The sequence below is a fragment of the Arachis hypogaea genome, chromosome 3, assembly GCF_003086295.3.
Source record: "Arachis hypogaea cultivar Tifrunner chromosome 3, arahy.Tifrunner.gnm2.J5K5, whole genome shotgun sequence".
Lineage (NCBI taxonomy): Eukaryota > Viridiplantae > Streptophyta > Magnoliopsida > Fabales > Fabaceae > Arachis > Arachis hypogaea.
In genome coordinates, this window is record NC_092038.1 from 39,262,619 (window position 1) to 39,334,707 (window position 72,089).

At 38.4% G+C, this 72,089-nt stretch overlaps 1 non-coding gene across 1 annotated transcript; it reads right to left on the reverse strand.

Annotated features, from left to right (window-relative positions):
- Positions 1–22,441: 22,441 nt before the first annotated feature.
- On the reverse strand, positions 22,442–22,549 carry LOC112793197 (small nucleolar RNA R71). The gene has a single exon (XR_003197903.1). It is a non-coding gene; the product is annotated as a small nucleolar RNA R71 (small nucleolar RNA).
- Positions 22,550–72,089: the final 49,540 nt, after the last annotated feature.

Sequence of the window (72,089 nt, forward strand, 5' to 3'; positions counted from 1 at the left end):
TTTAGGAGCATGCACCACTTCTCACTTAAATTTATACCATTCCTTTTATCTTCCCATTCCTCCAAATGCTAGTTGAAATTTTTTTATTAATTATTTTTAGAAATTGAGATTTGATTGTTGTAGAGTGTTAGTAAAGACATTTATTTTATATTAATATAGCTTTAATATTTGTTGATTGATTATTTTATATTTTTATTTATATGAGACTGGATTAATGGATCTAATCAATAATTTAACCGTTAAACCAATAATCCAATAATTCAGTAATCTATTTGATTCTCACAACTATGTTTAGGGGCACATGATGTGCCATTTTGTTTTTGGGCAGTACTAGGTAGCCAAAAATTAATTACAATATAAAAATGTCATATAAAAATTTTCATTCTCTTGATAAGCAAATGATATACACCTTCTTATCACTTACTCTCCTTATCATCTACTATTAATGTTCTTTCTAAAATTAATTTCAAGTTCTTTCAAATTAAATGCCTAAAATTCCTCACTCACATTATTACCCATTAAAATGCAATTTTTCTACAGAAATTATAGAGGTTGAATTTAAAAATTTTAACAACTTCTACTACACAACTCATATTTTATATATAAACTATTAGAAAATAAAAAATAAAAGATAAGATATAAAAAAATTAAAAAATAATTATTAACTCGTCATATTAAAATCAATAAATAATCATATATATGAATATTAAATAAAAAATATTAAAATAATTAAAATTATGACCTATTAGTGCACATATGAGATAATTTGAAAAATACAATAAGACACATAGTTTAAATTTTGATAATATTAATTATGAAAACTTATTAATTATAGACATCATATGTATGAAATTATGAATATTACGAGTACAAAATTATGGATGTTATTAATATGAAATTCTCGATGTTATGCGTATGAATTTATGGATGTTACGAGTAAATTTATCAATTGAATAAATTAATTTAAGAATTTCACATTTTTTCAAATTCAATTATGAAAAAATTTAAAAACATCTGTGTTAATTTGATAGTTACTTATGCAATAACTAAAAAATAATATGTGTATGGATGTAATATCTAATAAACATGAATTTAATTTTTAGATGTTAGTTGTATGTAATTATGGATGTTATGTATATGAACTTATGAATGCTATGTGTATGAACTTAGTTAGTATAGTATAATTATAGATGCACATAAAAAAAATTAAATCAGTTTAGTACCATACATCATCAAAGCTAGTGTAGTCTTTTATATTCTCGAAAATTGATTGCCAGACAATAATCTCATCGGGTGAGTTTGTTTGTTGTTCAAATTATTCTTCGACTCCTTCTTGTAAATTTTTTTGTTCTATCCCAATTGTGCTTGTAATTGAAATAGGGTTGTGATTTTTAGCAGGAGGGAATAACAACCTTCATGATCCAAATTAACAATGAAAAACCTATTAAATCAAACTCTCACATTTGTCAACATTTGCAATAATAATAAATGAATTAAAGAAAATAAAAATCAATTACAATTAAAATCATTTAATTAATATTATTACCGTTTTTAATTGTTATTAGTGATTATTGTATTTTTATGTCTAAGATTTGAATCTCTCTCCAAAAATATCATTCCGTTAGTATCTATTTATTAAGCATGAGAGAGAGAATCATATGACATTATAATATTTAAATTATAAAAGAAAATATTAAATAGTAATTACAAGAATGTCTAATAGTTAGGGATATGATATTATAATTAATATCATTAATAAGTGAGGCTGATAAGAATATGATAAGTAGATTGATAAGAGAGTGAAATAAAAAATTAAAATATTATTAAATTATATAAATGAAGTAAATTATAAAAAATTTTGTCTATTTATGACTGAAATTTTTTTGTTACCAAACTTTTTCTTTTGTTTTTGGTCGGTACACGAGGCCTCCAACCATTCTATCTTCGGACTTCAGGGAGTTTGTCTTATTACTACTCTACGTAACATATTTTTGGATCAAGCTTCATAACTCATTTTATTATTATAGCACTAATTTATTATATAGCCCCAAAAAAGTTTCCCAAAGGGGGGTTAGTTGGGTTTCTAAGTTTTATAAGCTCTGGCATTTGTAAGACAGTCTCTAAACACCATAATAGGACTTCTTTGATGACATAGGGCCAATTATAGTGGTCCGTTTTCAAATGGACACCGATAAGAAAATCTAAGGAAAAACAACAATATAGGGATTGACCATCAAGACCCAAAAGATAAAAAAAAAAATAGTGTATTACTGAACATAAAGCTTCAATACCTTAAGGTTTTGAGTTGGATGTGGTGTCTTCTCATCTTATGTTATCTCACTTGATTCCTCTCCTTATGCTAATGAGTAATAGCTCAAATGGCATAATCTCCCCATACTCAATTAAGAAGTTGCAAGTTCGAGACTCCTATCTTTGATAAAAAAAAAAAAATTGAGCGGGATTGGATTTATTCATTTATCATTTATCTCCCTTAATTATATGGGGCTAATTTTTTTCATATAGAAGTGAAACAAGTAATATACTAAAACTTTATAATTTTTTATATTTTTAAAATTATAAAAATAATTAAAATCAGATGATTCGATTCTTAAGATTTTTTTTTATTTTTTTTAAAATAGAAATCAGAAGATTCGATTTCTGTAACCTAAATCAAATCATCAAATGGTATTCCATTTGAGATTAACACTAGAGCCGTTTATAATCCTAAAAGGCAGTGTTATCAACCCAACATTAAAGATAAAAAGTGCTTGTTTTTGAGATTTCGTCCAAAATTTTTACTCGTGTTCTATTTATATGTTAATTGTTTTACAAAGTTTAAATACTGTCCTTTAATGTTGACCAAAATAAATGGCCATTGATAAATGCCATTCAAAAGCTAAATAATAAAAGGATTAATATTTAGATCAAATTATAATGTTAGTAACACCCAAACGCTGAAGTATATATTGATTGTTTATCTTTTATTCTTTAAGAAAAAGCTAAGAGTTTTAAACATGGATTTTATTAGTAGAGTAATAATTAATAAGAAATGTTATAGGACTATTAAAATTTATTATTTTTGGTTATTATTTTTAGTCATTAATCTAATTTTTTTAGTCTAATATATAATTTAATAATATATTTTAGCTCATACTTTTAAATATTGATAATTAATTGATAGACAAAAATAATAAAATTTAATGATCTTATAACATTTTTCATTAATTATATTGTTCATTAATAAAGTTTAAGAACGAATGAGAAAACATTACTCTCATATGCTATAAGAATAATGTGAGAGTGAGACTATGAGAGGAACCCTAATAATATCGTTCTATTTAGATTAGTAATTAATAAATTGAACATATCAAAATTTAAAAGTTATTTATTTATTTATTTTGTCATATTAGCATAACTTATCATTTCAACACTTAATAGAATTAATTATCGACCCCGATTAAAATAGACAACTTTTAAATTTCATAAGGCTAAAGCTATTTTTTTTTTATAGAAACTAAAAAATTTTAGATATTTTATAAAAATTAAAGATTTATTTAAGCCATTATTTGAATATTAAAAGAGTAAAATCAAATGTCATCTTCCACGATAGATAAACATAACTAACACATGAACATGAAGGTGCAACCATGTGAACAAATATTGTATGAGGAAGAAGGTGGCTCATGGTCCATGACCCGCCAAAATTGATATTAATACTATTATTAAATTAGATCAGAGCTTTTTTTAAAGACCAATTAAGTAGAGATGCATGCGATACGTTAGAAAGAATGCAATTACAAACCAAACTATAACTATAAAATAGGTAAGTAAACGAAAGCATTATTCATGAAGACAAACATCATTGGATACCTTATAGGTTAGAGTTCTTCCTCTTTTAAATATTATTGTTACTGTTATTATTTTAAAACTCACCAACATAATCCCCCATCAGTACATTAAAGAGCTATATTTTAGGGGTGAGCAAGCCTACCTATACATATATCCTATATAGAGGAGATATGAAATATAGCAGGAGACCATATCATTTGAATTATAAGCTGTTGGTATTATTCACCTTATTTGTTTAAAAAAAAAAGAGTGTATTAATATGTTAGTGTTGTTGTTCACATGCACAAAGTTAAGTTAACAATAATAAAGATCGATATATAATAAAAATGAAATAGATGAGGGACTGTCTAACATAGAAAAATGTTGGGATTGCTCTGTATATTAAATGCCCACTTTTAAAAATTTTGGATTTGATATGGGTAATTATTCTTTCAAAAAATGAACTAGGAGTAATTTGTTTGTCAAAATAAAACTCTGAGAATTGATCTATGTATTAATTTTTTCAAAAATACTATTCTTAATCAGCTACTAAAATCAACCACTAATATATTTGTGTATAAATACATATGTAATTTAATTTATTTTCAACATATGACTGATTTTGATAGATACATAACGTAATCTTAATTTTTTTTAAAGACTAAAATATCCATTTTTAAAATCCTTACCTACTGTTTTGGATACTTACTCAGAAAAAACTAGTTATGGCATCCTCTTCATAAAAATTGTCATGGCAATTGATCCTAACGAGACCATCCTCGGACAAGACCAAAAAGTGGAGGGGAAGAAGTTTGTTGGTTGAAAACTTGGCTGGTTTGTGGTTCTGAAATCCTCTGCTATCAACAACTCAACCTGAGCTTCATCACTTGTCACCTTCATTATCTGATTTTGCCATCTTGGATGTCGCCAAGCTTGCATCCTCCATTGTTTCGGTACCACATAGCTTTCAATCTTCCTTCTCTTCTCCTTTTAGGGTTCTCCATTAGTTCCAACGAATGACCATAATAGGAGCCCGTGTCCTAGAGCCGGCTCCCGAGCGCTAGCACCCGTACTTGACCCGGTTCACCTTAGACAGTAGTCTTGTAAAAATAACTTCTTTATTTTGAAGAACTGGAGAAAGTTTGGGCTTGAATATGAACAAATAGGGATTTGTTTTATCAGATAAATAATTAAATTTTTATTTTATTTTGATGTTTTTTATGATTGGATTATGATGTTTGATTTTAGTTTTTCTTTTATGATAAAAAATATTTAATTTTGATCTCAACAATAAAAAAAGTTATTTACTATTTTAACAAAAATAATAATTTTTTTATAATTTTCACAATATTTTAGTATATATAATAATATAAATTTTTTAAAAATAAATAAAAAATAAATAACAATGATCGGATAAATATATGCTAATGAATTATAGTTTAAATGGCATAATTTTTTCATATTCACTTAAGAGGCTGCGGATTTGAGTCTCCTCATCTTTAATAAAAAATATTATGTTTTTATTCGCTCATATATTTTATCATATTAGTACATATAAATTAATCAACATACATGTTCATTATCTTGCGATCTCGGAAGTTCGAGTGGAGAGGTAGGTGAGCGAGATCCCGGGTGGACTTGGAGCGGCCGTGGAAGTATGAGCGGTAAGTTGGTTAAGCCGGAGGAGGAGGGAACGAGAGGGGTGACCACCTGCAAGGACATTCTAACGATCAAGTCAGAGTCTGTACGAGATGGTAGGCGAATTAGGTAAAAATATAATGTACCTCGGGGGAAAGCTGACCTCTCCCTTTATATACTGTGCTCGGCGGGCCCATGAATGACCTAGCCCACTGGTCAAGGAGCTTGTGAGATGTCCTAGTCCATGTGGGGGAATCAGGTTGTTCCAGACTACGGGTCGGGGCTTCGGGTGCTGCCCTGAGGACATCAACCCGACTGGTGACCTAGGCCGTACGGATGGGAAGTCGGGTGTGGCCCGGGTCAGGTGTTGGGAAGCCAGGCGTGGCCCGGGTCGGGTGTTGGGAATCGACCCATCGGACTCTCCCTGTTGTGAGGATGGTTTGGGCCCAGGTTGGGGGTGGTGCCCCGACCCGACGGCTAGTTGGGCTAGACTGAGTGGTCTGTAATAGTGCCCCCAACGCGCCAGCCTTGAGGTTCGGAACTCGTGATTAGGCGCGTTTGTCCTACTTGCCGAGACGGGATACGTTCTTCTTCTCGGGATCTCGTTGGTGGCGTTTCATGTTTCCTACGCATGGTCACCTCCTCTCTGATGCTGCCTTCTTAGCTTCTGCGCTGGGCATTAAATGCCCCATCATTTCATGAGTTAAAATTCGCGTGAAATGGCAAATATGCCCCTGCCTTTTGGCACTCTCCCTCGGTGGTTACGCTTTTTCCCTATTTTTGCTTTGTAACCCCCTCATAACTCCACTTTTCTCTTCTTCTTCTTCTTGTTCTCTCGTGCTGCTGCTACTTCTACTCCCTGCTCTTACTGCATCGATTTCTGTTCGTACTTCTAGTGCTCCTACTTTCCTTTGGATCCTTTCAACCTTGCTAATTCGACATTCTCCTAGTACGTTGTTTTTATGGTTTTTCTTTGCTTGCTTTATCCTTTTGGTTTTTGTGTGTTCTTCTTTGTGCGTTCTTTTTTCTTTATGCATGCCTGAGTTTCTGCTTGTTTTTTGTTGTTTTTCTTCTTTTAAAGGGGGCGCCACTGGGTTTCTCTTAGGTTTTGCTTAGGTTCTGGGTTATCATTGGCTTTGGGGGTGGTTTAGGGAGTTGTAGCTTCGTTTCTGCTTGTTTTCTTGGGTTCCCAAATTTCCGTTCTGACTAAGTGGTGCCCCCGCTATAAGTATCGCTGAACGCCCGGTGCTTCCGAACCTGGCTCAACGGCCCTTGGCCGATTTTGTCAATCACTACGCTTGGGTTACTTCCGATGTGAGGGACACCCCTTCTAAGGTCACTCGTGAGAGCCTCCAGGATCTTCGCCAGGACGGGCTCTTATGCGGAGGGGAACCCGAGGAGGCATTGTATCAAGCTTACGTTCTTGTTGATCGGGAGTGTGTTTGCCAAAAGAATTTGGCCTCTTCTCGAGTTGTTAACTGGCTGTGGGTTTACACACCCATGTTCACAACCTTGGGGGTCCGTCTTCCCTTCTCTCCCTTCGTCATGGGTTTGTTGAACCGGTACGATGTTGCTCCGTCACAATTGCATCCGAATAGTTGGGCCACTATTCGATGTTTCGAAATGGTCTGCGAGTATTTGGAGATCCCGATCTCCATGAGCGTTTTCCTCTTCTTTTTCCTCCTCACCAACCTTTCTCGGGAGGGGAAGACCAAGAAAGGGTACATGTCTTTTAGGGCCAAAGAAGGTTGGAGGATCTTCGGTCTCTTCGAGGATTCCTTTCATGGGTTTAAGCACACTTTTTTCAAAGTCAGGCCAGTCGAGGGCCATCAACCCTTCTGGCTTACCGCCGAGGGAGAGAGGCAGATTCCGACTTACTGGAGCTTCGGGGCTGGGTCTGATTACTTAATAAAAATATCCTATGATTGGTTGAGCCCAGAAGAGCGTAACATCGCCGAAATCTTGTCGGCTATTTTTGGCGAGAAAAATCTTAATCCTCATATGGTTATGGGGGATCGGGAGACCGGTCGATCGTATGTTGGTGAGTTCTTCGTTTTTCTTGTGTTTTTGTCATGTTTTATTTTTCTATTGCTCACACTTTTACTTTTTACTTGTAGTTTCCATGGCTGGTGGGAAAACTACCTTGGCTGAGCTGATAAACCTCATTCATGATGGTGATGAGGGTGATGAGGACTCCTCGGCGACTCCTTCAGTTAGTCTGACCAGGGAGAAGTCGGGGAAGGTAGTGGTCGAGTTGGCGGGGCTGACCAGGGTCACGTGGAGATAGCTGTGGTTCCACCTGAGGATGCCTTGAGGAACCAAGTGTGGAGGAGGAGGTTCCTTTTGGGGAGGAGGATGACGACCCGCAAGTTTTCAGCAACTCGAAGAAGAGGAAGCGGGACTCGGGGAAAGCCCTTAGTGTCATGGAAAAAAACTTCGACGCTGGGGTTTCATTGAGTTCCAATTTCTTCCAAGTACCGAGGGGTACTTCCAAGATGTCGATCTTGCGGGTCAGGCATTGTGGATCTACCGTAGTCTCCTCCGTGCTGCTGCTATTGCCAAGAAGGTAGAACCTGTCTTGGGAAACATTTATGTTATGGAGGGGAAGCTTCGGAACTCTCAGAAGGATCTGACTGACTCGAGATCCCAGGAGGAGTATTTGAAGAAAAAGTTATTGGAGCAGGAGGAGAAGGCTAAGGAGGATGCCAAGGAAATCAATAGGTTGGTGGAGCGGAACATCGCTTTGATGAAAGATTTGAATGATTCACGTGGTGAGACTACCGCTGTTGAGAAGAAGGTCAAAGACTTGGAGGAAAAGCTGATGTTGGCGGAGAGCTCGGCAACGTCTGCCCGTCAGGAAGTAGCGGCCCTGAAGAAGAAAAATAAGAAGATTGCTAAGGGGGCCTGGGAAGCCGTGAAGCTGACTGAGGAAGAGATTAAGCTTCAAGTTGCTGTGTTGGCTTCTGATCTCGACCTTTCTCAACTGGGGGCTCTCAAGATAGTTGAGGATGGGAAGATTGTTGACACCCTCAAGCCTTGAGATGGACTCTTCTTTTCAGCTTTTTATTTTCCTTGCTTTTGCTCTTGTAATTTTGCTTTTGCTCTTGGGCCTTTCTTAAGGCGCCTTTAGTTGTAATGAATATTTTGCTACATTTTCATTAAGTTATTTTTATGGTAATTGTTTGCTTGCTCGGGCCGTCGTGACTTTACCTACTTTATTCGTTTTGCTTACCCGGGCCGTCGTGGCCTTTTGATTACTTTATTATTTTTGCTTATCAGGGCCGTCGTGGCCTTTTGGTTTACTGTTTTTATGGTATTTACCGTTTTTATTGTTTGTTGCCTTTTTCTTTTTTAGCTTTTGGGTTCCTTTGGTTCCTGGGGTGATCAGTCCCGAGTATCCGTTAGGTCGACCGCTTGCTGTTTTTGTCGTTTCGTCGTATTTGGCAAACACCTTGAAAAAAGATAAAGTTATATATGCATACTTAAAACAAAGAGGTGATGCGATACATAATTGAAGAAAGCGAAAACAAAGGAAAATGGAAAAATTAAAGCGAGTGTGGGGGAATCGTTAGGCTGTCAGGTCGCTTTTTCTTATGAGTAAAATCTTTTCAGCTTTGTCATGTTCCATCTCTTTGGCACCTCGCCTTCATCTAGCTTTTCTAGCTTGTACGCACCCTTTTCGAGGAATTCCCTTACCTCCTTCCCAATTTGCGGCCAACTTGCCTTCTCCCGGGGTTGGCGGTCCTATATCGTTACGTCGTAAGACCAGCTCGCCTTCCCCGAGGCTTCTCCTTAGCACTTTGCCGTTGTACCTTAAGGCTATTCTTTGCATGATTGTTGCCTTTGTCAAGTGTGCCATCTGTCTTGTTTCGTCAACTAGGTCTTTCTCAACTGCCTCGTTCCCTCCCCCAAGGAGTAGTCTTGGACTTGGCTCCCCTATTTCGACTGGGATGACTGCGTTGACCCCGTATGTGAGTCGGAAGGGGGTTTCGCCGGTAGATGATTGGGAAGAGGTTCTGTAAAACCATAAGACTGAGGCTAGCACGTCTGCCCATGAGCCCTTCTTCCCTTTGAGACGCTTCTTTAGCCCCTTTAAGATGACTTTGTTGCCTGTCTCTACTTGTCCGTTACTTTGAGGGTGCTCGACTGAGGTGAACTTTTGCTTGATTCCTAGTCCCGAGAGAAATTCTTTGAACTTTTTGTCTATGAATTGTGTCCCATTATCTGATATGACGGATTCTGGGATTCCGAACCTGGTGACCACTTGCCTCCACATGAATTTTTTACAGTTTGCCGAAGATATGCTGGCTACTGACTATGCTTCCACCCATTTGGTGTAGTAGTCTATGGCTACAATCAAGTATTTTACTTGTCCTGGCCTAGGAGGGAATTGCCCCAAGAGGTCGACTCCCCATTAGGCAAAAGGTCGAGGCGCCATCATCAGACTCAGTCCCTCAGGTAGGGCTTTGTGGAAGTTGGCGTATTCTTGGCATTTTTTGCACTTTCTGACGAATTCCTGGGAGTCCGACATCATTGTGGGCCAGTAGTATCCTGCTCGGATGATCTTATTTACCAACAACCTCCTTCCAATATGGTGACCACAACACCTTTCATGGACTTCACTCAAGACGTAGTCCGTCTGGTCGAGGTGTAGGCACTTAAGCAGGGGTTGGTGGAGTCCTCGCTTGTATGACTGCCCCTGTTTGATCACATACTTGGAGGCTTCCCTCCTAGTGGCTCGTGCTTCTTTCTGGTCTGGGTTGCACATAAGATGATTGCTGGTTTAGTTGCCAGCCCTTGGATTAGAGACCTGTTTCCTGTCCCAGGTTTGGTGCTCGCTAGCTTAGAGAGGAGGTCTGCTCGGGCGTTCCTTTCCCTGAGGATGTGCTGGATTATGACTTCCTCGAAGCTCTTGCATAATTCTCTTACCCTTTCTAGATACTTTTGTAGTAGTGCGTCTCTGGCCTGGTAGCTGCCGTTTATCTGGGATGTGACAATCTGGGAGTCACTACTAACTTGTATCTTTGATGCTCCGACATCTTTAGCTAGGATTAGCCCTCCTATTAGCGCTTCGTACTCTGACTGGTTGTTGGAGATTGGGAAATCGAACCTAATCGATTGCTCTTAAGCTACCCCCGCCGAGTTCTCGAGGATGATCCCTGCCCCTCCGAATGTTTGGTTGGATGCTCCGTCGACGTGGAGTTTCCACCGTGTGTTCGGTATTTCGGGTGCTTCTCTTGCGACTTCTACCAAGAAATCTGCCATTGCCTGGGCTTTAATTGCCTGCCTGGGCTCGTACTGTAAGTTATATTGGGACAGCTCTACTGCCCATGCCATCATTCTCCCAGCAAGGTTGGGTTTCTGAAGGACTTGCCGAATCGCCTAGTCGGTTCTTAGGATGATCACAAGTCCTTGGAAGTATTATTTGAGTCTCCTCGATGAGGTTAGCCGGGGATAAGCCAATTTTTCCAGCTTGGTGTATTTCAACTCCGTTCCTTGGAGTACTTTACCGATGAAGTATATTGGGCGTTGGGTCTTGTCTTCTTCTCAGACAAGGACTGCCACCACGGTCTGTGTGGTCACTGCTAGGTATAGGGACAGACTTTCTCCTTCTCTGGGTTTGCTGAGCACGGGTGGTTTTGAGAGTACCTTTTTAAAATGGCTGAACGCTTCTTCGCATGCCGGGGTCCACTCGAAGGCGATTCCTTTCTTCATTAGGTTAAAAAATGGGAGGGCCTTTTCAACCGAGGCTCCGAGAAACTAGGATAGAGCTGTGAGCTTCCCGGTTAGTTGCTGCACATCTTTGACGTACCCTGGACTTATCATTTTGAGGATGGCTTCGCACTTGTCTGGATTAGCCTCTACCCCCTGTTGTGTTATCATGAAGCCTAAGAATTTCCCGGCCTACATGGCAAACGCACACTTGAGTGGGTTGAGCCTCATCTTGAATTTTCTTAGCGCTTTGAAGACAGCATGGAGGTCGTCTATAAGGCTGCTTGGTTCTGCTGTTTTTACTAGGATGTCATCGACATAGACCTCTACTGTCTTGCCGATGAGGTCATGAAAAACCTTCCTCATCAATCTTTGGTAAGTGGCCCCCGCGTTCTTTAATCCAAACGACATTACTTTGTAGCAATAAGTGCCTCATGGTGTTATGAACGCTGTCTTTTCTTGATCAGGTTGGTGCATCGGGATCTGATTATAGCCGGAGTATGCGTCCATGAAGCTGAGGAAACGATATCTTGCTGCCGAGTCTACCAAGGTGTCGATGTTGGGGAGGGGAAAGGAGTCTTTGGGACATGCCTTGTTCGAGTCAGAATAGCCGACAAACATTCTCCATTTTCTACTAGCATTTTTGACTAGGACGACATTGGATAGTGTTTCGAGGGTTACCTAAAACTGTAGGTCGATCTCAGACGAGATCTTTCGCACTGGTCAGAGCTGTTGTGTCCGACTTGTTGGACTTGGTGGTGGTGCTGATCCTTCGTCACCGGAAGGTGGTGGTACCTGTAAGGGACTCCGATGCTTAAGTTAGCAAGGGTATTAAGTAGGTTTTTAGTAGAATTAGAGTATGAGTTATACATGGGTGCTTCAGCGTATTTATAATGGTGTGGAGTGACCTTTTTAGATAAGATAAGTTAGTTATCTTATCTTATCTTATCTTTGACTGGGGTCCTCGTATCTTCAAGGGAACCGCCCTTATCTCTATAGGCTTGGACTGCCTTTGGATTTGGTCGTGTTCCTCTATTAGGGCCCTTTACTGGGCTTTCCTGGCAATTTGGCCAAGCTCTTTGAGAAGACGTCGGGTAATCGGACCTGAAGAGGTCAGTTGCTCTGTCGCTAAACATCCCGGGTCAGGTGGCTCGATCTTGGGTATGAACAGTGCCCCTGCTCGAGCTCGGTCTTTCTTTTGAGGTCGAGTCTTAGTCTTAGGACTTCGAACCTTCTTGGATGAAGCTGAACTCGAGCATTTTGTCGAATTCTTCTTTGTAGGGTGTTCTTCTTTCTTTTGAATGCGAAATGCTTTGTTTCTCTTAAAAGCTCGCGCTTTAGCGCTCTGGCTTTGGGAATGTGCGAGGGTTTTAATACCCTCATTAATTGATTTTAACGCTCCATTTCTCTTGGTTCTTTTATTTTGAATTTTGTATCCAAGAAACGGTTTTCTCTTTTCTATAATTTCCCCTCTTTTTCTCTGTTTTGTCCTGCATTTTCGTTTTTTCTATGACGCTTTGTCTTGGTACTTTGTTGGTGCTTTGCTTCGAGGAACGTCTTTTATCGCTCCGTCTTTCAGCTTTTCTTCAGAGCTTCTTTCTTTTCTCCAGGTTGGTTCGACTTTCTGCTTCTTTACTTTCTTTCGTCGCTTCGCCTTCGATTTTTGATAAAGCTTTCGTTTTTCGTTTGGAACGCATGCTGGAAAGTATGAACCGTTTTGCACCGTTATGCTCAATTGTTGTTGTGATGCATATTTTCTGTTCCCTTTGCTGACCTTATGCATGCTCTTGGGTGGATTTCCTTGTTGTTTTGACGCTATTAGGGCTTCGCATTTTGCTATATTTTATTTGCTTTTGTAGCTTTCTGGGATAATGACTTTGTCTTCGTTTGATTCTTTCTGGAGAAAAAGGGTTGCATCTTTGATGTCTTCTGTTTGGGATTTTTTGTTGTTTTGCTTGAACTGGTGCTTTTGTTGCTCTTTTGATGACTTTGTTTGAAGAGGGTTGCTTTCTTTGTTGAAAGATGATGTGTGTCTTCACTCTGTTATTGCCTCGAAAGGATGCTCCTGGACCTTGGGTTGTGTCCTGGGGTTTTCCCTTTTTACTGTTGAGTCTGCTATTTGCTGTTTATTTTGCTATGTTTGTCTGATTTTTCGAGTAGTTTTGGTAGTGACCCCGTTTTCCCTTTTTCTTATTGTAGGACTAGTGGACCTCATGTCTTCTCGTAAAAATATTGTCGAGAGGTCTTCCCAAGTCCCTGATGGCATGGCCGATTGGGTGAATTCTATGGTTCTCATGTGTGTCTCGCTGGCTGACTCTGAGTTTTGTGAACATCTTAGGAAGTTTCATAGGGTTTGTAACAATGGTAGTGATGAAAAGAATTACGAGCTTGTGTCCCCTAATTCAGAAGAGAGAGTTTGTTTTTCAACTCGGGTTGTTGGAGATCATCCTTTTTTCTATGCGTACGACTTCTTTTTTTAGTCAGATGAATATTACTCTTCCTTTTACTATTTTCGAGACGCTCCTTTTGTGGTCTTGTAATGTGGCTCCGTCCAAACTCCACCCCAACTCCTGGGGTTTTATAAAGATCTTTCAATTAGTGTGTCGTGTATTTGGCATCCCTGCTTCGTAATCTCTTTTCTTTTATCTATTTGTTTTGACAAAGCCCGGAGTGGTTAAGAAGAAGGCTACCTGGGTTTCTTTCTGAGCTTCCCAAAGCCACAAAGTTTTTTCCATGTATGATGAGTCTTTCCGTGATTTTAAGAATTATTTCTTCAAGGTCTGAGCTGTTGAGGGAGTTCGGCCCTTTTTTCTGGATGAGAATGACAAGCCTACCTTCCCTTTAGAGTGGCAAAAGAATGTCATTGTGTCGAGGTATTCGTGGGATACGGCGTGAAGTTGGCAAAGGTAGAGAAGAAGTTGGAGGGTGAAAAGGCTAGTTCTGTTGCCTTGGCGGCTTCTGTAAGGTTGGCTGAAGATACGGCGTTGAGGCACAAGGAGAGTTATGTTTCGGCCTACAGGGAAGTGATGCGTCTCAGGGGTGATTTGGAATTTGCTCGAGCTGATTATACCGAGCTCCAGGGTCACCTTGTTGGCCGCGTGAATGCTGCTTATGAGAACTTGAAGGAGCAGGTTCGGGTTCTTGCACCCGAGCTCGACCTTACTCTTTTTAGTCTCGATAATGTTGTGAAGGATGGCAAGATTGTCCCTGACGACCCTGACAACGATGATGTTGAACCTCCTCCAGCGCTTGCCACCAAAGCTTCTGTTGTGCTGACTTCTTCAGCTCCTTCAGCCGGAGTTGAGTCAGAACCTGATTGTCAAATCTTGAACCGGGAGGATGGGACAGTGGATGCTGTGCCTCTTCAGACTCGTCCTCCTTCACCCCGTGTTGATGCAGCCGAGAAGTCTTCAGATCCTCAATGATTGTTCTAGATATTTGTGTGGATAGCCCGATTTGTGGGCTTTTGAGCTTTTTATTTTGTAAATGGTGCTTCAGACTTTTGCTACTTCTTTAGTTGCTTGTTTAGCAACTTTATTTTGAAAAACAAAGTAGTACTTGATTTTGGTAGCCTCTTGAGTTTGTTTATATCTTGTGCTTTTTCATAATATGTTTGTCTGCACCTGCCTGGTACCTTTTCAGGTTTTGCGGGAGTGTTGGAGTCCTGTCGACCTCTTTGGATTGCCTTTGTATTTCATACTTGTGGCTCGATTCTTTGAGGTTGAGTATGCTTGGATCCAACTTGTGTGTCGGCTTCCTTACTTTGGCCCAAAGTTATTTCTAGTAATTCGTTTTATTTGGACCTTTGTGAGGTCTCTGATAGGATTTACCTTTTATAACGTTTAGGTTTCCGGGAGGCCGACTTCGTCGTGTTAGTCCTTTCTAAGTTACTTTTGGTAATCCTCTTTTTGGACTGCAGGTCTCTTTTAGGGATTACTTTTGTAACTTGTTCGTGGGAGACTGACTTCATCCTGTCGGTCTTTTCTAAGTTATTTCTAGTAATCCTCTTTTTTGGACCTTTGTCAGGCCTCTTTCAGGGATTACTTTTATAACTTGTTTGTGGGAGGCCAACTTCATCATGTCGGTCTCTTCTAAGTTATTTCTAGTAATCCTCTTTCTTAGACCTTTGTCAGGTCTCTTTCAGGGATTATTTTTATAACTTGTTCGTGGGAGGCCGACTTCACCGTGTCAGTCTCTTCTAAGTTATTTCTAGTAATCCTCTTTCTTGGACCTTTGTCAGGTCTCTTTCAGGGATTGTTTTTATAACTTGTTCGTGGGAGGCCGACTTCATCATGTCGGTCTCTTCTAAGTTATTTCTAGTAATCCTCTTTTTTAGGGCTAGCCAGGCCTCTTTCCAGGGATTGACTTTTTATAACTTTGGTTAGTGTGGTCGATTGGTCTGACTTCTTTACGTCGGCCTGTCTTTTAAGTTATTTTTAGCAACCTATTTTGTTAAGCACTCGTCAGGTCCTTTCTATGGATCACTTTCGATAACTTCTTGCATTATTCTGTTTTGTCGCTTTTTCATCTTTGCCGATTTTGTCAAAGTTTAGGTTTGATCCCGGTTTGGTCGACCTTTTGATGAATTTGGTTTTCACCTCCTTTGGCCTTTTATCGTGGTTGGACAGTGAATTTGATCTTCACTTTTTGCCAATCTCGTAGCTTTGTAATCGGGTGATGAATTTTTAGCGTTTCAGACTTAATGCGTCTTGGGAGTTTGTAGAAAATCTAAACAACTTTATTCAAAAGAAAATGCAGATATATACATGTAGGAGTTTTTATATCTGAGTCGAGTGATTTATGGATCTTGGCTTGGTGCCTCGTTAAAAAACCTTTTCAGGAAAAAGAGTGCACCTTATCCTAAGATCTCAATTACCTTTTAACTATAGTACCTCCTTAGGTTGCAGGCGTGCCAAGATCTTGGTAGCTCTCGCCCGTCGAGTTCGGATACTTTGTAGTAGCCTTTTCCCAGTACTTCTATGACTTGGTAGGGTCCCTTCCAGTTAGCTGCTAGCTTTCCCTCTCCCGGTTGATTTGTTTCGATATCATTTCGGATTAGGATAAGATCATTGTTGGCGAAGCTTCTTTGCACTACCCTTTGATTGTATCTTAAGGCCACGCAACGTTTTAGCGCTTCTTCCCTGATCCGAGCTCTTTCTCAGATTTCTGGAAGTAAGTCGAGTTCTTCCCTTTGAAGCTGGGAGTTGACTTTGTCGCTGTAGAAAATTGCTCTGGGAGATCTTTCTTCGACCTCTACTGGTATCATTGCTTCCATTCCATAAGCTAGTCGGAAGGGTGATTCCTTTGTGGTGGAATGTGGAGTTGTCCTATATGCCCATAGGACTTGTGGAAGCTCTTCATCCCAGGCTCCCTTTGCGTCCTGTAGCCTTCGTTTTAACCCAACTAGTATGACTTTATTGGCAGCTTCTGCTTGTCCATTAGCCTACGGGTGTTCTACGGAGGTGAATTGGTGTTTTATTCTTAAGTCGGCACCAATTTCCTAAAGCCTGCATCGGTGAATTGGGTGCCATTGTCTGTGGTTATGGAGTAGGGGACCCCAAACCTTGTGACGATGTTCCTATATAGGAATTGTCGACTTCTTTGAGCTGTGGCATTGGCCAGAGGTTCTGCCTCGATCCACTTTGTAAAATAATCCACCCTTACAATGAGGAATTTTACCTGTCCTGATCCTTGGGGGAAAGGGCCGAGGAGGTCCAGTCCCCACTTTGCAAATGGCCAAGATGAGGTTACGCTAATGAGCTCCTCTGGTGGGTCGTTGTGGAAGTTAGCATGTTTTTGACACTGTGGGCATGCTTTCACGAATTCGGCCGCTTCTTTCTGCAAGGTCGGCCAAAAGAATCCGGCTCGGAGTACCTTTTTAAAGAGGGCTCATGCTTCGAGATGATTACCGTACTCGCCGCTGTGTATTTCTTCCAAGACCTCTTTTGTGTTAGGGGTTGGTACGCATTTTAACAGAGGTGTCGAGATTCCTCTTTTGTACAGGATGTCATTTATGATGGTTTAATACTGTGCCTTCCACTTTAACCTTTTTGCCTCCTTTTCATCTGTAGGGAGTGTTTCTGATCTAAGGTAGAAGATTATGGGAGTCATCCATCCTTGGTCCTGATCTGTTATGGCTAAGATTTTTTCTTCTTCCATGATTGACGGGTTTTGGAGCGTTTCTTGGATGAGGCTTCTATTGTTACCCCCTGGTTTGGTGCTGGCTAGTTTTGAGAGTGCATCAGCTCGGGCGTTCTGTTCTCGAGGTATGTGGTGGACCTTATATTCCCCGAGTTGTCTGAGCTGTTCCCTGGTTTTGTCCAGGTACCTTTTCATGGTGAGATCTTTGGCATGGTGAGCTTTTGAGCTCCGACCTCCTTGGCCAGCTTCAAACCGGCCAGTAGTGCCTCATATTCGGCTTGGTTGTTTGAGGCAGGGAACCTAAATTTGAGAGAAAGTTCGATTTGGGTTCCTTGGTCACTTTCTATGATGATGCCTGCGCCGCTTCTAGTTTTGTTTGAGAAACCGTCCACATAAAGATTCCATTCTGTAGGAATTTCTGGAGTGTCTGTAAATTCTGCAATGAAGTCGGCTTGATATTGCGATTTGATGGCAGTCCGAGCTTCATATTGAAGGTCAAATTCGAACAACTCAACTGCCCATTGCAAGATTCTGCCTGCTAAGTCTATTTTCTGCAAAATTCCTTTTATGGGTTGGTTGGTCCGAACTATGAGAGCATATGCAAATTTTTCTATTTTTTTGGTAGTTTAGCTCAGATCTTTGTAACGCTTTGCTGATGAAGTACATAGGTTGTTACCCACTGTCGTCTTCTCGGACTAGTGCTGAGGCTACTGCCTGACTTCCTACTGCGCGATATAATATAAGTGGTTTTCCTTCCCGAGCCGAGCTAGGATAGGTGGCTGTCCCAGGAATCTTTTGAAATCTTGGAAGGCCTGCTCGCACTCTGTTGTCCATTCAAACCTCTTTCCCTTCCTTAGAGTGACATAGAAGGGGAGAGATCTTATTGCTGATTCAGCTAGAAATCGGGCTCTTCATGTCGAGTATGCCCCGGAATTTATCCGGGTTTGCCTCGATTTCTCTTTGTGTGAATATAAAACCCGAGAACTTGCCAGCTTCTACTGCGAAGGTGCATTTTGCAGGATTAAGTCGCATGCCATACCTTCTTATAGTGTCAAATACTTGGGTGAGGTCGGACAGCAGCGTCTTTTCACTCTATGTCTTTATTAACATGTCGTCCACATATACTTCCATGATTTTTCCGATGTGATCCGTAAAGATCTTATTCATTAATATTTGATAGGTAGCTCCTGCATTTTTTAGTCCAAAAGGCATGACGATGTAGCAGTAGTTTGCTTTTGGGGTTATGAACGATATTTTTTCTTGGTCGGGTGGATACATCGGGATTTGATTGTATCCCGAATATGCGTCCATAAATGAGAGGTATTTATATCCGGAGGAGGCATCTACCAGAGCGTCAATACTTGGGAGTGGGTAAGGATCTTTTGGGCAGGCTTTGTTGAGATCAATGAAGTCGGTTGATGAGCGGATAATTTATACGCTTTTTGGCATTGTTTTTAGGTAGTTTTTAGTAGGATCTAGCTACTTTTTTGGATGTTATAATTAGTTTTTATGCAAAATTCATATTTCTAGAATTTACTATGAGTTTATGTGTTTTTCTGTGATTTCAGGTATTTTCTGGCTGAAATTGAGGGACCTGAGCAAAAGTCTGATTCAGAGGCTGACAAAGGACTGCAGATGCTGTTGGATTCTGACCTTCCTACACTCAAAGTGGATTTTATGGAGCTACAGAACTCCAAATGGCGTGCTCTCAATTGCGTTGGAAAGTAGACATCCAGAGCTTTTCAGCAATATTTAATAGTTCATACTTTGCGCGAGTTTTGATGATTTAAAATGGTGTCACAACGCCAGCTCTCTGCCTTTTTCTAGCGTCAAAACGCCAGAGCTGGCATAAAATTTGGACTTAAACGCCCAAACTGGCACCAAAGCTGGTGTTTAACTCCAAGGAAGACCTCTACACGCGTAAAGCTCAATGTTCAGCCCAAGTACACACCAAGTGGGCCCGGAAGTGGATTTCTGCATCATTTACCTATTTCTGTAAAACCTAGTAGCTAGTTTCATTATAAATAGGACCTTTTACTATTGTATTTTCATCCGGGAATCTTCGGATCATAAAGACATTCTGGACAATATATTTTCATATTTGGGGAGGCTGGCCATTCAGCCATGCCTAGATCTCCAGATCACTTATGTATTTTCAACGGTGGAGTTTCTACACACCATAGATTAAGGTGTAGAGCTCTGCTGTTCCTCAAGTACCAATGCAATTACTACTATTCTCTATTCAATTCAAGCTTATTCTTGTTCTAAGATATTCACTCGCACTTCAACCTGATGAATGTGATGATCCGTGACACTCATCATCATTCTCACCTATGAACGCGTGCATGACAACCACTTCTGTTCTACCTTAGATTGAGCGTGTATCTCTTGGATTCCTGGCTCATGCGTGATTGATTGTCTCTCCTGACAACAGAGCCTTCAATTCCTTGAGATTAAAGTCTTCGTGGTATAAGCTAGAATCCATTGGTAGCATTCTTGAGATCCAGAAAGTCTAAACCTTGTCTGTGGTATTCTGAGTAGGATCTGGGATGGGATGACTGTGACGAGCTTCAAACTCGTGACTGTAGGGCGTGGTGACAGATGCAAAAGGATAGTAAATCCTATTGCTACACGATTGAGAACCAACAGCTGATTAGCCATGCGGGAAACCGTAGAGGACCTTTTTCACGGAGAGGACGGGAGGTAGCCATTGACACCAGTGAAACCCAACATACAGCTTGCCATGGAAAGGAGTATGAAGGATTGGATGAAGGCAGTAGGAAAGCAGAGATTCAACAGGAGCAAAGCATCTCTATGCACTTATCTGAAATTCTCACCAATGAATTACATAAGTATCTCTACCTTTACTTTATGTTTTATTTATCTTTTTAATTATTAAAACTCCATAACCATTTGAATCCGCCTGACTGAGATTTACAAGGTGACCATAGCTTGCTTCAAGCCGACAATCTCCGTGGGATTGACCCTTACTCATGTAAGGTTTATTACTTGGATGACCCAGTGCACTTGCTAGTTAGTTGTGCGAAGTTGTGAAAAAGAGTGTGATTACAATTGTGTATACCAAGTTGTTGGCGCCATTGTGTATCACAATTTCGTGCACCAAGTTTTTGGCGCCGTTGCCGGGGATTGTTCGAGTTTGGACAACTGACGGTTCATCTTGTTGCTCAGATTAGGTAATTTTCTTCTTTTGTTTCAACCTTTATTTTATTTTCAAAAAAGTTTTCAAAAATCTTTCAAAAATTTTTCTTTTTTTTCGTTTTTTCCAAAACAATTTTCGAAAAATACAAAAAAAGTCATAAAATCATAAAAACTCAAAAATATTTCATGGTTCTTGTTTGAATTTAGCGCCAAATTTTAAGTTTGTTGTCAATTGCATGATTTTAATTGTCTTGCAATTTTCGAAACACATGCATTGTGTTCTTGATGATCTTCAAGTCGTTCTTGATGAATTACCTTGTTTGATCTTCATGATTTATTGATTTGCACTGCATGATGTTCTACATATGCATTCTTGCATTCATATGGCCCAAACATGAGAAAGTTCTAACTTTGGTGTCCTCCATGTTTTCTTTCATTAAGAAAACTGAGTTTTTGATGTTCATCTTGATCTTCAAGATTGTTCTTGGTGTTCATCTTGACGTTCATAATGTTCTTGCATATATCTTGTGTTTTGATTCAAGAATTATATGTTTCGACTCATTTTGTTGTTTTTCAAAATTGAAAACATATCTTCTTGAATAAAGGATTTAGCAAAATGAAGATCCAAGAACATAAAGCAGAGGAATCACAGAGAAAAAGCTGGGCGTTCAAAATGCCCAGTGAAGAAGGAAAACTGGCGTTTAAACGCCAGCCAGGGTACCTGGCTGGGCGTTTAAACGCCCAAACCATGCAGCAATTGGGCGTTAAACGCCCAAAACATGCAACTCCTGGGTGTTTAACGCCAGGATGACACAAGGAGAGGAATTTTATTTTCAAATCAAATCTTTTTCAAATCTTCATAATTTTTCAAAATCAAATCTCTTTCAAATCAAATATTTTCAATCAAGTCTTTTTCAAAATCATATCTTTTCAAACATCTTTTTCAAAAAAAAAATAAATCTTTTTAATTTTCTTTTCAAATCTTTTTCAAAATAAATTTCAATCATATCTTTTCAAACATATCTTTTTCAAATCATATCTTTTTCAAAATTAATTTCAAAATCTTTTCTAACTTCTTATCTTCTCAAAATTGATTTTCAAATCTTTTTCAACTAATTAATTGACTTTTTTGTTTGTTTTACTATTTCTTATCTTTTTCAAAACCACAACCAATTTTTCAAAAATTTATTTTAAATTTTATTCTTTTTATTTTCGAAAATTCTCCCCCCTCTCTTATCTTTTTCTATTTAAACACTAACATTCCTCCTCCATTGTCAATTCGAACTCCACTTCTCTTTGTGTGTTCGAATTCTTCCTTACCTACCTCATCCTTCCATTCTTATTTTCCTCTAACACCTCAAGGAATCTCTATACTGTGACATAAAGGATTCCATATTTTCTTTATTTTCTTCTCTTTCATATGAGCAGGAATAAAGATAAAGACATACTTGTTGAAGCTGATCCTGAAGCTGAAAGGACTCTGAAGAGGAAGCTAAGAGCAGCTAAAGCACAAAACTCTGAAGAGGACCTCACTGAATTTTTTGAAAAGGAAGTAGCAAAAGAAACAATTATGGCCGAACCAAACAATAATGCAAGGAAGATGCTTGGTGATTTTACTACACCAACTTTCAACTTTTATGGAAGAAGCATCTCAATCCCTGACATAGGAGCAAACAATTTTGAGCTAAAGCCTCAATTAGTTTCTCTACTACAACAGAACTGAAAGTTTCATGGACTTCCATCAGAAGACCCTTATCAGTTCTTAACTAAGTTCTTACATATCTGTGATACTGTTAAGACCAATGGAGTTTATCTTGAAGTCTACAAGCTTATGCTTTTCCCTTTTGCTGTAAGAGACAGAGCTAGAACATGGTTGGACTCACAATCTAGAGATAGCCTGGACTTTTGGGATTAGCTGGTCACAACTTTCTTAGCCAAGTTCTTTCCTCCTCAAAAGCTGAGCAAGCTTAGAGTTGATGTTCATACATTCAGACAAAAAGATGGTGAGTCCCTCTATGAAGCTTGGAAAAGATACAAGCAGCTGACCAAAAAGTGTCCTTCTGACATGCTTTCAGAATGGACCACATTAGATATATTCTATGATGGTCTGTCTGAATTTTCCAAGATGTCACTGGACCACTCTACAGGTGGATCCATTCACCTAAAGAAAACGCCTGCAGAAGCTCAGAAACTTATTGAAATGGTTGCAAATAACCAGTTTATGTATACCTCTGAGAGGAATCCTGTGAGTAATGGGACGCCTCAAAAGAGAGGAGTTCTTGAAATTGATGCTCTGAACGCCATACTGGCTCAGAATAAAATATTGACCCAACAAGTCAATATGGTCTCTCAGAGTCTGAATGGATTGCAAAATACATCTAACAGTACTAAAGAAGCATCTTCTGAAGAAGAAGCTTATGATCCTGAGAACCCTGCAATGGTAGAGGTGAATTACATGGATGAAGCCTTTGGCAACACCTATAATCCTTCATGGAAAATCATCCAAATTTTTTATGGAAGGATCAACAGAAGCAAAGCTTCAATAATAACAATGGTGGAAGAAACAGGTTTAGCAATAGCAAACCTTTCCCATCATTATCTCAGTAACAGACAGAGCATTCTGAGCAGAATCCTTCTAGCTTAGCAAACATAGTCTCTGATCTATCTAAGGCCACTCTTAGTTTCATGACTGAAACAAGATCCTCCATTAGAAATTTGGAGGCATAAGTGGGCTAGTTGAGTAAAAGGGTTACTGAAACTCCTCCTAGCACTTTCCCAAGCAATACAAAAGAGAATTCCAAAGGAGAGTGCAAGGCCATTGATATAATCAACATGGCCAAAACCTTAGAGGAGGAGGAAGACATGAATCCTAATGAGGAAGACCTCAGGGGATGTCCAATGGTCAGTATAGAATCCCCTAATAAGGAACCAAAGGAATCTGAGGCTAATACAGAGACCATAGAGATTCCCTTGGACCTCCTTTTACCATTCATGAGCTCTGATAACTATTCATCTTCTGAAGAGGATGAAGACATTGTTGAAAGGGCAAGTTATCCAATATTTAGGAGCAATCATGAAGCTGAATGCCAAGCTGTTTGGTAATGAGACTTGGGAGGAAGAGCCTCCCTTGCTCACCAATGAACTCAATACATTGGTTCAGCAAAATTTACCTCAAAAGAAACAGGATCCTGGTAAATTCTTAATACCCTGTACCATAGGCACCATGACCTTTTAAAAAGCTCTGTGTGACCTGGGGTTAGGGATAAACATGATGCTCCTCTCTGTAATGGAGAGACTGGGAATCTATGAGGTACAGGCTGCCAAATTCTCATTGGAGATGGCAGATGAATCCATGAAAAAGGCTTATGGACTAGAAGAGGACGTGCTAGTGAAGGTAGAAGGCCTTTACTTCCCTGCTAATTTCATAATCCTAGATACTAGGAGGGATGAGGATGAATCCATCATCCTTGGAAGACCCTTCCTAGCCACAGCAAGAGCTATAATTGATGTTGACAGAGGAGAGTTGATCCTTCATGTGAATGAAGAATGCCTTGTAGTAAAGACTCAAGGTTCTCCATCTGTAACCATGGAGAGTAAGCATGAAGAGCTTCTCCGTATACAGAGACAAACAGAGCCCCCACATTCAAACTCTAAGTTTGGTGTTGGGAGGTGATGAGCGTATATTTTATACGCTTTTTGGGGGTAATTTCATGTATTTTTTTAGTATGTTTTAGTTAGTTTTTAGTATATTTTTATTAGTTTTTAGGAAAAATTAATATTTATGGACTTTACTATGAGCTTGTGTATTTTTCTATGATTTCAGGTATTTTCTGGCTGAAATTAAGGGAGTTGAGCAAAAATCTTATTCAGGCTGAAAAAGGGCTGCTGATGTTGTTGGATTCTGACCTACCTGCACTCAGAATAGATTTTTTGGAGCTACTGGTATCCAATTGGCGCGCTCTCAATTGAGTTGGAAAGTAGACATCCAGGGCTTTCCAGCAATATATAATAGTTCATACTTTGCTCGAAGATAAATGACGTAAACTGGCATTTAATTCCAGTTCCATGTTACATTCTAGCGTTGAACGCCAGAAACAGGTTGCAAGTTGGAGTTAAACGGTAGAAACAGGTTACAACCTGACGTTTAACCCTAGAAACAGCCCATGCACGTGAGAAGCTCAAGTCTCAGCCCAGCACACACCAAGTGGGCCCCAGAAGTGAATTTCTGCACTATCTATCTTAGTTTACTCATTTTTTGTAAACCTAGGTTACTAGTTTAGTATTTAAACAACTTTTAGAGACTTATTTTGTACCTCATGACATTTTAGATCTGAACTTTGTATTCTCTGATGTCATGAGTCTCTAAACTCCATTGTTGGGGGTGAGGAGCTCTGCAGCGTCTCGATGAATTAATGCAATTATTTCTGTTTTCTATTCAAACACGCTTGTTTCTATCTAAGATGTTCATTCGCACTTCAATATGAAGAAAGTGATGATCCGTGACACTTATCACCATTCTCAACCTATGAACGCGTGACTGACAACCACCTCCGTTCTATATTAGATTGAATGAGTATCTCTTGGATTCCTTAATCAGAGTCGTCGTGGTATAAGCTATAATCCATTGGCAGCATCCTTGAGAATCCGGAAAGTCTAAACCTTGTCTGTGGTATTCCGAGTAGGATTCAGGGATTGAATGACTGTGACAAGCTTCAAACTCGCGAGTGTTGGGCATAGTGACAGACGCAAAAGGATCAATGGATCCTATTCCGACATGATCGAGAATCGACAGATGATTAGCCGTGCTGTGACAGAGCATTTGGACCATTTTCACTGAGAGGATGGATGGTAGCCATTGACAACGGTGATCCACCAACAGACAACTTGCCATAAAAGGAACCTTGCATGCGTGAAGAAGATGACAGTAGGAAAGTAGAGATTCAGAAGACAAAGCATCTCCAAAACTCCAACACATTCTCCATTACTGCGTAACAATTACTCGTTTCATGCTCTTTTACTTTTTACAATTGAAACTAAAGAACCCTATTGGTATCCTGACTAAGAATAATAAGATAACCATAGCTTGCTTCAAGCCAACAATCTCCGTGGGATCGACCCTTACTTGCGTAAGGTAATACATGGACGACCCAGTGCAATTGCTGGTTAGTTGTGCGGAATTACATAGTGTGAGTGCAATTTTCGTGCACCAGGAGTCCACAGCCAAACTCTAAGTTTGGTGTTGAGAGATCTCAACCATACTCTGATCATCTGTGACGCTCCATGAGAGCTCACTGTCAAGCTATTGACATTAAAGAAGCGCTTATTGGGAGGCAACCCAATTTTATTTTAATTTTATCTATATTATTTTGTTTTCTTTTAGGTTGATGATCATGTGAAGTCACAAAAACAATTACAAAAATAAAGAAAAAAAAATCAAAAACAGCATTGAAAATAGCACACCCTCCAGGAAGGACTTACTGGCATTTAAACGCCAGTAAGGATAGCAAAATGGGCGTTTAAACGCCCAATCTGGCACCTTTCTGGGCGTTTAAATGCCAGAATAGGGCACCAGACTGGCGTTTAAACGCCAAAACAGGGCAACAAACTGGCGTTCAGATGCTAGAACAGGAAGGAAAGCTGGCGTTTAAATGCCAGAACAGGGCAGCAAAGTGGTGTTTAAATGCCAGAATTGCACTCTAAGGCTTTTTAAACGCCCAATTAGAGCAGGGATGAGAATTTCTTGACCCCTCAGGATCTGTGGACCCCACAGGATTTCCACCAACCTCAACTGACTCTCTATTCTCTTCACATCTTTCTACAACACTCTTCCCCAAATACCCTTCACCAATCACTTGCTTAACTCTTCCCCAAAAAAATCCCCACCCAAATTCAAAATTCAAAACCATTTCCCTCCCAAACCCACCCAAACCTTTCGGCCACTCTCCTTCCCTTTCCCTATAAATACCCCTCTTCACTCCTTCATTTTCACACATCATACACACCTTCCCCTTCCCTTGGCCAAAACACATACACCTTCCATCTCTTCCATCTCTTCTTCTTCTCCGTCCTTCTTTCTTCCTTTGCTCAAGGACAAGCAAACATTTTAAGTTTGGTGTGGTAAAAGCATTGCTTTTTGTTTTTCCATAACTATTTATGGCACCTAAGGCCGCAGAAACCTCTAGAAAGAGGAAGGAAAGGCAAAAGCTTCCACCTCCGAGTCATGGTAGATGGAAAGATTCATCTCAAAGGTCTATCAAGACCACTTCTATGAAGTTGTGGCCAAGAAAAAGGTGATCGATATACAATTCAGTTGGAATTGTCATAGAGGAAGACATCCTCATTAAAAAGGACAAGCCGATTACTAAGAAGAGGATGGAGCAAACTAGAGAGCCCATTCATGGCACTCAACAAGAGTATGAGAAAGTCCCTCATCAAGAAATCCCTGAGATGTCTCAAGGGATGCAATTTCCTCCACACAATTATTGGGAGCAACTCAACACTTCTTTGGAAAGCTTAAGTTACAACATGGACCAATTAAGGGTGGAACACCAAGAGCACTCCATCATTCTCCATGAGATTATAGAAGATCAAAGAGCTATGAGGGAGGGGCAACAAAGGCAAGGAAGAGACATAGAGGAGCTCAAGAGCACCATTGGACCTTCAAGAGGAAGACGTCACCCTCATTAAGGTGGACTCATTCCTTAATCTCCTTGTCTATTTATTTTTCTGTTTTCGATTTTTATGCTGTAGGTTCTATCTATGTTTGTGTCTTCACTACATGATCATTAGTGTCTAGTGTCTATGTCTTAAAGCTATGAATAACTCCATGAATCCTTTACCTCTCTTACATGAAAAATGTGCTTAATTACAAAAGAACAAGAAGTACTTGGATTTCAAATTTTATCTTGAAACTAGTTTAATTATTTTGATGTGGTGGCAATACTTTTTGTTTTCTAAATGAATGCTTGAACAGTGCATATTTTTGATCTTGTTGTTTATGAATGTTAAAATTGTTGGCTCTTGAAAGAATGATGAACAAAGGGAAATGTTATTGATAATCTAAAAAATCATGAAATTGATTCTTGAAGCAAGAAAAAGCAGTGAAAAAAAAGAGAGAAAATAAAAAAATGGCGAAAAAAAAGAAAAAGATAAAAGCAAGCAGAAAAAGCCAATTGCCCTTAAAACCAAAAGGCAAGGGTAAAAAAAGGATCCAAGGCTTGGAGCATTAATATAAAATCCAGGCCTAAGCGGCTAAATCAAGCTATCCCTAACCATGTGCTTGTGGCATGCAGGTCCAAGTGAAAAACTTGAGACTGAGTGGTTAAAGTCGTGATCCAAAGAAAAAGAGTGTGCTTAAGAACTCTGGACACCTCTAACTGGGGACTTTAGCAAAGCTGAGTCACAATCTGAAAAGGTTCACCCAGTTATGTGTCTGTGGCATTTATGTATCCGATGGTAATACTGGAAAACAAAGTGGTTAGGGTCACCGCCAAGACTAATAAAGTAGATGTGTTCAAGAATCAACATACTGAACTAGGAGAATCAATAACACTATCTAAAATTCTAAGTTCCTATAGATGCCAATCATTCTGAATTTCAAAGGAAAAAGAGAGATGCCAAAACTGTTCAGAAGCAAAAAGCTACAAGCCCCGCTCATCTAATTAGGACTAAGTTTCATTGATACTGTGGGATTCATTGTATATTCTCTTCTTTTTATCCTATTTTATTTTCAGTTGCTTGGGGACAAGCAACAATTTAAGTTTGGTGTTGTGATGAGCGGATAATTTATACGCTTTTTGGCATTGTTTTAAGGTAGTTTTTAGTAGGATGTAGCTACTTTCTGGGATGTTTTTATTAGTTTTTATGCAAAATTCATATTTCTGGACTTTACTTAGAGTTTGTGTATTTTTCTGTGATTTCAGGTATTTTCTGGCTGAAATTGAGGGACCTGAGCAAAAATCTGATTCAGAGGCTGACAAAGGACTGCAGATGCTGTTGGATTCTGACCTCCCTGCACTCGAAGTGGATTTTCTACTGTTCCTCGAGTATTAATGCAATAACTACTATTCTCTATTCAATTCAAGCTTATTCTTGTTCTAAGATATTCACTCGCACTTCAACCTGATGAATGTGATGATCCGTGACACTCATCATCATTCTCACCTATGAACGCGTGCCTGACAACCACTTCCATTCTACCTTAGAATGAGCGTGTATCTCTTGGATTTCTGGCTCATGCATGATTGATTGTCTCTCTTGACAACAAATCCTTCAATTCCTTAAGATTAGAGTCTTCGTGGTATAAGCTAGAATCCATTGGCAGCATTCTTGATATCCGGAAAGTCTAAACCTTGTCTGTGGTATTCCGAGTAGGATCTGGGATGGGATGACTGTGACGAGCTTCAAACTCGCGACTGTAGGGCGTGGTAACAGATGCAAAAGGATAGTAAATCCTATTCCTACACGATTGAGAACCAACAGCTGATTAGCCATGCGGGAAATCGTAGAGGATCTTTTTCGCTGAGAGGACGGGAGGTAGCCATTGACGTCGGTGAAACCCAACATACAGCTTGCCATGGAAAGGAGTATGAAGGATTGGATGAAGGCAGTAGGAAAGCAGAGATTCAACAGGAATAAAGCATCTCTATGCACTTATCTAAAATTCTCACCAATGAATTACATAAGTATCTCTACCTTTATTTTATGTTTTATTTATCTTTTTAATTATTAAAACTCCATAACCATTTGAATCCACCTGACTGAGATTTACAAGGTGACCACAGCTTGCTTCAAGCCGACAATCTCTGTGGGATCGACCCTTACTCACGTAAGGTTTATTACTTGGACAATCCAGTGCACTTGCTGGTAAGTTGTGTGAAGTTTTGAAAAAGAGTGAGATTACAATTGTGCGTACCAAGTTGTTGGAACCATTGTGTATCACAATTTCGTGCACCATCGGTGCACATCCGCCACTTCCCATTTGATTTTTTCACCAAGACAACGTTGGCTAGCCATAGTGGGTATGTGACTTCTCTTATGAATCCTGCCTCCAGTAGGGCTTGTACCTGTTCTTCCACAGCTTGGGATCATTCTGGCCCGAGCTTTCTACGTCTCTGTTGTACTGGCCGAGATCTTGGGTAGATTGCTAGCTTGTGGCACATTAACTTGGGGTCTATGTCTGGCATGTCTGCAGCCTTCCATGCAAAGAGGTCAACGTTATCTCGCAAGAACTGTACAAGTGATTCTCTTATGTCTCCTTTTAGGATTTTACCGGTATTAGTTGTTTGGTCCGGGATATCTCCGATCTGGATTTTTTCTACTTCACCTTCGGGTTGTGGGCGGAGTTCTTCCCGCCTCTGAGCTCCACCGAGTTCAATGGTGTGGAATTCTTCTCCTCTGCCTCTGAGGCTTAAACTCTCATTGTAACAGCGGCGCGCCGTCTTCTGGTATACTTTTATTGTAGCTATTCCTTCTGCAGTTGGGAACTTCATGCATAGATGTGGAGTCGAGACTACTGTGCTGAGCTGATTCAATGTTGTCTGGCCTATTAAGGAATTGTAGGCTGAGCTTACGTCGACCACAATGTAGTCTATTTTGTGAGTTCTTGACTGTTTTCCTTTTTTGAAGGTCGTGTGTAGTGAGACGTATCCAAGTGGTTGAACTGGGGTGTCCTCCAGTCTGAATAGGCTGTTTGGATATGCTCTGAGTTCTTTTTCTTCTAGGCCAAGTTTGTTGAAGGCAGTTTTGAATAATATGTCGGCGGAGCTTCCTTGGTCTATCAGTGTGCGGTGGAAATTTGAGTTTGCCAATACGATAGTGATGACCATTGGATCGTCGTGTCCTGGGATGATGCCAGATGCTTCCTCCTTGGTAAAAGTAATTGTGGGGATATCAGGTGTTTCCTCTCTTCCCTCAACATGATATACTTCTTTGAGATATATTTTGCGAGATGATTTAGAGATTCCGCCTCCTGCAAATCCTCCGTGTATCATGTGGACGTGTCTCTCAGGTGTACGGGGTGGTCGTTCTGCCTGTCTGACATCTTCATCCCTTCTTCATTTTCTGGGATCGTCTGCTCGGCTTGCCAAATACCGATTTAACTTTCCTTCTCTTACCAGTTTCTCTATGATATTTTTTAAGTCGAAATATTCATTGATGGAATGTCCGTAGATTCGATGATATTCACAATATTCTGCCCGGTTTCCTCCTCCTTTTTTGCTTTTGAGTGGTCGAGCTGGGGGTATCTTTTCAGTATGGCATACTTCTCTGTAGACATCCACAAGGGATACCCGAAGAGGGGTATAATTGTGGTATTTTTTTATCTTTTCCCCATGTCGATCTCCTTTTTTCTTGGATTTTTTGTCCTTATCTTGGGAGGAGTAGGAGAATCCAGATTTTGAGATCTCTCCTAGTCGAGCATTTTCCTCTATGTTGATATACTTCTCTGCTTGTTCTTGTACCTCATTTAGAGATGTGGGATGCTTTTTTGATATGGATTGGCTAAAAGGCCCTTCTCGTAGGCCATTGATGAGGCCCATGATGGCTGCTTCCGTGGGTAGACTTTGTATGTCTAGACATGCCATGTTGAATCTTTCCATGTAGCTACGGAGACTTTCTCGATCTCTTTGTTTGATTCCTAATAGACTTGGGGCGTGCTTGGTTTTGTCTTTCTGGATAGAGATTCTGGCTAGAAACTTTTTGGCTAGGTCGTCGAAGCTTGAGATGGACCTGGGGGGTAGATTGTCGAACCACTTAATCGTCATTTTTATTAAGGTAGTTGGGAAGGCTTTGCAGCGGATTGCGTCTGAGGCGTTAGTGAGGTACATTCGACTTCTAAAATTACTGAGGAGGTGGCTGGGATCTGCCGTGCCATCGTATAAGGCCATATCCGGGAGTTTAAAGTCTTTTGGGATTTTGGTCTTCATGATCTCCTTGTTGAATGGATCTTGGTCCTTGTGGGAGATGTCCTTGTGGGTGGAACGAGTCGCTTTGGTTTTAAGATCGGCTTCAAATTTTAGGAGTTTGTCCTTCAATTCTCGGCGTCGCCTTATCTCCATTTGTAGGTCCTTCTCAGCTTCCCGTTGATGTTGGACTTCTTTCTCGAGTTGTTTTAAACGATCTTGAAGCGTCTTAAGGGCTCCCGAGCTTGGTGAATTTTTGTCTTCGTTGGATTGTGGGGTGTCTTTTGGTGAAGTGTCCACGTTTTTGTGTGGCGTTCTATCTTCTAGACCTGAATCGTGGTCGTTGTCATGGTCGTCCGCCATGGTGATAGGATGACTTCCAGGTTCCCTGGCAACGGCGCCAATGTTCCAAGGGTTACCTGAAACTGTAGGTCGATCTCGGACGAGATCTTTCGCACTGGTCAAAGCTGTTGTGTCTGACTTTTTGGACTTGGTGGTGGTGCTGATCCTTTGTCACCGGAGGGTGGTGGTACCTACAAGGGACTCCGATGCTTAAGTTAGCAAGGGTATTAAGCAGGTTTGTAGTAGAGTCAGAGTATGAGTTATACATGGGTGCTCCAGCGTATTTATAATGGTGTGGAGTGACCTTTTTAGATAAGATAAGTTAGTTATCTTATCTTTGACTGGGGTCCTCGTATCTTCAAGGGAACCGCCCTTATCTCTATAGGCTTGGGCTGCCTTTGGATTTGGGGCGTGTTCCTCTATTTGGGCCCTTTACTGGGCTTTCCTGATAATTTGGCCGTGCTCTTTGAGAAGAGGTCGGGTAGTCAGACCTGAAGAGGTCGTTGCTCTGTCGCTAAACATCCCGGGTAGGGTGGCTCGATCCTGGGTATGAACAGATAGCTATGTCGAGTATTCAAGCTCTTTGATGAACTCTGCTTCAAGTAGCCCGGCTGTTTGTTTGGCGACCTCATTGGTCCTTTCTTGGGACATTTTTCTTCGCCGTTGTGCTACTAGCTTTGCGTCTGGTTTGACGGCTAGTCGGTGGGACATAACCTCGAGGTTCAAGCCCGACATGTCTGATGGTGTCCATGCGAAGAGGTCGTCGTTTGCCCTTACGACCTCCATAAGGGGGCCTTTGAGTTCATGGGGCAAATTTTTGTTTACGAAGGTAAACTGCTCTGCCGACTTCCCTATCTGAAATTTTTCCATGTCCCCTTCTGGTTCTGGCCTCGGCTTGTCTTCCATCCTTACATCCAGGTCTGCCAAGAACACGCCGTCCGCCTTATTGGATTCTTTCCTTAGGGACAGGCTGGCATTGTCGCAGGCGACCGCCGCTTCCAAGTCTCCTCTAATGGAGCCAATAGTTCCCTTGTCCGTCACGAACTTCATTGTCAGGAATTTAGTGTATATCACAGCTGAGAATTCGTTGATGGATTTTCTTCCTAAAATGATGTTGTAGGCTGTGGAGTCTCTGAAGACTACGAAGTTCGCCAAAACCGACCTCTTGGTGTCACCGGTTCCAAGGTAGATTGGGAGTGAGATTGTCCCATTGGGCTTTATGTAGTTATCGCCTAACCCCATGACACTGTGTTGGTAACTCTTAAGGTCGGATTCCCTGAGTCCCATGTAGTTGTCCCATTGGGCATCAAACACGTTCCTGAATAGGATTTGGAGTCAGCTCCAGTATCGACGAGGATTCTCCTGACCAACCTGGTCCCAACCATTGCCGTGATTACCATGGGGGGTTTCAGGGAGGTCGTGAAACTACTGATCTTCTGGGCCAAAGGATATCATGGGGGTCCCCCGCTTGGGGTGGTGGGACCTCCTGTCAAAATAGAGAGGATCTGGGTATCCTTCTTTGCTGCTGATTTGGATTGGGGGGGTATCGCGTCCGACCACGATGTTAACCACAAAAGTTGGGGGGTTGTCGGTGGCTCCTGTGGGCTCTTATCTTGCCTTGACAGTCTGGCCACGATCTTCTTCTGAGCGCTCCCATTCCCGTCTTCTTGGTTCCCGGATAAGTTGGGAGAACTCGTTCAACTTTCCATCCCGGATGGCCTGTTCAAAGGCATCTTTGAGGTTGAAACAGTCTTGGGTCTTGTGCCTGAAACCCTTGTGATAATCGCAGTAGAGTCTTTTGTTGCCTCCCGTTCCCTCTTTGAGTGGTCTAGGTCTGGATAAGATTTCTTTGTCCGCTATTTGTTGGTAGACTTCCACTATGGGCATCGTGAGTGGCGTGTAGTTCGTGAACCTCCCAACCCTTGGGGGTTGTTTGTGTTGCTTGGCTGGGGTTCTGTCTCTGGGAGCTTCTTTGTATCTGTTGACCTGGGGGGCCTGCCGAGATGACGGGTTCGGGAGCTACCGTTTATTGGCTGCTACAACCTGACTAACTTCCTCATCATTGATGTTTTCCTTTGCCACGCTTTGAATTTCCTGCATGGTCCAGACATGCTTAGTTGTGAGGTGCTTTCTAAATTCTTCATGTAGTAGGCCGTTTGTTAGGCAAAGCTAGCAACCGAGTTTGTGAGGCCGTCGATCTCCAAGCATTCGTCGTTGAACCTATCCAGAAACTTTCTGGTCGGTTCCCCGGGCTTTTGGGTGACCTCTAGCAAATTAATTGGGTGTTTTGCCTTGGCTATGCGTGTTGTGAACCGAGCTAGGAAACTTTGAGAGATGTTCACAATGGCTGTGGTTAATTCTTGCAGGAGTGCATTGAACCATCAAATCGCTGGTCCGGCCAGCATCACGGGAAATGCCCGGCACCTGACTGCGTCGCCTACTCCTTCCAATTTCATTCTCGCTTCAAAGGCTATGAGATGCTCTTGGGGGTCCTTCGTCCCATCGTACCTCATGTCCGTTGGCTTGTTGAAATTCCTCGGAAGCCGGACTTTGAGGACCGAGGGGTGGAAAGGGGTTGCCCCCATGATGATGGGTTCCAACCGTTTCTTGCCTTTCCCTTTCCGGGACTCCCCGTGGCTTTCGGATCTGCCTTGGGTAGGTCATGAGGTCACTTGGGTGTGTATTTCATCTTCGCGTCTTGTTGGGCTCCTTTCTCGTCTCTCATGTCCTCGGAAAGGGGAGCGGGTGCTGGTGCGAGATCGGCTGGCATCACCGTGGGATTGGCTGATGTCTCTGTGGGATCGGCTCCTTGTAGCCTACTCCCGTTCAAGGTTTTGTACTCTGTGTTTGAGTTCCTGCATGATCTTGGCACTATCGGCTCCCGTCCCCCCGAAAGGGCGTCTTTCGGGGGTCTTGGTGTAGATCTGGTTAGGTTGAACAGAGGACCGCGGGTGTTCGGCGACACGGGCCGTCGAACTCGCCCTACTCAGGCGGGCCCCTCCTCCTTCGCGAAGCTCCTCCGACGTGGGGAGTTGCTCCATGTCTACTCTAGGGTTCCCACAGACAGTGCCATTTCTCGTTATTTTGCGATCTCGGAAGTTCGGGTAGAGAGGTAGGTGAGCGAGATCCCGGGTGGACTTGGAGCAGGTGTGGAAGTACGAGCGGTAAGTTAGTGAAGCCGGAGGAGGAGGTAACGAGGGGTGTGGCCACCTGCAAGGACACTCCAACGATCAAGTTAGAGTCCATACGAGATGGTAGCCGAATGAGGTAAAAATGTGATATACCTCGGGGGGAGAGCTGACATCTCCCCTTATATATACTGTGCTGGGCGGGCCCATGAATGACCTAGCCCACTGGCCAAAGAGCTTGTGAGCTGTCCTAGTCCACGTGGGAAATCAGGTTGTTCCGGACTTCAGGTCGGGGCTTCGGGTGCTGCTCCGAGGACATCGACCCAACAGGTGACCTGGGCCTTACGGATGGGAAGCCGGGCGTGGCCCAGGTCGGATGTTGGGAACCGACCCATTGGACTCTCCCTATTGTGAGGATAATTTGGGCCTAGGTCGGGAGTGGTGCCCCGACCCGACGGCTAGTTGGACTGGACTGAGTGGTCCGTAACAATACCGAAGCACATTATTTTAATGTAATTTTAGTTAGCTAAAATAAAAAATACTAAAATAGCCTATGTCATTATTACCAACTAGGTTTTATATAAAACACATATTTTCTTTTGCATAAGATGCTTATCTGTAACGAAGAATATCTTGTTCTTGGGTTGATTAGATTAAATCATCTATGATATATAGGATTAACATATACCCTATCAGTAAAAGCTTTAAGGGTTACCATGTAAATTATAGATCAATGGTACAGTGCTGCTAGTTGATTGTAGCAAATTAAATTAAAGAATTGTTAAAGATCTAGATTGTGGAAGCATCTTGTACATATTTTCATTCATGAGTGATTTCCAGAGAAAGTAAACACAATAAAAAAATTAAAATGACAATTAAATTATGGCAATTTTTTTAGAAAACTACTATAAAAAGATGGATTTTTATGAAAATTGTTACCGGGTTATAATTGTGATATAGGTAAATTGAAGTGTAATATATTGGTAAGTTAAAATAAATAAAATAATATTACATATTTAAATTTTTTTGTTAACTAAGTCTAATCAAATTAGTTTAACATAAAAAAATCAATTATAACTAGTATTATTTTAAGTTGTATATTATTTAACTTGGTTGAATTAGTTTATAAAAAAGATTTAGATGTGTAATTTTACACAATAAATAATTCTTCTAGAAGATTTGTATGCATGTGTATGCTTAGTTAGAAGGAATCAGATACTGTATAGTGTATATATTTCGTCCTTAGGAAATGCCAAAAATATGTGTGCATGTGTCTATAAACTTTACCAATTCTTATTTTCTGAGCTTGTCACACTTACTTGGTACGAGCTCCTTTCTCATTTCATTACTCTCAAGTTGGACATAGATTTATTATGGTGCGGTTAGTGTAAAGTTTGTAGAAAAGAGTAACATGGTCACCACATGTGAGAAATTATATGAGAAGCTCGTAAGAGTTAGAAACTACCAATTTGTTCATTAATAACGACAAATGAGAAGGAAAAATAGTGGATCCAAGCCCCCAAGAGAACTACCAATTGGTTCATTAAATAAGTGAACGTATGGTTCACAAGAGAGTAAGAATCATCGAATCATAATTGGATCCATGCAGCACCTCATTAGTTTAGGTTATCAAGAGTAACTAAATTTTTCTTGTCAAAAGTTAGGAGTTCTATTTGATTTTATCGATTAGTAATATAAGTGTTTTTTTTATTTTGATTAATACATTAATATTTTTTCAAAATTGAATCTCATTTTTCATCTTTAATGGTTAGAAATATTGAAAAATATTCTAATTCTATCTAGGATTCTGTTATTACGTTAAAAATTTTAATATCAGAATTAGATTAAACTCTTTCTAATAATTTTTAACTTGACTAGGAATAGTATTTTAAAAGTTGTGCGACTTTAAATCGAAAATGTGTTTAACCTCTTTTCTTAATTAATTGACCAAGAAATTGGTAATTAAATAAGTTAAAAGAAATTGAATTGTTAAGGAATTGAAATTTAGTCATATATGATTTGCTGTAAAAGTATTTTTGCATGAGTTAGAAAATATAAGAATTATTTTTTTCTAAAGATTAAACATCTCCTAAGTCTTTAAGATCTCATTGGTTGATTACTTCCCCAAATTCATAAGCTTCCTCCTTTACTATTCTTTACTACTTCAAGATTTACATTCTCTTGCCAAGGTTTGTTGATCTAATTAAAAGATTCAATTAGACATTACTTGATTCAATCCTTTAATCCTCGTGTGAACGATATCCACTCACCATGGTATTACTTAGAGCGACTTGGTGCACTTGACAATATTCGAGCGTATCAAATTTTTAGCTCGTCACATTGTAACAACACTTAGCACTCAAGGATGAGGCAATGGTAGAGGATCTCTATAAATATGCCCATAAGGTATTTGGTGTCACTTGTTACCACAAACACAACTTTCCACCACACATGTAGCAAAATCATCATATCAAAGTGAATGAACATTTAGTAAATCCAGTCATGGCTGCAGGTATTGATGATTGCAACATCACCATACCTTCTATTTTTAAAGGAGGAGAGGGGTAGTCTCGATGGCTTATTCTTAGAAAAGCAAAAGATGCACTCATTGCTCTATTACATTTGCACAAGGAACTTCCTTTTGATGGACAATTAGCAATTGTACTTGCATCTTCTGCACATGTATATATCGTTTTCCTTCCTGTTCTGAGCATGCATTGAATTCACAAGATTGGATTTTAGATACAGGGGCAACAACCCATGTATCATTATCATTAAAATTTTTTCAATCTATTATACACATTGATCTAATATAAGTCATCATGTCAAATGGTACACAAACTATTACTACAATCTGAGGAACAATTTTCTTTTCATTAAGTTTTTATTTAACTAAAGTACTATATGTCCCAACTTTTAAATGCAATCTCATTTCTATTTTGAAAGCAAGCAAGGCTCTATCCTGTTTCACAGTTAGTGCACATGAAAGTGATGTTTAATAGTTGTCTACCTTGAGAATGATTGGAGTTGTTAAAGAAAAGGAGGGGTTGTATGCAATAAAATTCAAGTGGCGTTGGCTGCTCATATCACTAGCCAAAATGAGAGAATTTTGCATACTGCATTTCAGATAAAGAATTCATACGCATCATAAGGTGTCTTTTGGCTAGGTTAGGACATATTTCTTTCAACGGATTATAATAGTTAAAGAAAACATATCTATTCATTTCATACCAAACAATGATGTACTATGTGACTCGTGTTATTATACTAGATGAAAAAAGGATTATCCTTTCCAAATAGTGTTAATCAATCAAAGGATTTTCTTGACTTTAATTCATGCTGATATCTCAGGGCCTATAAATACTCCATCTATATTTGGCCATAAGTACTATCTCACCATTGTAGAAGATAAGACTAGGTTCACTTGGTTAGTCTTCATGAAACAACAAATATGAAACAAGATCCTTGTTGGAAGGTTTCGTACAAATGATACAAATTCAAAAAGGAATTATAATTAAAAGCATAAGGTCTGATAATATATTAGAACTTTTATGTATGATTTCTACCATCAAAGGGAGATTGTAAATCAAACAAGCTCTGCCATCACTACTCATTTTCAGGTAGCTCTACATGTTTTCCATTATCTCAAGGGTGCACCAGCAAGAGTAGTCATTTTCTCTCCAACGACTGATTTTAACCTCTCTACATACTCTTATTCTAACTGGGCTACTTGTCCAGATATTCACTGTTTTATTTCTGGTTTTTGTTTCTTTCTTCGAAAGTCATTGATCTCTTGGTGCAGCAATAAACAATAGACAATGGCATGCTCCTCAGCTGAAGCTTAATATAGAGCCATGGTGCTTGCCACTTGTGATGGGATTTGACTCTCATATTTGCTGTGGAATTTCAAAATTTCTCTCTAAAGACCAATAACATTGTATTGTGATAATCAATTCATGCTTCACATTACATCTAATTTAGACTTCCATGAACGTACAAAACATATAAAACTCGAAGAGAAACCTTCTGAAACTTCTCAAAAAGTATAAGCATCTCTCTTTGTATTTTAATATTGTTGTTTGAAGGCTTGTTTTGCTTTATCTCGTGATTGTTCACTAAATGTGTTTTTCTCTTGTGAAACAAGCTAAGGATGTGGAGATTGTTGATGCTGACTCCGCATAGAAAGTTGTATGCTGACACTAAATATTGCATCATAGTGTTTATAGATATTATATTTATATTCTTTTCCAAACAAGTATATAAATCATTATAAATCTATAGAATAGGTTGTTGTTGATCTTGTTATTTTATCATATACTTCCCCCTTTTGGAAATAGAGTTAGAAATTGTATTTTCTTATTTTTTTTTGTTCTTGTTCTTTTATGTGTTAACTTTTTGCTAGAATTTTTCTATTTAGGTTAAATTACTCTGCACCCTTTAGCTTCTATAGTAGAGAGATTGATTCTTCTATTAGCAAAGAATTCATTTAGCTCAAACTTTCTAAACTTTTACCATGCAGTTTAGTTCAAAAACATGAGTATAATCACAATCATAAGCTTATGTTAATTGTTTTTGTTATGTTTATTGTTGTTAATTTGGTGATTTCCAAAGCCTCATGTTGAAAAGAAACCATCTAAAAAGCCATCTGAGGGCTCTATTGACTGAGGTATGTCGATTTTTATTGTGAAATTTTTGGCTTCTCTTTAGTGCAACATTATTTTTAAATTACAGATTATGAAACTTATTTTTTTTCATTTTTCTTTTTCTGGGGTCTGCAGATACTGTGCTTGCAACAGTTGCAACAGAGAAGAGGCTGTCACTAGTCAAAGTACGGGAATGCATAAAACAAGTAAAAGCATCCATTACTTGCTTCAAATAAAAATATTTTGTCATTATTTTGGTCTTTTAAATGAAAATTTTCTATTAGAAAATAGCTTTGTTTTTGCTAATCTAGCATTAGGCATTCATATTCTTTTATTCTTTGACTTTATTTGATGATGTTTTGAATACTAACTGAAATGAAAATCAAGACCTGAAACTAGAGCTCGTGAAACTAAAAATGAAGCTAAAAGAGATCGAGAATTCCACACTGATCAAATCAGGAATTAGCAGCCCTATGGTAAGTGCCTTGCCTTCTATGCATTGAGGCTCTTTATGATTTCCAAAGCATCTTGATACCTACTTCCTCTGGCTTGGGCATGGACAGGGACTGTAGTAACTGGGGTTAGTTCAACATGCATATTTTACTTAAGGAAAAGTATAGGTAACCAACAATATTTTTGAACAATGTGTGAACAATGTGAATTAATAGAGTTAAAAGAGTAAATTAATCTTAGATTTAATTAGTAGCATTAAATTAGGGTGTAGTGTATTTTTATTTGATCGGTGGTTGTTCATGTTGTTCAAGATGATCATTGTTTACCTAGTACTCTCTTTTACTTAATCCTTATTGTCTGTTTGAAAAATTCTTCTCACTCCTATCCCTAAGAAACTCATCTACACTTAACATCTTTGTAATGCTCTCGTTTTGCTGTTTCTTTGTTATAGGCCATGACTGTCCTCAAAAATCATTTTCAAAGAACAAATTGGTTGAGGACATTATTGGAACTCTAGCTTTTTTGCCACTAATTTATCCATATGATCCATGGCGATTTAAGCATGACAGACACCATGCAAAGATGACTATGTAAGTAGTGCTTCTCAATAATGATTTCAGTGGAAGATTATGTAAATTATCAGCAGTTTTCTTATTATTTTGTTGTGCTTTCAAAACTGTAATACCTCCATTGTTATAGGTTGTATGAAGATATCGCTTGGCACCCTGTTTGGAAAGATGAGTTTGATTCATCTCCTATTTTGTGGAATGCAATAATATATTTCAAACTTGGATGTCTATAGCTCACTGGTATGGTACATTATGACATTTTTATTCTATGTGATAAACTATACCCTATAATATCATTGGTTTGTTCCTCAAGAACTTCTTCGTTGACTTGAGCAGTGGGCAGTCAATTTTAATCTATACTAAATCTTGATATAACCATGCCCGCTGGCAAGTTGATGTGGCACTTTGATTTGAAGTTCAGGACAAATAAAGTAAAGATGGTCAAGATAAGTTTAGCTTGTGTTTTTGCTTTTATGGCGATTGGATGGCCATTAATTATTTATAAGACAGGAAAAATGGGATGGATCAAATTTTGGTTCGTGCCATGGCTGGGCTATTACTTCAGGGTAATTTCACTTTACATGTAATATTTGATATATGGTTATACCATTAGAATTGGTAACATAGTTTTCACTATCATATCATTTCATAAGCCGCACTGTTTATTTTTTGATAAAAGATGATAATTTGAATAGTGTTTATAAACGGTAAAATGGATACTATTAATTTATTCAGCTTATTTTTTTGGATATGTAAATTGTGTGCGTTGTGAATGGTTATGAAAATGGGTGGTGTTAGACATAAATGTGGGGACAATTTTTTTTGAACTATAAAGTGAAGAAAATGGACTGTCTGATTTCTTTATTAACAAAATTAAGAACACAAATCGGATGGTCTCATTTGTGTGGAAGAAAAAATCGGAGGGTCCGATTTGTACTTTAATTTTTTTATTTTGAAAACAAAAATCGGATGGTCCGATTTTAATATTAAAATTTTTTTGATTGTCTAAAACACAAATCGGACACGGTCCGATTTGTGTACTGCAAATTTTTTTAATATTTTAAACACAAATTAGAGGGTCTGATTTATTCTTGACACTGCATAAAGCACCCATACACTCCATGACTACATCCTACACCATTCTCCCTTCCATATCTAAATTAAAAAGTGAATTTATTCTCACAGACGATCCCTTTTTTAGACCTTTTCCTAACATATCTTGGGCTTTACTTGATGAAAGGTCATGGGCAACCGGCACTTCTTTAGCTTGTTCCATGTACCTTAGGTAAGTAAATTAGTAGTATTGGTAACAGTAGTAGTAAAAGTACATGGAAAACTAATGGAAATGTTCCTTATCCATTCTCGTGTTATGTTATGTGTTATGTTATTTGCTGAGAATGTTCAATAGTTTTTCTATTTAGCAAAGTTGTTGCAAGTGTTGTAGACTTAATTAAAAAAAATCTTTTCATGTCTTTTTTTGCTATATACTTTTAATGACATGCAGTACTTTAAAATTTTTGCAGCCAAAAAATGTAGCTCCTTTCTAATTGCATTAAGGGATATAAAGCAGTACGACATTATTCAAAGCATATCCGGGATACTGGTTGATTGGCTTGTAGAGATTTGTATAATTTAATTTTTCTCATATAATACAATGTTGGACTATAAAGTGTAGCTAAAGATACTAGTATCGTTGAACAATACACTGAGAATTATAGTTGATGTATCAATACATTTTGTTTATATTTTGAATTGACTTTCTTGTTTATAATACTTTTTTTCTAGTTTAATAATACAATGAACTTGTTTATTTTTTGAAATACTATGAATATTTGAATACAAGTTAGATGAAAATTTGTCTTGATTAAATTTATATTTATTTTGTATGAAATTAAGTTTATGTTACAATGAAAAAATATAAAAAAATCAGTTTTACCTTACTAATAGATTTACAGACAAAAAATGTGTCCGTATTCAGAGTTGTGAATGTTTTTCTAGGCTCCAATTACAGACAAAAAATCTGTCAAAAAATTTAACTCTAGTTACCGATAGAAAATTTGTCAAAATGTTTGACGCTAATTACTGACAGAAAATTTGTCAAAAAATCTGTCATTTTTAGTGAAATGGAGAGGACAATTACCAAAAAAATATTTCAATAACAGAGAAAAATCTGTCAGTAAATTATCGATGGAAAAAATCTGTCAGTAAATAATTTTTACGAAGTTTGTATAGATGGACAAAATCCGTCGGTAATTCTATCAGTAATAAAAAATTTGCCTATAATAAAAATCAAATCTATTTATAAATCTATCTGTAATAAGTAGTTTTTTAGTAGTAATGTCTTTAAAATAAAAAGCATGACATCGTTTTGTGAAATCAATTTGTTTTAATTGCTATTAAATATGCATCATATAAAAAGTATCTGTATGACTATGTTAGTACTTAGTAGGGAATGTTCGGGTCAATACTATTACTATTGTCACTCTTATTTAAGAAACTCTGTAACACCCTACCACACAAAGTCTTATGCTTAAGTCATAAAGCTGATGTGGCAAGGTATTACGACCTCTAAAAGTAAATATATATATATATATATATATATATAAAATAATAGTTAAAATAAATTTTAACTAAAAGCCTGTGAAGAAAAGTTTAAAACAAAAGTCGTAACGCTCATGTGGACGATAAACGTAAATCAAATAGGACAAGAGTAAAATGGCAAAGATATACATACATAATAGAAGATTTTCAAGGATACAGATAACAAAGCTCCTTACTCGGCTCACGAAGTTTAAACCGGCCAGAGCATATATATACATATATACAAATAAACGTAAAAGTAAGCCAAAATAGAAAACTGACAACCTGTTTCTCCGAGCCAACCTCTAAGAGGGACAAATATAAAATACAAGGTGGAGAATCTATTTACATTCATAAATATAAACAAAGATACGACCCTGAGTCCCAAGATTTCTTCGCTTCAACCGAGTCTCCAGAATACAGGGTGGTACTTCTCGACCTGCTTCTGAAAAATAGCAATATTGTATGGGATGAGAACCGAGAGTTCTTAGTATAATTAAGGTGCCAACATATATAATAAATAAGGTCCCGGAAAGCCAGAGGCAATCCTAGGACGCTGACACTTAGATATAAAGCCTAAGGAACTAAAAACAGAAACCATAAATAGGTGGTCGTCTAAAGGTTCTCAACCTAACCAAACTTCATCTGCACACTAATCTTTTTTACCTTTCCTCCAATCCTTCAACTCCTATGAGTTGCATAGACAAACAAGCAAAACAAGGCAAACACAAGTAATTCACAAGTAATATAGTTAACAATTATCACAAATACCAGATTATAATCACGTAGGCAATCCCATATAGTTCACAAGCAAGCAAATAAGACAATATGCACATGATGTATGCCTATGCTATAGCTGTTGATATCAACTGTCGGTTATGTAGCCAACCCGACATGTCCTGGTAACTAACTGTAGAAATTAACTATGGAAAGAATTCCAAGCTGACATGGGGAGACACACCCCAAGCTCAATGATAAGCATGGGCAGGATCCCAAGCTGATATGGAGAGATAACACCCCAAGCTGACATGGAAAAGACAACACCCCAAGCTCAATATTATCCGTGGGACGAATCCCAGGCTGACATGGGGAGACAACACCCCAAGCTGACATTGAGGAGATAACACCCCAAACTCAATATATTCAATCATTTATACACATTCATTATTCTCAATTTATCAATCATCATTAAATCATCATTTAACATCCAAATTTCCATTCTCAACATTAAACAACAAATCCATACTCAACTTGGTTCATAATTATCAACACATGCTCAACATATATCATCAATCCAAGTCACAATTACTAAACATTCAACACCCTTAATTATTCCAACCTTCATCTCCACTATCAAACAACAATCAACCCCCAACTAAATTCACAATTTTTCTCAAGGCACTAAATAATTTAACATACACATACATTCATTCCTATCTTAAAGTCAACTAGCCTAAGTTTTCACAAGACATTATATATTAAATACGAGAAACCTAAACCATACCTTGGCCGATTTCCCGTTAATCTCGAAACATATAAGAACCGAGCTTAATTACCAGTTTAATTAAGTGATTATATGGCCCAAATTAGATTCCAAAAAGTTAGAGTGAGAATTTGAGGATTTAAAGGTGATTTTTGGACTCAGTAGGTCTTTCTGAGTCAGAAAATGTGTCTTCTACGAAAAACCATGAAAAATTGCAAACCAATTCAAGTATGCCTGGTGCTGCACGAGAAAAAGTGAAAACAGTCAAAAACCATAGAAAAACATTAGAAATGAAAAACCGGGTGTTAATTTTAAAGGTTTGGCCTGAAGTTGGGTCAAACAGGCTAAAAATACTAACGGGTTGGACTGAGGCCAAGTTGGGCCGAAGCCCAAAATATATAAAGGGTCATTAATGAACCCTTCACCTTATAAACACACACACACACACACACACCAGAAAAGAAGAGGGAGAGGAGAAGAGAGAAACACTATTCACACATCTCTTCTTTTCGCGATATCTCGAGCTACAGTGCTTCGATTCGCAAGCCGTCAGTGGCTACGCGAAACTCTTGCCGAGCCCGTCATTTCTATCTAAGCATTATGGTAAGTTTCTCGAGTTTCTCTGCCCAATTTTTGTGTTCTTGAAAAATTCGAGGTTTAAGGTTTGGTTTTGAGTGAAATCTTGTGTTTTGGGTGTTTAGGTATACTCTAGCACTTGATTGCTTATTGTTTTAGCTTCCAAAACTGTTGGGTAAGATGAGTTACTCTTGAACCCTTGTGAAATTTCAATTTTTATGCATATATAGCTTGAATAATTGTGAGTTTGGGAGCTATTGGAACTTGTTGGTGCTTGTTGAAATGGGATTGAAAGCTTGGATTGTGGTTGAGATCTTGCTTGTGCTAGTTTTAAGGTTTTGGTGCATATAGGAAATTGGCCAAAGTATGGTTTTGGTTTCCTCTATGTAGTATATAGTATTCATGGACACTTAGGCTAGTGACTCATAGGATAGGTTTGGATTTGAATGGTTGATGAGTTGTTGAATGTTGTTGTATGATGATTTATGATAAATTGATGAGTATTGAGTTTGATTTTGATTATTGGTAATGATATGATGAGGAGGAATTAATTGTGAAGTTGAGAAGTGAATCGTGTTGATATATGTTATGTTAATGTTGATGATTTGGTAATGTAGTTGGAAAAATGTTAGTAAGAATTGATTATAATGTGATATATTAATGTTGAGGTTGAGGATGATGAAAGGTTAAGTGAAAATGTAGTAAGCTTGGTGTAATATGACACAAAGGGTTAATTTTGATGAGAAATGGAGTTTGGAATGGTTTGGTATGGTTTTGGTTAAATTTTGAAAGAAATTGTGGAAATTGTGATTTTGGGTAAAACTTGGTTTTTGGTGAACTTTGTCTGATCATAACTTTTGCCCCGATTTTCAAAATTGGTTGAAATTTATTTAGAATTAAAGTTCATTAAAAACCCTTTAAATCGATATAAAGTTTGCAAAATGTGAGATTTTGTAATGGAAGTTATGATCATTCAAAGTTGGTGTTAAAAATCTGAAATTCTACAAACTTGCAGAATTTTGTGATTTCTGATATGTGCGCACGCACAGCCGTGTGCGCAAGCACACCTCTGCAAAAATTTTAATCTGTGTGCACGCACAAACCTATGCGTCCGCACACGCAGAGGCAGGCAATCTGCTTGCAGCGCTAGCACAGCTTGTGCACGCACATACTAAGGGAAAATTGCAACATGTGCATACGCACGGACCTGTGCGCACGCACACGTTGGGGAAGCCAGTCTGTTGGGAGCGCTAGCACAGGTTGTGCGGGTGAACAAGCATTATGAATTTTGACAACTGTGCGTATGCACACTCCTATGCGTACACACACGTTTTAAAACTCTCTAGAGCGTGCACGCGCACACCCTTGTGCGTACACACACGCCCTGTTTCTCAAATTTTTCTTTGTTTTTCAACTATTTTACTTTCCCAACAAGGTTGTAAGCTTCTATAACACCAATTTAAGACTCTTGGACCTAGTTTTGGGATATTTAACACATGGGAAAGGATTTACGGGTTTTAAATGATATTATTTTGGAAACTTAGAAAACGAAGGCCAAGGTTTTTGGCGTTCTGAGGATGGTTCGATGGTATATGATGAATGTTGATGTATGAGATGGGAACTGAGGTACCGTTGAGTTCGTAATGGAAATGTGAATTGGCATTTGTTGAGATGAGTCGAGGACTCGAATGTGTGAGGAAGAATCACTGATGTACCAAAAATGTTTTCTGAACTACCACTATATTACTGTTTTGTGATTATGAGACACTATGCACCCGGCAGAGACGGTGGTTGGATCCCGCCTATCGAGGTAGCGGCGACGGCATAAGAAAAGTGATTAAATGCCGCTTACGTTGAGATGTGAGGTCTGAGGCAAGAGTATTCCGCTCGCATCCCTTCGGATCAATAGAGCGTGCAGGCACAAAATCATGGACAGTGATCCGAGCACTATATCTCAGGGGTTCCCATATGATGATTCCAAAGGGCGACATCTCCATGGAGATGTGTCGGGTTGGCAGTTGAACCGACAATGTGATATCACAGCCAATAGGGCAAGCATTCATCATGTGCATTTTCTATCTGTTTGTATGCTTTGCCGACTTGTAATTGCTTGCCTATTTGTGTAACATGTCTAATTGCTATTTGTATTACTTGCCTTATATGCTCCTACCTGTGTTTTACTTGCATTGTATATACTTGTGTTTTTTACTGGGATTAAGGAGGTTCGGAAGGTGGTGGCGATGGCATCGTATGGAGGATAGATTGGTAAAGGCTGTGAGACAGCGGTGTTTGGTTAGAGTAGAAATCCCCTAAGATAGATTACCCTGTTTATGTATATATATATATATATATATATATATGCTTTATGGTTTTAGTATGCTTTAAGTTTGAATTCTTGTGATGGATATAGAGTCTAGGATTGCCTTTGGCATCCCGGGGTCTTATATCCTACATCACTGGGCACTGTTACCATACTGAGAACCTCCGGTTCTCATACCATATTTCTGTTGTATTTTTCAGATGCAGGTCGCAACCCACCTCGGTGAGTTGTCTGGTTTGTGACAGAAGTGGAGGATCCGGATATTTCTTTTGGAGTCTTTTGATTTATTTTGTTTATGTCTCTAACTTTTGTATTTTGTTTTTACCTAGAGGCTTGTATTTGAGAGAACAAAATTTGTATAAGCTGCTTTTACTGTCAGGTTTTTGTTTTGTCTGTATATATGACTAGCCGGCTTAAACTCCGCGAGCCATGGCTAGATTATTATGATATTATACTCCTTATCTTCTGTTATCTTATATCTGTTTCTTGTGCCTTAAGCTAGTAGCTTTGTTAGTACGTTTTGCGCTTTTAAAATCCTGTTTTTGAGTTATAACTTTCATCAGGCTTCTAGATAATATTATTTCTTCTATATATTATATGTATGAGCTTAGGACTGTCGTAATCCTTGATTATCCTTTGCTTTACAACGCGAGGTAAAGCTTAGGCTAATTAAGGTGTTACAGAACACCTCAAGCGTTTCCCGCACCCCAAGCTATCAACCTCAGCTTTTAAAATTGATCTCAAGCTTCAATTTCCTCAAATAAGTTCCAATTTCACAAGTTTAACCTCCAATTTGATTTTTCACTGATAATATTTAATCTAATCCACATATATCTCTATAATTAATTCCTAAACTCAAAATCTCAGAATCCACAAGATAGTTAGGGTTCTTACCTTACCCATAGCTCAAGTGAGTCAAACCCAACAAAATTCACAAGCTAATATGAACCTAAACACCAAAATCATACAAAATTCAACATGCATTCACATTGAATTTCAAAACTGAAGAGGGAAAAACTAGGTGAGAAAGATTGAATTTCTTACCAAATTGGTTAGTGGGATTTGTAAAGAATTCCTAAACAAACACGTTGCCGCTAACGGCTCGTCAATCGGAGCTCCGGATCAAAAGTTATGTGGATTTATTTATCAAGTAAGGGGTTTGTGGATTTTGGAAGGTGTTCTTCCCTTTTTGCTACCCTTGTAGCGTGTTTGACTTGCATGGAGAATAAATGAGCTGAATCTCATTAACTTTTATATGTTAGGTTGGGCCATGGGCCCAATTTGTCCGGTTTGGCCCGTTCGGCCCAATCTTGGGCCAAGTTCTTTAAAATTAGTGTCAAAATTCTTGTTTTAATTAGCTCTATCATATTAAACTACAAATTTCCATTTTCTAATTTTCTTTATTAATAATTAATTTATTAACTAATTATTTCCTGATTACTCGGGGTTTACATACTCAATTCTCAATACAAAACATATACACACTACAAGAAAAAAGTATGTTGGCACACTTTTTCATGCCACGCTTTAAAAGCGTGGACAAAATTGGTCAATGGACACGCTTTTATGAGGGTGACAACTGGTTAGTGGTTTGGACATGCTTTTTTGCCACGCTTCAAAAGCGTGGCCATAGAAGGAAATCAATACGCTTTATTGAGGGTGGTGACGGATTACTGATTTGGCGACACTTTTTTTATCACGCTTTAAAAGCGTAGTCATAGAAGGAAACAGGTACGCTTTTGAAGCGTGACTAAATGGTTTCGTTATCGTCACATTTTTAAAGCGTGGCTATTTTCTCTAGCTCTTTCGGCACGCTTTAAAAGCGTGGCCACAAGCTTCCAAAATAAAAAAATAGTTTCCACCCCTCTTTCTTTGAAACTCACAGTTTTACACAACAATGCCCTAACAACAGTCCTTCCTTTCTTCGAAACACAATCTCCTCTTCGAAACAATGTCTTGAAAGACATTGACAACAAGGAAGAGGAAAGCTTAAAGTAAGTTTCTACCTCTTCAATTGAAGTGTAATCTTCTTTATTTTGCTAGTTTAAAATTTGTTCTTAAGTTTTCAATTTTCATATTGTTTAGGGTCTCCCTACAATGACTATTAGAGTCTCAAATAGCACTACTCCAAAAAGAGCAAGCTATGGCTTATACACGTGGTCTAGTTGCCAGATTTGAGATCAACAGTATTGATGATCTCATGTATTTTGCAAATGCATTTGGAGCATTGCGTTTGAGGTATGAACTGAAATTGATTAGCATATTAAGAAGGTTCTGCGTATTATTATGCACTAAGTGAAAGATATTCTTACATGTTTATAGGGAAGCCTACATTAAGAATATCCTTCATACATGCTCTTTTTCGAGAATTATAAGTGTTCTTGTTGATTATGGATGTATTTCAACTGATTCAATTCATAATCTGATTTTATTTATTTTATATTCTAGGAGGTTCAAGCTTCAGCTAAAGAGGCAATTGAAAACCTGAAATAATGATTTTGGTCATTGATGAGGAAGGTGTGGAGTCACTCATATCAAAGCTTGTGAAAGGTGTTAATGAGCCAAAGCTGCTTTGGTCTTCACATAAGAACAGTTTTCTTGTTCTTCAAATAACAAATTTTGACTTTTTTTTTTATTGTGGCTTTGATGATGTGCATGTTGTATTTTTCAAATAATAAATTTTATTTTTTTTTGTTGACAAATGCGATGAAAGTTTATGTATATTGGATTGGTTAATTTGAAATTATATATCAATTTTGCAATGTGTAATTAGGAAGATTCATAAACAAGTATAGCCATAAGTAATTTGATATAACTTATAGTCATTTTTTTTACTATTGGCACGCTTTCAAGTGTAGCCATATCTTCTCATAATCATCAACAGCCACGCTTATCAAGCGTAGCCATATTTTTTTCTATTGGCACGCTTAAAAAGCGTAGCTATATCTTCCCCTATCGGCACGCTTTCGAAGGGTAGCCAAAACCACCCTATTGGGCACGCTTCCAAAAGTGTGGCAATATGTACACTTTTCGGTATGCTTTTAAAGCGTAGCTATAGGTTAATACATATGGCCACGCTTTTAAGTGTGACAAGAGATGAATGCATGGCAAAAAAGAAAGTGTGTCGATAGATGCACAAAAGCGTGGCGATAGAGCAACCGGTACGCTTGCGGGTGTGACTTTTTAAAAGTGTGCCGATAGCTCAAAAAGCATGACAAAAAACTTATTTTCTTGTAGTGACATAACAAGATCTTATCAATTAGGAGTACTGTTATATGGAAAAATATATGGTGCTTTCCTTAAAAAAGACACACGGTACTATTTTGATGGTCTATGATAAGGATTTTGATCCTCTAAATTTTGAATTTCACTTTAGAAGGTAAAGTGTGATCTCTCACTATTTATTTCATAGGTGGGACCAAGAAAAAATATGAGAGAGAAACCATTCAAGGGTAAGAGATCACACTTTACCCTTTAAAGTGAAAATTCAAAATTTAGAGGATCCAAATTCCTATGATAAATACTTAATGGTGTATAATTTTTATAAATTTTAATTATAAGTTAACAAACAAAATTATTTTTTGTGTTTAAAAGCATAAATTTTAAATTTTTAATAGTTTTTTAAAAAAATATTTTTCCTCTCAAAAAAATATTGTTAGTTCACATTCTCGTTTATTTTAAACACAATCCTTTTGTTTTGTTCCAGTTCCACCTGAGTCCTCCACCACCGTCGCATCCTTCGCATTGGACTAAAGCCTTTGTCGCACCGCATAATAGGATCTTGGCTCTGCTTCCCCTGGTTAGCTAATTCTACTATCCATAGAGGTTCCTTCTCACGGCTCATATTCTTCTTTATATCGCGTAACACATTTTTTGTCACCAATCGTCATGTTCGATCAGCAAGGCGGGGGCATTGAGTATAGCCGATGTATTCAATAGTGTTGTTGTAGAGGAATCATGGGGCATCCAAAAAATTCAGAAAAATGTATCGAAGAAAGTAGGATCATGTCTCTACAACAAATTCGAGTTGAGGCAACCTTTTAAAACAACTACCTATAATAAGGAAAAGTGTTGTCTTTATTAAAGGCAACACTTTCCGATAAAACGCAACACTTTTTGGGGGAGTTGGCTATACCTTTGGTCTAAGACAATAATTTTTTACATCAAAGAGAATCCTTTTCGTGGCAACCTTTAAAAAATGTTTCTTTTTCTACTAAAAAAAATAACTTCATGTAAGAGTTGCTTTAGAAGACCCAAACACAACGCATAAAAAACTACTTTATTCTAATACTTTTCATGAGTTGTATTTTCTAATACATAAAGCAACATTTGTCTAAATTTTTTAAGTTACCTTTTCATATACTTAAAACAACACTTGTATAAGTTTTTCTAGTAATTTTTTCATACACCTAAAGTAATAATTATCTAAGTTTATTTGGAGTTATCTTTTTTTAACATCTAAGCAACATCTTATTGAGTTTTTCTTAGGTTATATTTTTTTATACCTAAAGTAAAAAAAATTAATTTATATGATATTTGAAGGATATATAACACACACTAACAAAATTTAAATATTTAAAGTCAATTTAATTGATATAAAGGGAGAATAAGCTAATAATATATATTGCATATATACTAAGTTAGAAAGGTATTTCAAGTGTCAATTAAATAACATCTTTCATGCACATACTTGCTAAGTTATCAAATCAAATAAATAATAAATATAAGTAAATAAAATGCATATTTTTCTCATGGACTTGAACAAAAAAAATTATATATTTTTATTTGAAATCAAACACTTTATATTTTATCATTGTGTCAAGAATCGCCTTTATCTCATAAAACTTTATCTAACCATAAGTAAGTTGCAGCAAAATCTAAATGGACAAAAAAACACATTATCTTAAAGAGTCTCAACAATAACAACATGTACATATAAACATATTTAAGTATTACAACAATTTAACACACATATGTACCAAGCATCATTTGGAAAATGAGTTGAAGGAGAAGAATGTCGACAATTTAAGTTTCGATCTTATGCACTATTTGCAGACGATTGCTTAGATGTAAGAAAAAAGTGCTTCTTCAATATTCATACTAAGAAAATTTGGTTGTAACATAAATTTCACAATATCTCCCAAATTCTTGCACCTTTGCTTTGTATCATCTAGTTTAATTTTTAAGGCTGTTATGTTTCTTTACCTTGTTTCTTGATTTCATCTATTTCTTTATTTTTTTAAGAGAAATTTTTGTAATAGTTCTTCTAAAATATCGAACTCTTCCTAGATTTTCTTTACCAAACATTTCTTTAAAAATATTAGTAGGAATTTTTTTAATTTTTAAAGATTATCAAATTTATCCTATATATACAAATATAATTATATGCATATTTTTAGTGATAAAAATTTAAACGAATGAATCCAACAAACTATTAATAAAATTTTTACTTTCAAGTTTCATATGAACCAGCATGGTCTACATTTAGAAAGAAAATTTGGGTTTGAGTGGGTGGGTTATTGGGTTCGGATAGATTTATAGGACTTAGTCCAAGACAAAAAAAAATTTAAAAATTATTTAATACCCATATCAAAAAAATAATATTCAATAGGCATGCTTAATTTATCAATTAGCTAGTGAAAAAATTAATAAATAAATTGAATGAATGAGATGTTTAAAAAATAATATGACATTTATTTTAAAATTAAATTAAGGACAATTTAAATTAAAAGCTCATGAAAATAAAAATAAAAATAGTTTAGTGTTATATTTGTTGTAAAAAATATTATTATTATTATTATTATTATTATTATTATTATTATTATTATTATTATTATTATTATTATTATTATGTTCGCATATCATTAATTTAAAGTTTAAATACGATCATTTTTACAAAACATAAAATTATAAATTCGCCTTTCTATTTTTCATAATAGAAAAATAAACTATAAATTTTAGAGATTTGTAAGATTATATTTTTTTTCAACTAAAAAAATTTCTTGACGAAGAAATGATGATGGTAAATTAAAAGCAGTAAAAAGATGAGTAGATCCTAGATAAATTACTTAAGGTTAATTTAATTTTTTGAAAGAAATATGTGACTGAATTAATTTATGCAATATTAAAATTTTTCTAAAAAAGTGTTTTAATAAGATGGGTGATGAGCTTTATTTTATTACTATAAATTGAATTGAAAAGTATGAAGTTTATCAACTAAATCACACAATTTTAACTTAATTCATGGAGTTTTTCAATTATTGCTTCTAATGAAAAATATGTTTTGTATGCTCTTAATCATTGATTTCTTAATCCCTTTTTATGCTATTTGATGCCGTAATAAATTTTGTTCAAGTTTTTTTGGAGTTAAGGCACTTCAATGGCTTCAAGTTATCAAAAAGAGTGGAGCAAAGAAGCAAATTCAGCAATCAATTCGGATTGAAAGTTGATAAAGTCCTCATGTGGGTGAGCTTCTGCCGCACGTGCTAGTTCTTCACCTAGGTGAGCTTTTGTCGCGCATGCAAGTTATCCACGTGAGTGAAAAATCTCTACAGGTTTGGATTAATGAAACACGTGCATCCTCATTTTAGGCTTCCAAAACGTCTCCAATTGCTATATTTTGAAGCATTTTGAGTTCCAAGACGAGGGAGGAAGGACACACACTCATACATTTACATTTTACACATTGTTTTCTAAGGTTTAATTTTAGGGGGATTCTAGAGAGAGAAGCTCCAACTCCTCTCTAGAATCCCTAGGATATTTACTTAATTTTTTTGTTAGTTTCAGACATTCGTCCTTTTTAATTGTATTTTTTACGGAGGAAAAATGTCGGTAAAGATTTTCGCAAAAATATCACGTTGCAAGTATAAATCTAAACCAACAATTAAACCTCAATCAACATTTAATTTGTTTGTCACAATACAAACCCAATAAAAATAGATCAAAGTATTTAAATCTCGAGTCATCTCTCAAGAAATTGCAAGGAAGTGTAATCATTATTGGTTATGGGAAAGTATATTTTTGGGTTTTGAATTAAGAAACAAGTAATGTAAATAACAAGGAAATAAAATAACAACTGAGAAAAGTCCTAACAAGGATTGAGAATTGAAATTCCTATCCTCATTATCATCATCAATTGTGATGGTAATTGCCTTTTGCTTTTACTTAGTTAACCTCTAACAATGAAGGAAAGTCAAGTAAGCAAAATCAACTTAAGTTCACAAATCCTAATCAAAGACTAGATTTAGTGAAGTCTAAGCTAACTACCAAGTCTCAATCACCAATCAAACAAAGAATTTTGATAACTCAAGAGTCTCTAATTGATCGATCCAAGTTAAGAACATAAAAATCTAATTTAAAATTCAACCAAGCATTTTATCAAACACTTGGTAGGCACAAAATAAAAGCATGAAAAAGTAATAAGAGAATGTAAAACCTAAGACCAACGATTGTAAGGAATCAATGATAACAAATAAAGGAAGAAGCAATAAACATGAGATACCTCAAATTGCATTAAAAAGGAAATTGAATCTAACATGAAGAGTTCATAAATTAAATTGGGAAAATAAAGACATCAACAAGAGAAAATAAACTAAGATGCTAGAATAATAGAATGTAGAAGAAAAACTAAATTAAAACAAGATGAAAATCTGAATTGAAGAAGAAATAAAACTAAACTTGTGTGAATGAATGTGTGACTGAATGATTCTCCCTTCCAGCTTCACTCTGCAGCCTCTAATCAGTATTTTCGGGCTTGAAACTGGGCCAAAAATAGCTTAGAAATCGCTCCCAGCAAATTCTAATATCTGCAGCACGTGACACTTTGTCATGCGTACGCGTCGTCCATGCGTACGCATCGCTTTGAAGATGCATTGGTCACACGTATGCATCATGTCACGCGTACGCATCGCTTGGAGTATGGCGCGATCATGCGCACGCGTCGTCCATGCGTGCGCATTAGAATCATCTTCTCAAGTCTTCATTATCTTGTGTTCCTTCCACTTTTGCATGCTTCCTTCCCATTCTCTAAGCCATTCCTGCCGTAGAAAACCTGAAATCACTTAACACATATATCACGACATCAAATGGAAATAAGAGAGAATTAAAATTAGCAAATTTAAGGCCAAAGAAGCATGTTTTCAATCATAGCACAAAATTAGGAAGGAAAATGTAAAACATGCAAATTATATGCATAAGTATGAGAATAATTGATAAAATTCGCTCAATTCAATACAAAATAAACTGTAAAATAGCAGTTTATCAATCTTTCCATACTTAAACATTAGCATGTCCTCATGCTAAGCTCAAGAGAACCAAAAGAGTGAAGAGGGATGGTAGATTTTATGAAATGCAACCTATCTATATGAATGCAACTAAATGCAAAATATTTCTACCTACTTGGTTAAAAGTAAATCAAATCTGCAAAGATCAAATATGAATAGAATTCCACTAATTTAAATCATAAAATGAAGTACAAATAGACTTGCAAAAGAAGATAGCTCATGAAAGCCGGGAACAAAGAATCGAGCATCGAACCCTCATCGGAAGTGTATACACTCACTCAAGTGTTTGAGGTTCGATTCTCTCAATTCTCTATTAATCTTGCTTTTTAAGGCTTGCTATTCTTCTACCAATTAACAAAAATTTAATGCACAAATACACATATCAAGAGGTCTTTTTAAGGGTTGTAATGGGGTTAGGGTCAAGGTAGGATTATATTTGGTTAAGTGGACTAAAATTTGAATCCTTGATTTACGTAAACTTCCCACCTAACTTAAGATAATTCATGTAATTAGAATATAAAATCTAACTACCCATTATCTATCTTTTTCACATATTCATGCATCCCAAATTTGAGTACAGTACATATGCATTGTTATCACTATTTACTTTGGGGCATTTTGTCCCCTTTTATTAATTGCTCTTTTTTCTCTTCTTTTTCTCTTTTTTTTCCTTTTATTTTTCTTTTCTTTTGCTTTTCTCAATGCATATGATTAAGGTATTGAATGCAAGAATATGTGCTCAACTATCTTTTTCATAAATTCACCAAAAATATACAACACCTAATTCCCAAACCAAATGTTTCCAAACCCAATTTTTCCACTCTTAATTCATGAGCACTCTTACTAGTTTAAGCTAACCAAGGATTCACATTAAGGACATTATCTTTTTCCACTTAGAGTTAAAGATGTGCTAAAGTAAAGAGCAAATGGGGTTAAAAGGCTCAACATTGGTTTGGAAAGAATAATGAAAAGGATAAGATCATATAGGTATGTAAGCATAGTGAAACAAGGGCCTCAATCATATAAGTACATGCATACATCAAACAATGGAAATATAGAATCAAGCAAGACAAAGATCACAATTTTAGAGAGAACAACATACCAGAACAGAATATTGGTTGATAAAATGAAACCAATTAAATAGGCTAAAAAAGCTCACTAGTTTTGTGTGTTCGAGCTCTAAAACATGTTCCAAAATAAATTTCTTCAAACAAGTTTAACAAAAGGTTTAACTCAAACTAGTGAAATACCTAAAATAGTTTCTTGGAAAAGAATTTATCACTTGAACCAAGTAGTACATACATGCAAGCAACTAACTACACATGCAATTTATTATGCAATGCAACAACTAACTACAAAGAAGATTATACATTGGTGTTGAAAAGAAAGTAACTAACCCACGGAAGTCGGTATCGACCTCCCCACACTTAAATATTGCACCGTCCTCGGTGCATGCAAAGATGTGCAAGTGGACGGGTTGCTACAACTGATGTGCTTTCTCCAAAGATTGTGCACAGGAACTTGTTTATCACCCCATTTAGAAGTTTTTCACTTCCCTTCTTGATGGCCATCCTGAAAGAAGAGAAAAAAGAAGAAAAATAACCCACAAATAAAGATATGCAAACAAATAAAGTATGGGTGGGCGAATGCCAAATAATAATAAAGTTCTCAACTACATGGTAGCTACAACATTCAAGTGAGAAAATAATAGAAGTAAAGGACATGTCAACTAAATAGCAAACAAGTTAAGAAGCACCTAAAATAATGCAAGAGATATGAAACAGTTAAGTAAGAACATTTAACACCAATAGTATAAGATCAGACTTAAAAAAGAAAATAAGAACATGCACAAAGTTAAAATGTAATGAATGAAGGTATGCAAATGCAATAAGTAAAAGAGAATGAAAGAGAATAAGGATGAGAAGTCAAAGAAATGAAGAAGAAGAAAGTAAGAAAGGAAGAAGAAATAAGGAGAAAGGAGAGAAGAAAGAAGAAAGGAATGGAAAACAGGAAGCAACGCGTAAGCGTCGCCCACGCGTACGCGTGGGTTGTAAAATAAGGAAGTGACACGTAGGCGTCAGTCACGTGTACGCATGGAAGTGAATTGTACTCCGTGCACAACACTCGTACAGTGGCAGCGCAACTCTCTGTTCACTGTAGCATAGATGGCATGAAGAAATGACGCATAAGCATCACCCACGCCCACGAGTTGAATGCCAGAAATGCAATTGACGCGCACGTGTGGGTTGGGTTGTGCGCTTGGCACCCCACCCGCATGGTTCCAGAGAGTTACTCTCTGGAGGTTGCAACGTCGCATATGACGCGTGCGCGTCGGTCACGTGCACGCGTGGGACACCTATTTTTTTTAAATCTAACAAGCTACCAAAATAAATCCAAACATTATTAAACAAGTTGGATCACAACTTAAACAAAATAAACATAATTAAAAATAAAAATTCAACTTATTAACAATAGAATTAAAAGGAAAAAATAGGAAGAATTTACCATGGTGGGGTGTCTCCCACCTAGCACTTTTAGTTAAAGTCCTTAAGTTGGACATTTAGTGAGCTCCTTGTCATGGTGGCTTGTGCTTGAACTCATCTTGAAACTTCCACCGACGCTTGGACTTCCAATAAGCTCTAACATTTCTAAGTGAATTCACCAAGCCTTGATGAAGTTCTTCACAAGCTTTGAGCTCCCAAAGTTGATCTTCTTGTATGTCGGGATCCCAAATCTTGTTTATACATCCGTCTTTAGGTTGATCATCTTTGTTCCAACTGTGTGGCAAGCAATCTGCATTCTCACTAAGGCATCCCAACAACTTCCTAGACCCAATCAATTTAGAACTATACCATCCATTGCACTTAGACCTTGAACATCCAACCATAACAAATGTAAGATTGTGTTGCCAACCACTAACCATCCCCCTTTTGCTCTTAAAACCATAGAGAGCTCTAAGTTTTCCATCCGTCTCAAGCAAATCGTATGCAAGCGAGAAATTAAAGCTTAAGGAGAAGAGATTTACCCACTTGAATGAGAGAACGGATGGTGATGGCTTCGGGGGAGGTGTCTCCAATGGCGGCCCTTCCAATGTATGCTTCACTCTCTTGGGCTCCTCTTTGATGATCTCCACCTTTTGACAAGCTTACTCAACATCAACCCCTTCCTCAAGTCCAATGAAAGAGGATTCAATTGTAGATAAAAACTCATCAATTATTGAATCCATCTCATGATCAACCTCCTCAAAGTCTTCAACCATGATATGCCTTGGAGGTTGTACACCCTCCTCAACATCAAATTCAAACGTCTTGGACGGAGGCTCTATGACTTGAGTTTCCCATGGGGGTTTCGCATCTCTTAAGTCTTCAACCACTTCCTCTTCTTCGATAATTTTGGCTTTCTCCACTTGCTCTAGTATAAAATCAAACTCTTCATTAATGTCTTTCACCTCTTGACAACTTTCTTCAATTCCCACTTTCTTGTTAACTTTTTCCAACTCTTCCTCATTCATCAAGTCATGTGTTGGAGGGTGTGCACATTCCTGCTCAACATTGGTTTCACATCTGATGGAAGAAGTTTCAACAAGAGCTTTAATGTCACTTACTGTAGAGTTATTGTCAATGATGGAACTTCTCTATTGTTCAACCTCCCCTAATTCTTTAACTATTCCTTCATCTTCAAGGGTTTCTCCTACCTCCACCTTTTGGGCCTCCTCTTGCTTCTCTTGAAGTATGGATACGTGAATCCGATCCATTAAGTCCCTAAGACGATCCCTTCTCTCTTGTTCCATATCACGAGCATAATAGAGATCGTGTTTCTCTTGGATTGATGGACATGGGTGTTCTTTTATGAAGGGTGGTGGTGGGATGGAAAGATTATTATGTGGATCCACACGGGATATAAGAGCTTGGAGAGTAGAGATAAAACCAGTGAGAGTAGAGGTAAGCGTGGTTTGAAGCTCTCTTTTCCCTTGGTGAATAACACTAAAGGTATCATCTATGGGAGCTTGGGGGTGGATAGGAGGTTTCATTTGTTGGGAGAAAGGGCTCATAATATAAAGGTGTGGTTCTTCTTGATAAGGATATGGAGATGGTGTATATTGAGGTGGTGGTTCTTAGGGGTAGTTGTGTTGGAATTGGAGTGGTTCTATGTATGGTTCGTATGGTTCATATGGTGGTTGGGATGGTGGATAAAGGTTAGGGTCATATGGAGGTGAATGGTAGAAAGGGGCTTGTGAGTATGGTGATTAAGGGCTATATTGAGGAGGTGATTCATAGGTATATAGTGGTGATTGTTGATTGTCACGAATAGGTCCACCATAATCATTGTCTTGGTATGCATCAAAGAGTGGTTCTTGTTCATAGTGTATCGGAGGAGGTTGTTGCCAAGAGGGTTGATCAAATCCTTGTGGTTCCTCCCATCTTTGATTATCTCATCCTTGATGCAAGCCTTCATTGTAATCTCTACTTCCTACAACATAATTGTAACCAAACATAGCCAAAGGGGTGAGAATTCATAGTAACAAGAGAAAGTAAAAACAAAAACTACTAAGAAATAACGAAAATAAACTCCTAAAACTAGAAACAACTAACAAAGAAACGAAATGGAAAACATATTCACAATATTCACAATAACCAATAATAAGGCACACATATGCAATTTTCCGGCAACGGCACCAAAAATTTGACGGAGGAAAAATGTTGATAAAGATTTTCACAAAAATATCACGTTGCAAGTATAGATCTAAACCAACAATTAAACCTCAATCAACATTTAATTTGTTTGTCACAATATAAACCTAATAAAAATAGACCGAAGTATTTAAACATCGGGTCGTCTCTCAAGGAATTGCAAGGTAGTGCAGTTATTATTGGTTATGGAAAAGTATATTTTTGGGTTTTGAATTAAGGAACAAGTAATGTAAATAATAAGAAAATAAAATAACAACTAAGAAAAGTCCTAACAAGGATTGAGAATTGGAATTCCTATCCTTATTATCATCATCAATTGTGATGGTAATTGCCTTTTTCTTTAACTTAGTTAACCTCTAACAATGAAGGAAAGTCAAGTGAGCAAAATCAACTTAAGTTCACAAATCCTAATCAAAGACTAGATTTAGTGAAGTCTAAGCGAACTAGCAAGTTTCAATCACCAATCAACAAAAGAATTCTGATAACTCAAGAGTCTCTAATTGATCAATCCAAGTTAAGAACATAAAAATTGTTCATACCCTGGGTCAAGCTGTCCGACCCAAGATGTTTAGCGACAAGCCGACTGACCTCTTCAGGTCAGACTATCCGACCTCTTCTCAAAGAGCTCGGCCAAATGCCCGACCTCTTCTCAAAGAGCTCGGCCAAATCACCAAAAGAGCCCAAAGCAGGCCCAAAACGAAGGAACACAGCCCAATCTAAAGGTAGCCAAAGCCCAGAAAGATAAAGGCAGTTCCCTTGAAGATAAGATGACCTCACTAAAAGATAAGATAAAGATAAAGATAAGATAACTAACTTATCTTATCCACAGGAGGCCACATCTCACCATTATAAATACACTGGAGCACCCAGGTATAACTTATACTCTGATTCTACTCAATACCTGCTTAATACCCTTGCTAACTTAAGCATCGGAGTCCCTTGCAGGTACCCCCCACCCTCCGAGGACGAAGGATCAGCACCACCACCAAGTCCAACAAGTCAGACACGGCGGCTCCAGCCACCATTAACAAGTCAGACACAACAGCTCCGACCAGTACAGAAGATCTCGTCCGAGATCAACCTACAGTTTTAGGTAACCCTCGGAACATTGGCGTCGTTGCCGGGGAACCTGGAAGTCATCCTATCACCATGGCGGACAACCATGACAACGACCACGATTCTGATCCAGAAAATAGGACACCGCATAAAAACGCGGACGCCACCCCAAAAGCACACCCCAAAACGGGGGAGATAAGCAAACTCCAAACACAGAAATCATGGAAGCACTACAAGCTCAACAAAACCGCCTCCAACAACTCGAAAAAGAAGCCAAGCATCAACGGGAAGCCAAGAAGGACCTCCGAGGGAAAACTAGGTGACGCCGAGAGTTAAAAGATAAGCTCTTAAAACTCGAAGTTGATCTCAAAACCAAAGAGATCATGAAAGCTAAAGGTCCCAAATGACTTCAAAGCTCCCAACATGACTCCGTACGACGGCACATCAGATCCAAGCTATCATCTTAGCAATTTCAGAAGCATGATGTATCTCACGGAGGCCTCAGATGCAATCCGTTATTCTCCATCCAGAAGGACAAAGCCAAACACGCATCAAGCCTATTAGGGATCAAGCAAGAAGATCGAGAGAGCCTTCGCAACAACATGGAAAGATTCAACAAAACATGTATAGGCATACAAAGTCTGCCAACAGAAGCAACTATCAGGGGCCTCATCAATGGTCTACGAGAAGGACCTTTTAGCCACTCAATATCCAGAAAGCACCCAAACATCTCTAAACGAGGTACAAGAAAGAGCAGAGAAGTACATCAACATGGAGGAAAACTCTCGACTAGGAGAGATCTCAAAAACCAAACATTCCTACTCCTCCCGGGATAAGGATAAAGAGTCCAAGAAAAAAGAAGATCAAACATGGAGAGAAGCCTAGAAAATACCACAATTACACCCCTTCGGGTGTCTCTTGTGGATGTCTACCGAGAAATATGCAACACTGAGAAGATCCCACCACCTCGCCCAATCCAAAACCAAAGAGGTCGAACAAGTCGAAGCTCAACCTCACACCAAAGAGGTCAGACAAGTTGAAGGTCCACCTCACACCGAAGAGGTCGGGCGAGTTAAGGTCCACCTCACACCAAAGAGGTCGGACAAGTTGAAGGTCCACCTCACACCGAAGAGGTCGGGCGAGTTAAGGTCCACCTCACACCAAAGAGGTCGGACACGAGTTTAAGGTCCACCTCACACCAAAGATATCGGGTGAGTTTAGGGTCCACCTCACACCAAAGAGGTCGGACAAATCGAAGGTCAACCTCACACCAAAGAGGTCGGACAAGTCGAAGCTCAACCTCACACCAAAGAGGTCGGACAAGTTGAAGGTCCACCTCACACCGAAGAGGTCGGGCGAGTTAAGGTCCACCTCACACCAAAGAGGTCGGACAGGAGTTTAAGGTCCACCTCACACCAAAGATATCGGGCGAGTTTAGGGTCCACCTCACACCAAAGAGGTCGGACAAGTTGAAGGTCCACCTCAAACCGAAGATATCGGGCGAATTGAAGGTCCACCTCACACCAAAGAGGTCGGACGAGTTGAAAGTCCACCTCACACCAAAGAGGTCGGATGAGTTAAACATCTACCTCACACCAAAGAGGTCGAACGAGTTGAACGTCCACCTCACACCAAAAAGGTCGGACGAGTTGAAAAGGACAACGGAGTACGAACAAGCCTTCCGAGATTTCAAAATTCTTGGGGCAATCACCCATTCTTTCCAGACCACGGGAAAGTGAAGAACTCATCACACCTCACAGTGGGAAGTCAGGCAATAGCCTCAGCACTAGTCAAGATGAAAGTGGGCAACAACCCATCTACTTCATCAGCAAAGCTCTACAAGGGACCGAACTAAACCATCAACAGATAGAAAAAGTTTGCCTGCACCCTCATCTCGATGACTCCACCCATACTTTCAAGCTCACACTATCAGAGTTCGGACCAACCAGCCCATAAAAAGACATCCTACAGAAAACAAACTTAGCTGGAAGAATCCTACAGAGGACAGCTCGGATAATTCGGGGGACCCTGGACAAAACCAGAAAACATCTTGGACAATTCGGGGGACCCTGGACAAAAATAGAAAACAGTTCGGACAAATCGGGGAAAATGAAGTCCGACACATAGAAACATAGAATGCCCGAGCTAATGCACTTTCAAAACCAGCCAGCACCAACAGCTCGGACAATTCGGGGATATGGGGTCTGACACATACCTCGGGAGCAGAACGCCCAAGCTGATGCATTTTCAAAACTAGCCAACACCAAACTAGGGGGCAATAACAGAAGCCTCATCCAGGCTACATCACAAGACCACAACAAGTCAATCTCAGGGATGTACTCAGGGTCAGCCACAGTAACACGCATTAAAAAACTATGGAATCCAGCCAATTAGACATGCCGTCCGGGATCTTAGTATACATCTCAAAGACATAGGTCAACTATGGGGTTACTACCAAACAACTCGGGCAACAACTCGAACAATAACAGCAAAATATCAGGTGTCAGATACAACAGTAAAAGGGAAACCCTAGGACTCACACGAAGGTCCAGGGGCACCCTTTGGAGGCAACAAACGGAGCAAAAACCCAAATACAAAGTCAAAGCTTTACATCAAAAAGCATGCCAACTTCCACATTGCCCCACCAGAGGAGCTCATCAGTGTAACATCACCTTGGCCGTTCGCAAAGAGGGGACTCGACCTCCTCGGACTATTTCCCCAAGGATTGGGACAAGTCAAGTTCCTCATTATAGGGGTGTTCATAAAATGGATTGAGGCAGAGCCCCTAGCTAGTTTCACTGCTCAAAGAAGTCAGAAATTCTTGTACAGAAACATTATTACAAGCACCAATTCACATCCGTAGAACACCCACAAGCCAATGGACAAGCAGAAGCTGCCAACAAAGTCATACTAGCTAGGTTAAAACGGAGAGCTTGGGCTGAAGAGCTCCCACAAGTCCTATGGGCATATCGGACAACTCCACACTTCACCACGGGGAAATCACCCTTCCGATTGATTTACGAAATGGAGGCAATGATCCCAGTAGAGATCAAAGAAGGATCCCCCAGAATGATCTTCTACAATGAAGAGGTCAACTCCCAAATCCAAAGGAAAGAACTCGACCTACTTCCAAGAGTCCAAGAGAGAGCTCCGATTAAGGAAGAGGCGTTAAAACGTCGAATGGCCTCAAGATACAATCAGAAGGTAGTACAGCGAAGCTTTGCCAACAACAACCTCATCCTAATTCGAAATGATATCGGAACAACTCGACCTGGAGAAGGAAAGCTAGCAGCCAACTGGAAAGGACCATACCAAGTTGTTTAGAAGAACTGGGGAAAGGTTGCTACAGACTGTCCGAACTCGAAGGGCAAGAGCTACCAAGGTCATGGCATGCCTGCAATCTAAAAAGGGCACCAGGCCGAGATCCAAAAAGATTGCCCAACCTAGAAAGGTAAGTACTAACATGTACACACTCTTATCTTTATATTATTGTTTAAAAGATTGCAGATTCCCTAAAAAGTTTCCTACCAAGATGCCCGACTACGGCAAGTTGGCAAGGTGAAACACCAAAATCACCGCCCAATTACGACAAAGTCGGCAAGATGAAAACCAAACTCATCATCCGATTACAAAGCGACAAGTCGGCAAAGGTGAAAACCAACTTCACCGCTCGACCACGATGAAAACCGAATTCATCATTTGATTTCGACAAAGTGAAAACAAAATTCATTGCTATACCAAGACGCATTAATCTGAAATGCAAATTTCACTGCCGGATCACGACAAGGTTGGCGGGGTGAAAACCAAATTCACCGCCCGATCATGATAAAAGTCGGCAAAAATGAAACCAGAATTCATCACCCAATTTCGACAAGGTCGGCAAAAAGTGAAAGCAGAGTTCATCGCCCGATTATAAAGCAACAGATCGGCAGAAAGTGAAAAACAATTTCACTGCACGATCACGATAAAGACAACCGTCTGATAAAGGTGAAAACGCGATTCACCCAAAGGACAATCTAGAGATGACAACCACTTTCTACAAATCGGCAAAGATGAACACAGAATAATGTAAGAAGTTATCAAAAGTGATCTAAAAAAGAACCTGACGAGGTCTTACGGATCGCTAAAATAATAACTTAAGGACTGGTCGAACGTTAAGAAGTCGAACCAAGTCAACCCAAGTTATAAGTAAACCTTGGAAAGAGGTCTGGCCAACCCTATTAAAGAGGATTACTTTAACTTAGAAGGGCCTGACATAACAAAGTCAGCCCAAAACAAAAAGTTATACAAGTAGTCCCTGAAAGAGATCTGACAAAGATCCAAGAAAGAAGACTACAAAAAATAACTTAAAGGAGACCGACATAACCAAGTCGGACTCCTACCACTAAAAAGTTATCAAAGTAATCCCTGAAAGAGACTTGACAAAGGTCCAAGAAAGAGGATTACAGACATAACTCAGAAGAGACCGACATGATGAAGTCGGACTCCTACAAAAAGTTACAAAGGTAATCCCTGAAAGAGACTTGAACAAAGTCCAAGAATGAGGATTACCAAATAACTCGACAGGGCCCAACATGACGAAGTCGGCCCAAAATATAAAGCTATAAAGATAATCCCTAAAAAAGACCTGAACAAGGTCCAAGAAAGAGGATTACCAAGCAACTCAACAGGGTCTGACATGACGAAGTCGGCCCAAACTATAAAGCTACAAAAGTAACCCCTGAAAGAGACCCAAATGAGGTCCAAAAAAGAGGGTTATAGCAACGTGGACCGACAAGAAGAAGTCAGACAAACGAAAGCTACAGCTTGGACCGACAAGAAAAAATCGGACCAACGAAAAACGTGCGCTAAAACGGACATAGCTCTGCCCAAAAAGCCACGGCTCTACGACAAGGCTATCAAAAACTGTTCAGAATGACTAAAAGTGTTCTACGAAAACACTAAAAAGTCGTCGGACAAAATTAGCCCCAAGGACCACCTCGACCAAGCAGAAAGTGGACGAAACTAGAAGTGATCAAAAGAGGTCGGACAATAAAGTACCGACACTATACAAAGATCCTCAAAAAAGGACAAAGACATCTCGCAACGGCCAGAGGAAGGCCATAAATGCTTTGCTAAAAAATACGAAGTCTTGAAAAAAGACACTTCTTAAAAGGCAAAAGCACAAATCAAAGACGGAGCTAAAAAGTCATCCAAAACAAACTATAAAGAGGTTCCCCATCGGAACACTACCTAAAAAGTTGTTGGATTATGACTAAAAAGCCCGAACAGCGAAGACAAACAAGTCGGAAGAAGGCTGAAAAAGTCCCCTCAACAAAGTAAAAGGGGCAATATCAGACTCACACAAGGAGAAACTATTCAAAAGATCGACCAAAGTCAGGATGCTTGAGCACGACTTCCCCGAAGAGATCGAAACTCTGAAAGCACGGTCTCACGGAAAAGTCCGAACTCAAGCAGGGGCAAAGTCATATAGGTCGACGTCAGCTAAAGAAGAGGTGCAAGTATGATCTCAAAAAAGAACAAAGCCATAAAGGTTCGAAAACAACCTAAGGCTCAAAAATGCTCAGCCAAAAGGGATACAACTCCACTCAAAGAAGGCACAATCTCAAACAGGGCTACGAACGTCATCCGAGACTAAAAAAGGTTCTACATAAAGAACACTAAAAAAGTCATTGGACAAATCACTAAAAGTCCAGATATCAAGCCGCAAGGACAACTTCGCCAAAGCAGAGGGTTGTCAACACAAACTTAAAGCAAGGCGTGATCCAAAAGGCAAGGGTAGAAAACCCACGCTACCACTCAAAAGAGGTTGGACTGTGAAGTACCAAACCTCTAGAAAATCTACAAAGATTGCAAAGCAATGAAGAAACAAGCCAGACAGATGCTTGAGCACGACTTCCAAAGAGATCGAAGCTCTGAAAAGCATGATCTCATGGAAAGATCGAACTCAAGCAGGGGCACTGTTCATACTCTGGGTCAAGCTGTCCGACCCAGGATGTTTAGCGACAAGCCGACCGACCTCTTCAGGTCAGACTATCCGACCTCTTCTCAAAGAGCTCGGCCAAATGCCCGACTTCTTCTCAAAGAGCTCGGCCAAATCGCCAAAGGAGCCCAAAGCAGGCCCAAAACGAAGGAACACAGCCCAATCTAAAGGCAGCCAAAGCCCAGAAAGATAAAGGCGGTTCCCTTGAAGATAAGATGACCTCACTAAAAGATAAGATAAAGATAAAGATAAGATAACTAACTTATCTTATCCACAGGAGGCCACATCTCACCATTATAAATACACCGGAGCACCCAGGTATAACTCATACTCTGATTCTACTCAATACCTGCTTAATACCCTTGCTAACTTAAGCATCGGAGTCCCTTGCAGGTACCCCCCACCCTCCGGGGACGAAGGATCAGCACCACCATCAAGTCCAACAAGTCAGACATGGCGGCTCCAGCCACCATTAACAAGTCGGACACAACAGCTCCGACCAGTACAGAAGATCTCGTCCGAGATCAACCTACAGTTTCAGGTAACCCTCGGAACAAAAATCTAATTTAAAATCCAACCAAGCATTTTATCAAACACTTGATAAGCACAAAATAAAAGCATGAAAAAGTAATAAGAGAATGTAAAATCTAAGACCAATGATTGCAAGGAATCAATGATAAGAAATAAAGGAAGAAGCACTAAACATGATGTTGAGTTAAGAAATTAACCAAATTAATTAATGATGACAAACATTATTTTATTGGGCAAAGTAAATAATTAGTGTTGATTATTTTATGATTATATGTGGCTAATTATTTATTGATGCAGGCCAAAATCAATACACCAAGGCAGTCCAAACTGAAAGAAATCAAAGGCAAGGCTGAAGGGCTACAAAGCAAATAAAAGCCCAAAAGGAAACAAAGCCAAAGAAATCAAACGGGTTGCCTTATGGATATCCGATCCAAGCCCGTTAGTAGCAAAGTGCTCCAAATTACTCTCACACCAAAAGCAACGTTCACTTTTGTGCTTTGGTCAGAAATCACAAAAAGTGAGAGAGAGCTTCTTCCCTAAGCTACTCACAGAAGAAGAAAGAAAGAGAAAGATTAAGCAAGAAAGGATGAAGTCTAATCACCCACATCAATCTAGGTCAAAAAAAGGTCAGAAGCTAAAGGTGATTTTATTTCCTTCTACATGCATCTCATTTTCTTCTCATCTTCCCAACTCTCTGCTAGTCCAAAAATCGTATTCATGGAAAAGTTGATTTCTGTTCAACTCTGCTGTGTATCTACGGTTGAAAATAAATCTTGGGAACCAAGTTATTTTTCAATGGCTCAGATCTGGTTTACCATTGGAAAACCTGTTGTGATTGTTGTATTGAGGCTTTCGGTGAAAAAGATGGTCAGAACCAAAATTCTTAATTTGAGGAATAATGGAAGAAAGTCAACTGTTGGGTTGGTAAAGCACAGAGCTCAAGAAGTTGACCTAGGGAGAGCAGCCAAACAACATGCAAGGAGATAAAAGAGGTTTGCTGTTCATTCAAAAGCCAAGGAGAGAAAACTAGAGTTTAGTGAGTTACGTTCTGTGAAGAGTTCCCTGAAGAAGTTCCTCTACTTGGATAATTCTTTCTTTCAAAGAAGCATTCGGCCAATACTGAAGAACTAAATCAAAGGCTCGCAAATCTGGTTTATCACATAGCAAAGAGGTTGTTAATGAAGTTAATCTCCTTCATGTTTTACAAATTGTAATTTACTTTCAATGTTTATCTTTCTGTAATTTCTTGAGTGAAAAGGCATAATGAGAGAGCTCAAGTAAAAGCCAAGAGTGGAAAGAGGCTTAGTGATACACTTGATAGAAAAACCTAGAGTTATTTTCCGATTTCTTTAGGTATGTTTGTGTTTTGTATCTTGTACCTGTGAGGTATCCCTTTCTTAGTTGGGTTGGCACTAAGAGTGAAGGGTTAGGTATTAGCATAGTCAATGTCAAGTTAGGTTAGAACTTGAGTGTGAAAGGATTGTGTCAATCCTATAGAATTGGTGTATGTAATACTTTTAACTATAGTAGAAATTCCTCCATTGTTGTGGAGGAGACTGGACGTAGGTTGCATAGCACATGGCAACCGAACCAGGATACATGCTAGTGTTAGCTTCTCTCTTCTCTGCTATGTTTTATTTTCTGATATTCATGAGAAAAAAATAAATTGTCTCATAAATTTTCCACTGCTGAGTTCAAACAGAATCAGAATTGAAAGTTTGCTTTAAAGGGTCATTTTAGTAACTCAAAAGAAAGGCATAGATTCAACCCCCTTCTCTAAGCTTATCACAACCTTCAATTGGTATCAGAGTTAAGGTCTCAAGAATCAAACTTCACCGCTTGGAGCAAAGATCCAATGGTGAACAACTTGGGCACAAGCACAGTTGCCTACACTCTCACTGAAGGTCAGTCAAACAACCGGCCACCTTTCTTCAACGGGAAGAACTATACCTACTGGAAAGAGAGGATGAGGATCTTCATCCAATCCATTGACTAAAACATATGAAAGATTATTGTGAGCGGTTCCAAGATCCCAACAAAAACAAGTGCTGATGGAGTGGTAACTCCAAAAGAAGAAGCTGAATGGAATGAAGACGATAAGAAGAAGATGGAGCTGAATGCTAAAGCCATCAACCTTCTTCACTGTGCTATCAGCTTTGAAGAGTACCAAAGGTGTCTAGATGCAAGACAGCCAAAGAAATCTGGGAAAAACTCCAGGTTACACACGAAGGCACTAAACAGGTCAAAGAAATGAGGATTGATATGCTGCGAAAAGAGTACGAGATGTTTAACATGAAGGATGGAGAAAGCATTAATGAAGTGTTTGAGAGATTCTCAATCATAATCAACAACCTTGATGCTATGGGTACAAACTACATAGAATAAACCCTAGTAAGAACACTCCTTAGAAGCCTCACAAAAGAATGGGAAACCACTACCACTGTCCTAACCGAGAGCAACAACCTAAGCCCTATAACCTGTGATGAGCTGAGAGAAAAACTCCTTGCTTATGAAACCACACATACAAACCCAGACTCAAAGAAAAAGGGAATAGCCCTCAAGTCAAAAATAGAACCAAAAAAAAGTGAGTCTAGTGATGGTATTTCAGATGATGAGCTTATGCTTTTTGTTAGGAGATTTAGAAGGATGATGAAGAACAATGGTAAGTACAAGGGTTCAAGCTCAAACGAACACAAGATGGACTTGAGCAAGGTGACGTGTCATCATTGCAAGCAGGCTGGACACTTCAAGCTAAACTGTCCAAAGGTCAAGAAGGAGGACAAAGGAAAGAAAGAAAGGAAAAGAGTGCTCATGGCAGTTTGAGAGGATCTTGAGAACGACTCCAATGAGGAAGAATATTCTGAAGGTGAAGATAAAGACTGCTTCATGGCTGGAAACAATAATCTTGATGAGGTAAATTACTATGATTTGACCATAGATGATTTATATGCTATTATTGATGATCTCACTCTAAACACATCAAAATTGCTAGATAAATACAATAAGTGCATATTTGAAAAAGATGTGTTAAAAGCTGAAAATGATTTCTTAAAAGAAAAAGTGAAGGAAACTGAGTGTGTTTTGGACATTATTGAAGAAAACAGATTTCTAAAATCTGAACTTGAAAAATTAAAAGGAAAGCACATTGTGGATCCTTCTCAAGAGTTAATTGCTGAAAATGAATATTAAATTATATGATTAAAAGGCTGAATGGTGACTTAGCAAAATTTGCTCAAAGTTCCAGTAACTTGGACAAATTACTTGCAAGACAAAGACCATTATTTGAAAAATCTGGTTTAGGTTATATAACTAAGGAAAGTGCAGTTTTTAATGATTCCTCTATGAAATTTGTGGCTTCTTCATCAAATACTAAATCCACATTCAACAAATCTGGTATTGGACATTTTTCCATATTTGAAGATAAATTTGATGAAGTTTACACAAATGAAATTGAGCCTTCACCAAGAACCGAACCTACTTCAATTAGGCCAGGTTTGGGGTTCAATTCGAAAAATGAGGTAGCTTTCAAAAACACTCCATTTTACAACAAAATCTCATATTCGAAAGTCCAAAAATTTCGAAAAATTCTGGTTGGAACACTTTTGCAAAGTGGAATAATTTCAACAAAAATTAGTTTGTCAAAAGGAAAGCACCTCTCCCAAAAACCAGAAAATTTCATCACTTTAATCATTTTCAGCATGGTAGCTCATATCATTTTCAGAAATATGCACCTGAAAATCATTATTTTAATTACAAGAAATTTGGTCATTCACATTCACAATGCTTCATTGAAAAGAGAATTGTGGGAAACAAAATTTACAATGTTGTTTGTGATTTCAATGCACTTGGGCAACCAAGATGGATTAACTTCAAAGGATCCAAATTAATTTGGATACCTAAGGTTACTTGAAGTCTTTCATGCAGATTTGCCTAGCATCCAAGAACAAAAAGGATATGTGGTACTTGGATAGTGGACACTCAAGGCACATGACTGGAAGGTCAACTTACTTTATCAAACTAAACAAGTATGATAGAGGTTTTGTGACCTTTGGAGATGATGGTAAAGATAAAAT